At 38.5% G+C, this 72,089-nt stretch overlaps 1 protein-coding gene, 1 non-coding gene and 1 pseudogene across 3 annotated transcripts; all 3 read left to right on the plus strand.

Annotated features, from left to right (window-relative positions):
• The first annotated feature begins 869 nt into the window (after positions 1–869).
• On the plus strand, positions 870–975 carry LOC134386670 (U6 spliceosomal RNA). Its single transcript, XR_010024501.1, has one exon. It is a non-coding gene; the product is annotated as a U6 spliceosomal RNA (small nuclear RNA).
• Positions 976–4,040: 3,065 nt separating this feature from the next.
• Positions 4,041–58,644, plus strand: GPAT3 (glycerol-3-phosphate acyltransferase 3). Of its 2 annotated transcripts, XM_063107734.1 has the most exons (13): positions 4,041–4,129; positions 4,423–4,681; positions 12,752–12,818; positions 40,587–40,857; positions 45,912–45,986; positions 46,543–46,632; positions 48,409–48,502; positions 49,541–49,656; positions 50,830–50,885; positions 51,376–51,461; positions 52,322–52,450; positions 52,922–53,001; positions 57,334–58,644. In XM_063107734.1, exons 2-13 carry the CDS (start codon positions 4,541–4,543, stop codon positions 57,443–57,445), a joined length of 1,317 nt encoding a protein of 438 aa, XP_062963804.1. In that variant the 5' UTR covers positions 4,041–4,129; positions 4,423–4,540; the 3' UTR covers positions 57,446–58,644. The 2 variants fall into 2 exon arrangements, with proteins under 2 accessions (XP_062963804.1, XP_062963803.1); XM_063107733.1 differs by lacking the exon at positions 4,041–4,129 and having other exon boundaries at positions 4,141–4,681.
• On the plus strand, positions 19,419–19,668 carry LOC134386325 (cytochrome c oxidase assembly factor 4 homolog, mitochondrial-like; annotated as a pseudogene).
• Positions 58,645–72,089: the final 13,445 nt, after the last annotated feature.

The raw sequence follows: 72,089 nt of genomic DNA on the forward strand, positions 1-72,089 counted from the left end.
GGCTCAAGAAAGGTGTGCAATAAAATCAGAGAAAAGTTCTCATAAAGAGACTGAAGACAAGCAATGCAAAACTTGTCTGTTCAATAAAATGCTTCAGCATTCTCCTTCACCCCTAGGTTTCTCAGTTCTACCCCACCTCCTAAATTAAATCAATATTCCATCATTTGGCTTCAGTGATGACATCTTATTTGCCGTAGACATCTATTCATGAGAATATTGAAATTGCTTAAGGCTTTTTAGACTAAACTCTTTTCACATTGGCCACAGCTGCTGTCAAAGCAGAACCTTGAAGATGCAAATAACACAATGAGTTCTCAGGTAAGGGCCAGCTCTTTGGAATCAATCATTTTTGCCTTGGTTCCCAGAGACTTACTTGGACCCCAAGACCTTTTGTTATCAGTTAAATGGAAAACTTCCCTCTGTGTCCATACTCTAAGGGCTTCTTGCTCAAAGTCTGGTCTATAGACCAGCAACATCAGCATCACCTGGGAGCTTGTATGAAATTCAGAATCTCAAGCCTCATTCCAGCCTATGACTCAAAATCTGCATTTAAACAAGAGCCCCAGGGGTTCCTACCCACATTAAAGTTTTAGAAGTTCTGGGGTAGATGCTAATCCCTTTCCTTCATTCTCCTATACAATTTCATTTGGCCTCAGGTGTTGACAAGGAATTTCTGAAACCATATCCCGTTGGTTAAGGACAGACCAATAAAGAAATGGATAGGCTTCACAGTGAGTTTTGTCTAAGGACCTAATATTTTAGAACTGAAAGAGATCTTAGAAATTATGTAAGCATAACAGGACCATGTGATTTATCACCCAAACTAGGACATTTCATTATAAAAGGGAGCACTATTAAGTTATATGCCTGTGCTCACTTTGGCAGCTCATATACTACCATTGGAACATACACAGAAGATTAGCATGGCCCCTGCACAAAGATGACACACAAATTCATGAAGCCTTACATATTTAAAAATAAATAAATAAAATACATGCCAGCACAATAGGTGAAAAACAGGATTCTGAACAACTTCATTTTTGAGCATTTACTATCAGCTAAACTTTAAATACATAACCTCCAGTCCCAATAACAACCTCTCCAGGTTGGTGTTATTACCCCCATTTTACAGAGAATGGTAAGTGTAGAGGTTGAATTGTAGCCTCCCCAAAGGTATGTCTAGGTTTTAACACCTGTCTGTGAACGTGACCTTGTTCAGAAAAAGGGTCTTTGCAGATTAAGTGTAATTAAGTGAAGGATCTTGAGATGAGATCATCCTGGATTTGGGGAGACTAAATCCAAGATGATGTGTCTTTATAAAAGAGGAGAAGAGAAGCAACATAGGAAGAAAGCCATGTAGAGACTGAGACAGAGCTTGGAGTTATGCTGCCACAAACCAAGGAATGCTGGGAGCCACCAGAAGATGGAAGAGGCAAGGAAAGATTTTCCTCTAGAGCATGGGAGCATCGACTTGAAGACAGATTTCAGATTTCTGGCCTCCAGTACTAAGAGAATAAATTCCTGTGGTTTTAAGTTGCTAAATTTGTGATGATTTAAGGCAGCTCTAGTAAGTGAATACAGTAAGTGAAGGGAGTCCAGACTGCAGGAAGGGAGGCAGGGAGATTCTCCTCTAGGTTTAATTCAAACAGTCTCAAGGGGTGGGGGTGGGAAGAGAGGTGAAGTGAGAGAAAGGGAGACAAGGGGAGGGCCAAGTCAGGACCACGGACATTTCTTCTCCTCCCTCTCTCTCCCTCATCATTTCAAAGGTGAGCCTTTGTTACTCTTAGGAGCCTGTCTTAGCTCACCTGTGTTTTAGATGAGTAAAAGAGAACTTTGCACTTGTATTAGGCTGCCTTCTGATCTCCGCATACAGCTCTGTTGTTTACAAAGCAGTTTCATATTCACGATACTTTTGACCCTAAAAATAACCCATTTTACTGATGAAAAAGCTGAAGCACAGAAGCACTTGCTCAAATTTACGTATCTGTGCTGGAGTCAATCTAAGACTCAATTTCACAGTATTCCCATTCCACCATTTTGTCATGGAAGAATAATTCTCTCATAACAGCCAAAATAAAACAAAACCCAAAACCAGTTTGTGAAGTTTGGTCGTGAGCAACAAGAATCCTTGGAGAGTGTGTGCACTTAGCACCAGCCTCTGTCTACATAAATTTGAAGTTGCCTGGACTGTCTTCCTTGTTGGGCAAACTTTGGTACAAGCATAGGGTGCTCCTAAGTCATCTCGGTTTGAGGAAGTAAAGAAGGGTAAGAATTTTGTCTAAACTTGCAGTGTGCAATTGTTGTGAGGCACCCTCCCACAAGAAATGCACTTACATGCCACTCATGCAGAAAAGGGCAGTTTATTCACTCCAGCTGGCCAGCATCCATCTCCCAAGGAGCAACCAAGGAAGAGCGGCCTCGGGCCTTGGTCTTGTAGGGTTTTAAAGGCCAAAACTACATCCCGTTGGCACACGGGTTTGTCCAGGTGCACAAAGCAAGCTAGGCGGCTAGGTCACAAATGCCAAGAATGAGCCGTTAGAGCAATCGAGCGTACAACTTTTCATTGTGTGTGTTCCCATGTAATAATTCACTGTGTATGGTTCCTGTTCCCATGTGATAATTCAGTCTGTATGGCTCCTGTTTCTATGCAACAGCTTTTGTTTCTATGGGGAGGTCAATGGTTTTTCATGCGGGGGGGGGGGGTAGTCTGCAGGTCAGACGGGGTAAAATGGAGTTACTTAGGTTAAACAAGCAATTCAACAGAAGCAGATGTGGGGAGCTCTATTTCACAATGAGCCAATACTGTATAATCTTTGAGGTTTTGTGCTAAATACAAGGGTACTTCAAAAAGTTCATGGAAAAATGGAATTAAAAGGTAATACTAATCTTTCCATGAACTTTTTGAGGACCCCTTGTAAGTATCGCATTCGTTTTCAGTAAGGACTTTGGACTTGTTTTTGTAAACTGGCAGACCATACAGAAGTTTAAGTTTGAGAAACCAATCTCCTGACATTTCATTCATTACTTGGTTTCTACAACCAAGTTATACTTTTTTCTCTTTCTTAATGTGGGAGTTGGTTTGTGACACCCACCTGCAGGAGGTGCTGGGGACAAACATTTACATTCTTGGCAGAGGGGCTTCTCACTTCCTTAGCCCTTCACTTCCTCCACACCCTGGCAGGGACAGTTTTCTCTGCAGCATGTGCTACCAACACTGCTTCAATTCAGTTTGCCGGCTCTCCCAGTTTTTCCACCGAAGAATACCTGTAAGAGATTTTGGTCGGATCCGGAGAAAACCTGGAAACCCCGGGCAGCCTGGTTATCACAACTACTACAGTTCTCAACACCCCGTCTCATGCTCATTCTTAAAAACAGTTCAGGTCTCTGAGAGACATAAACTGCAATACACATGCAGGGTTTTGCCCTTCATTGCTCTGTCGAGGGCTGGCACCATAGCAACGCGGAGACTGAACAGCTGGCAGGGGTCTGTCAGCTTGCTGGAGGTTTGCTCGGGCCTGGCATTTTCTGCGACGCCTATGCGCTGAGTGCTGGGTTGGAATCTTCCCCCAGGAAGGGAGTGACAGAGACTCAGCCGAAGGGTTTCTGTGTCGGGGACATGGCGGCCGAGTGGATTAGGCGACTCGTGGAGAGAGCTTTCTACTGTCCGCCTGAGCAAGATTTAGCCCCAGCTCCGTACGGGAGGGAGGGGAAGGTGTGGGGGCCCCGAGCGGCATCTGCCTTTTCCTTTCCTTGAAAGCCCTTCGCAAGAGGTCGTTTCACACCCACACAAACAAGACCTCCTCAAGAGTCCCGGGTACGTCAACGGTTCATTGTGCGGGCGAAGAAAACGCAAACGTTTTGCAGTGAAAACTCTCCTCCTGAAAGGACCTTCGCTGGGAGTGCGGAGGCAGGCAGGGCGTGCGACCAAAGGGAGGCCGGCCAGGCGGCTGCGGCGCTCCCTCCCGGGCTGGACCCCGCCGGCAGCGCCCCGCTGGGTGGCGGAGGAGGCGGGGCGAGGGCCGCGCGCCCGGGCGCAGCCAGCCCCCCGCGCAGCCCGCGGCCCGCCGCCAGTTCCGCCGGCCGCCGCTGTGCGGAGGTGAGCAGGGATCCTCGCTCCGGGACGGCCTCGGTGAGTCAGCCGCTGAGTTGTCGCAACCGCCACCCAGAGGAAATCGGGCGCGGGGTGGGGCGAGTTCCCGGCCTCGCTCGCGCGCTCTGCCGGCGCCGCGGCGTCCCTTCGCTCACTCCGGCTCCCGTCCTCTGCCGGCGCTACCCGGCTCTGCGCTCGCTGCGGTGGCTTCGGCCCTAGTCTGGGCCTCTAGCGGAGAGAGTTAACTGGCGAGGGCCAGGAGGAGCCCGAGAAGGAAGGAAAGAAATTGCCGCCGTTCTGAAAGTTTTTTCCGCCCTCTCTATAACTCGCAGACGTGAGTGCGGCGGCGCCGCTGACTCCCCGGACCCCCAGCCGGACTGCCTGGGGACAGGGACGGCTGTCGCACTCGCATCTCCTCCGCGGATCTCTTCCAAGTGGGTGCACCGAACCATGGAGGGCGCAGACCTGGCCGGCAAGGTCTTTTCCACCTGGCTGACGGGGGTACTCGGCCTCATCCTTCTGCCTTCGGCCTTCGGAGTGTCTCTGGGCATCTCCGAGGTCTACCTGAAGATCCTGGTGAAAACTTTAGAGGTGAGTGCCGGGAGGGACGCGGCGCTCCCGCACCCCTGAGGGCTTCAGAGAGAACCTGGGAATGGTGGCGGCCGAGCTGTGAGAGCCCAGTGGACGCGAAGGGTCCGGTTCCCAAGGTCAGCGTCTGGAGGGTGTATATTTCGGTTCCTTGTCCGCAGTAGCGCGAAGACAGCATCTCCGCCTTTCCCACAGAGCCGGAGGGATAGGGCTGAGAGCAACGACCACCCTATTGTTCACTGGTTGAAGGCAGAACCACTCTACTCCCGGTCTATCATCATTGCTATTTTACTAATTAGAATGGCAGTGCAGCTGCCTTTCGTATCATCGGATTTGTTTATATCCGTTATGCAGTGCGACTGTCACTTCACTGTCCCTAGTGTTTATAGCCCCAGGTTTCAGAGCTTCATTCCTGTACTAAGGCATTCTGTCTAGAAAGGAATCATGTTCTACTTTGTGCCCGAGATAAGAAACCAATTGCTGGATGGCAGAAAACTCTGATTTTATTTTAGTGGAATCATGAAAATTTTATCTAACCAATGGCACTTGAAATGCCATTGAAAAGGTTTATTCTTTGACCTCAGCTCTCCCTACACTCTTGTTTCCAGATTCTGCAGAGAAAGGTGTTAGATGACAGTGGATCTAGTAGGGAACAGCTGCAGCTTACCTTTAAACAGGGCTTTATTAAGTTTCAAAAGGCCTTGTTAAGTAGGGAGGGCAAGTGCTATACCTCTTTTACAGATAAGGAGACTAAGGCTCAGAGACCTTCAGTGGTTTGTTTGAATTGGAAACAAGTTTTAATTGAGGAGAGGCCCTGTAGGCTAGTGGTTAGGATTACAGACTCTGGATACAGGTATACTTAGATTTGATACCAAAATCCCAGCTGTTTCTCTATATGTGACCTTAGGGGGGTAAGCTACTTCTTGTGCCTCATTTTCCTCTTCTGTAAAATAGAAGTAATGGTAACGTCTTTTTACATATGGCTGTTTAAATGAGTTAAAAGGTGTCGAGCTCCTAGAAAGGTGCCTGCAAATATTAGGTGCTTGATGCTAGTCTGTTTTTGCCGCTATGACAGAATAGCTTAGACTGGGCCATTTATAATGAGCAGAAATTTATTTCTTCACAGTTCTGGAGGTTGGGAAGTCCAAGATCTAGGGGCCAGCATCTGATGGGGGCCTTCATGCTGCATCATCACATGGCAGAAGGCGTAAGGGCAAGAGAGAGAGAGCAAGGCCATACCCCAAAACCCTTTTATTAAGGCATTAAACCCATCTGTAAGGGTGGAGCCCTCATGGCCTAATCAGCTCCTGAAGTTACCACCTCTTAATACTATTACAGTGGTAATTGGATTTCAACATGAGTTTTGGAGGGGACAACATTCAAACCATAGCAGTGCTATATAAATACTTTTATTAAAAGAATAATATGATTACTTAGATTCTAGCATCTTTGTTTCTCTAACTTTTGCAGTACCTTCTAATAGGGGTTCCCATTTTTCTGCCTGTATTTTCTCTCTGCCCCCAAGTCTTGGCTTTATCTGCTCTACTTCCTCAGCTAATGGGGTGGCTCCCAGATATACATCTCTAACTCATGGGACACTGGCTTCTACCTGCTAACCTCCTGTTTTATTCCTGGTCCTTGTTAAATTTTCTCTTTGTGGCTATTTTTCTGCTAAAAAGACCCTATTTGAACTTATATTTGATTCTTCATCCTTAGCCCTTGTATTTTTAAAGTTCTTTTGTTCTACTTAGGAGATATTTCTATTTTGAACTTTTATTGATTTTACATTCTGAGCTTGGTCACACTATGCTGTGAATTTCTTAGCTGTCTCCCACTGTTAGACCTTCTTCAGAATATAGTAGTCCTGTTATCCCAGGTTTTGCTTTCTGCTGTTTCAGTTACCTGCTGTCAACCGTGGTCTGAAAATATTAAGTGGAAAATTTCAGAAATAAACAATCATAAGTTTTACATTCTGCGCCTTTCTGACTCCACTTCTTCCCTTCTGGGATGCAAATCATCCCTTTGTCCAGCGAATCCGCACTTTAGATGCCACCCACCCATAGTCACTTAGCAGTCATCTTGGTTATCAGATTGACTGTCGTGGTATTGCAGTACTTGTGTTCAAGTCACCCTTATTTACTTCATAATGGCCCCAAAACACAAGAGTAGTGATGTTGGCAATTTAGATATGCCAGAGAGGAGCCATAAAGTGCTTCTTTTAAGTGGAAAGATGAAAGTTCTCTACTTAATAAGGAAACAAAAATATTGTATGCTGAGGTTGCTAAGATGTACAGTAAGAACAAATCTTCTACCCGTGAAATTGTAAAGAAGGAAAAAGAAATTTGTGCTAGTTTTGCTGTCGCACCTCAAACTTTATCATAGATATGTATGTATAGGAAATTTATACTTGTATAGGGTTCAGTACTATCCATGGTTTCAGGCATTCACTGGATCTCTTGGAATGTATCCCCCACAGATAAGGGGGACTGCTGTACTCTTCTCACAACAGACAATCTTCTTCGGCTTGTGTTCCCTCTTTCTCAGAACTCTGAAATGATTGAACTGTTCTTCCATACAGTAGTATCTTGGAATTTATACCTCAAGTGAGATCAGAGTGAAGGTATATCATACATGCTGGCTTCCAGATGCTCACTCCTGTATTTCAAGGTGCATGTCAGGGAGAGAGGCCAGCTAGTTGCTCTCAGCCTGGCAAATAACTCTACTATAATTGATGGGATTCTTCACAATCAAGGATCTGACCTTTAGTTTGGCAGGGCCCCAAGTTTTAATTTTTGTCCAACTGAAGTTGAAGACACTTTCAGAGATGAACTCCTTGTTGGGAGATAGACCACTGAGCCTGGAAAACAGGTAGGTAGCAGCATAAGGAATCATCCTCTTTGCTAAGACTAAGTTATTAGGTCAGAGATGCTTGGCATATTTGGAATTCAAATACAGATTCATTTTGTGAACCAGCTGTGATTTGTTTGTTGTGGCTGCCTGAAGCTCCTACATTTGGGAGCAACTGGACTCAACAGGAAAGAGAGCTGTGATCCCATAGTGATTTCTGCTTTAGGTGTAGGAGAGGGAAATAGCAACCCAGACTTCTCCATCCTTCAACTAGAACAGTGTTAAATGTTTCAAAGATATTTCTATTAGTAAAGTGGATTGCTTTTCCCAAATATAGGGATAATTCCCTTAAAAAATTGTGCCAGTTGTTTAGTATTAGAACATCTTTAGTTCTGGACAAATACCCTGCCTTTTTGTAGATTCCATTCAAGGCCCAGCTCTTTCTTTCCTTACACTCCAGTCCCAAGAATATTTTTTTGGCTCTTTGATTAGAATTAGATATTTCTCAAGTTTCTTTGGTTGTAATTTACATATCATTTAAAAAGATCATTTAATTTTGTCCATTATGTGTTTACTTTGACAAATTTTATTGTCAATGAGTGGCTTTTTTATGACCCGTAAACTCAAATTCTGGAAGTTAAATGTGCATAGGGTACCTCTAAATAGCTGTGGTAATTGTTACTGGTCAAGTGACTCACCAAGCTAGATGCTCTTCTCTGACCCCTTCTTAGCTCACTGGTTCAGGTAATCAGTCATTTTTTGAGCACCTCTGCATGCCTTTTTCTGCATTGCTGGGTATCTCTAGATGTGTATATAAGTCACTGATATGGCAAGGTACTTGAGGACAAGTCTTGAATAAGTTTAGTGATTCTCTAAACCTGTGATTTCCAAGGGGGTATATAATAATTTGTTAGGCATATGTATGTCAATGTTGTAACTTTATACTGGGGAAAATTGTTTTAGGAATTTAAACTATGAAAGTAAAACTTTTGGCTGAGGGGATGTGTAGAGGGCAGTTCATCTGGATGGTAGGGTATATAGTAATCTCTGAGAGGGTGTGTGTGAAGTTTATATGATTACCAAACAGGAGCACGGATTCAACATTGAAAAATGCTGTTCTCAACCATAAAAGTTAAAATTGATGTAAGATTAATAATGGGGGTGAGAGTAGGAAAGGATTGCTATTTTATTTGTTGGCCTAACGTTCATGATTAGAGGGAGATAAAGAATGGAAAGAGAATATAGGATTGATGGGTAAGAAAGGGAATGGTATGTAAAATGTAAATTGTCTAGTCTAACCAGATGATACAGGCGAAGGATAGATAATACATGAAAATGGACTAATTTTCCTTCCACTTTTGAGAAATAAGATGGAAGCACGAACAGGTTACTCCAAATTTCTGGCCTTCTGACCTTGGGCAGGTCACTTAACATTTCAATCTTGGTTTCTACATGTGTATATATGAATATACCGCATGGGGTTATAGTGCAGGTGAAATGAGGAGAAGCAAATGAAAGCACTTCATACATAGTAGATGCTCAAGTCTTAGTGGAGTTTGAATCGGAACACTCTTTGATATTGTTTTATTTATTTATTTATTTGCTTGTATGAGGCTAAGATTTAACCTACCTTCAGATCTTTGATGGGTCAACAGACAAACTCAGAGAAGACCCTTTTTTCCCTTTGTTTTAATTATTATTTCTTCCCTTTATTCTCTCCTCCATCCACCAATTAGTTTTCCGTCTTTTAAAAAGGCATGTCAATTTTCAGATGGTTGTAACAAGAATATTGTCTCTGATGTTGGAAATATAATAAATATGCTAGAAGGCCATGGCTGTTCATGATGAAAGTAATAATAAAGAAAAGCTACCAAAGCAACATGCTTTTCATATATCTTAATTCTATAACAACTCTCCAAGATAGGGTCTATTATGACTCCCATTGATGGACTGGGGAAAGGCGGTTCCTCTGAAATTGGAAATTTGTCTGGGCATGGCATACAGCTGTCAGTCGTAGAATCAGCATTTTAATTTGAACCTAGAGCTCAAGTTATTAATCTGCCAAGGTGACAACCTTTGCCAAGAAACTGTTTTATTTTGCTACAGATGGTGGTCGGCTCTTATTTAAGTAAGCCTAATAATTTGAATTTTCATACAATTTTATGCCTCTTTCCTCTTTCTCTTTTTAATCAATCCTTAAATGTCCTTTTAGTGTAAAAATTGGAAGTTGTAATTATCTAGGTGATAGTCTTATAATTTTGTAAGCTTTAAAAATCAGACTTGAAACCGTTTCTTCTTGGTGAATTTTGGACAGCTACCATTTTCCCTCCAAGAGGATTTGGATATTAAGTGGAGAGAGAAATTAACTGATAAAGTGTCTTTCAACTTTTGTTGAAAGTGAGTGGGGAGTAGTAATGGGGGTGTTAGAAGCCACTTTTGTACTTCACGACCCTCTTGCTGACAGAGCTGCCTCTTTCATTGTGTCTTGAGACAGATGTGTTCTGAGATACTTCTGGAAGAGAGTTAGAACCTCTCGAAGAGATATTCTGCTTTTGTATTTGAGTTTATTTGATTGGCCAGAGAAGGTGGGCATGGTAAAAGAGAAATAGCTATTTACTTGAAAATGCACTGATGGAATAGAAAAAACTGGTCATTTTTGGTACCTAAATAAAGTGTGGACATCATTTTTCTGCTTTGGTTTACTGAGTGGTGGGTGCCATATAGATTATCTCCTTTGATCTTCACAGCCACCCTAGGTGTTGTCCCTGCTTTAGAGATGATGAAATGGATGCCCCAAGAGGTTAAAGTCTCTTGTCTGAGATGATTACAGCCAGGAAATGGCAGAACTGTAATTCAAATGCACATCTGTCTGGCTGCAAAGCACAGGCATGTTTTCACTTTCATTGGAGAGTAAACTTACAGAAGAAAATGGTTTTCTAGTGCAAATTCCCTTTGGCATTAAATGGCTGCTTCTCCAACCTTAAAAGGTGCTTGTTTTGAACACCATAATTGTGTTTTGTAGGGTAGACCTTTGGAGCTACCATTTCAGGAGAGGTTGTGCATTCTGAAACTTGTCTGGTGGCAGGACATGGAGCTCTTTGTATCTGAGGAATGTCAGTGTACTAGTTTGCTAGGGCTGCCATAGCAAAGTATCACAGACCGGGTGGCTTAAGCAGAGAAAGGATTTTTTTCACAGTTCTGGAGGCTAGAACTCCAAGATCAAGGTGTTGTCAGGGTTGGTTTCGTTATGAGGCCTCTCTCTGAGGCTTGCAGGTGGCCACCTTCTCACCATGTCCTCATATGGCCTTTTCTCTGTGTGCACACATCCCTGGTGTCTCTTTGTGCAAAATTTGCTCTTCTTATAAGGGCATTGGTCAGGTTGGATTAGGACGCACACAAACGGCTTCGTTTTGACTTAATCACCTCTTTAAAGACCCTGTCTCCAAGTACAGTCACATTCTGAGGGGCTGGGGATTAGAACTTCAACATCTGAATTTTGAGGAGACATGAGTTAGCCCATAACAGCCACAGAATACCAATATTTTCCATCATATGAGCATGACATAATTGTTCTAGTCTGAGGTAACTACCATTTGCATAAAATATAAAATTTCATGCCCACAGTAAAGAAGTGAGTTCTGAGATTAGCAATGATTGATTGTTTACAAAATTTGATTTACTCGTCTTTGATTTGCTTAGAAATGGTAACAGGTGCCAAACCTTTAAGGGAAAAACCATGGAAATAAACCTTTACCTCAACTGTGAAAAGACAGGAGGTCCAAGTTCAGAGCTTGAGAACTCCTGACCCAATCAGGGAGAAGATAAAAGGATACAACCAGCTTAAGATTGAGTCTTATTATCATTAGTGACTTGCCACTTGCAGCCCAGAGGATTAGGCAGGCCTCTATTTACAGGCTGTTCTCTAAGTGAGAATGGCATGTTCCTACTTGGCTCTTTAGGTTGGTTGTGCAGTGGTCCTGGCGCAGTCAGATCATGCCTTACTCCTTGGCTTTCGTGTGTATGTTTGAGGTTATTTATTCTCTATAAGTTACTTTCTTATTTATTTGAAAAAATTTTTTTTAACTTCTCTGTTTAATAAACTGTAATAATGGCAAAGGTTTTTGCCTTGACATATTAATAAATCTGTCTTTTTGCCCCTTGAGGGGTGCTTACATCCAATTATAATTCTTGCAATGCTTTTTAACTCTTACTTTGCTCTTTCCCTCTCCTCTCAAATCAGTCAGTTTAGACATTGTTAGCTTCTGAAATTGTAATCCTCTAGATATTTTAAAACAGCCCTTGGAATTCTCTAGAGTGCTGAGTTGAAAAAGTTCACTTGCAGTTTTTGAACTATGATGTGAATGGTAAATAATTTTGGACATGCATACAAAATATATAAAGAAAAAATAAAAAATTGCATTTTGATATATTTCTTTACACTGCTGTGTACATTCAAAACAAAGTGAGAGTTGTTTTTCTAGTTCTTAAATTCTCTCAAATCTGTAGATCCTCATTATCATAACATTTTCCCTATGCATTTTAATATGTAAGCAACCAGGTGGACAGATAATTTTCTTTAGTTAGTGATTTTACCAATTCCCTTCCAGCTTTCCAAGTCTGTGCTGCCTCTTTCTGCAAGCTTATTTCTGATGCTTCCTTGAGTGTCTCTTACTTCTGAGTGCCTGATTTGTTATGAAAAAAATCGTTATACTTTGTGCTCTGTGTTTAGGTCTTTACCTGTGTTATCTCATTTAATCCTGTCAGCAGCCCTATGGGATAGGAACTGTTACGTTTATTTTACAATGAGGAAACTGAGACCTAGAAGGATTGAGTAATTTCAAACCCAAACATTCTTCATGCCATAACTTGTAAAAGAATGCTCATGGGCTTAACTGGCTCTTTTGCCCACCATGCTTCAAGGGCTTTATGGGTTCTTCCCAAGAGTGATTTATTAGGTCACAGATGCATGTGAGGAGGTTTAGATGGGTAAATATTGTTCTTTCCTCATTTATTGTTCTTTCCTAATTTATGAGGGCATTATCTGTAACTAATATAAGAGTATACCTGGGACTTGGAATACTAATGTGTAAGAAATTTACTGGGGTATCTTTAATTCAAATAGTGCCAGGGCTTAATGTTTAATTTCACTTCCCTATAAGTATGGTTTAAGTATTTTACATTGTGTCTGTGGAACAGTTTAAATTAATACTTCTTGTTTTTGAACAGTGGGCCACAATACGAATTGAAAAAGGAGCCCCAAAGGAGTCGATTCTTAAAAACTCAGCTTCAGTTGGTAAGTCTTCTTTTCCATTATGATTTTTAAAATATTCAAATTGGGTAAGTTTACATCTATCCAATTTGAACTTGAAATATGCAGAGAGCAGTGCGTTCTATAGGTGGTGGGTCATTCATAATTCTGTCCTTAATGCAAAATAGCAGCTGCCTAAGTTCTGATTGACTTCTTACTGAAAAGGGTAAATGTGTTTATCTATGTGTTCTTACAGGTATTGTTTAAAACCTATTATTGACTTTAATTAGCACCTTATTCTAGTTTCTAGTTTGTTGTTCTTAAAGTATATTCCTCAGAATGTTCTCTCCTGCTGAAGGCTACTTGGTAAAACATGAAATAAAAAATAACTCCCCAGTGAAATAAGCTTGGGCATCATCAGATATCATACCTTCCTTTTAGAGAGAGCTGCTGCATAGTTAGTAATAAAGACCCAGAAAAGTCCTGCAATAAAGAAACATGTTTAATTTTATATTAACTTAGTGTTTCCTAAACTTGTTTTGAACATAATGTCCTTTTTAACATATGATACCTGTTAGCTTCTGGTAGAAGTGAGCTAACAAATCAACTGAGTTAACCAGTCCTTGCCTCTACTTGTGTGCTTTGCATTTGTCTGAATAAAACTTTTCACTTGGGGTAAGGATTTTAAAAATTGTTTAAGACACTGGGTTCATAGGAGAAGAGTATTCTATGGAGTGGTGGCTGTGCCATAAGGAGGAAATAAATCTCTAGATTTAATTAAAAGGCAAAGCCTTTATATGTTTTTCAAAAATAATGTCAAAACAATTTTGTGCCCATCTGATTTAGGATTAAAAATTGTCCAACTGTCAAATATTTCCCTGGAAGGAATTTGTCTTCTGGAGGTTTGTCTAAAAGAAATTGTATGCTATTGTGAGTTATGGAAATAAAGTATTTGACTGAAAACATCTGACCATTTTTGTGTAATTGGATTATTATCTTCAAATGATGGAAACAATTAGTAGAGCTTCATAGTATATAAACACCAAAGTCTTAACACCAATAACACTATCAAGGCTGGATATTTCTGGCTATCCTTCATCCTTTTTTTAATTGTCAGGTACTTTCTCTCAGATATAGCAGATTTATTAACTTTTTATTTTGGGGGGGATTTTAAAATGTGTGTCTTTATGATTTAAGAAGAGAATAAATTTTGTTGTCGGTTTTCTGTTGTACTTGGTGAGACTTTGGGCTGTCGTGGATCTTGAGTGAAATTCTATGGGCCTTGCAGATTGGGGTGGTTGTGCATATCGTGGGTCATGAATTTTTTAAAAAAATTTTTATTGAAACATAATTGATAGTACATATCCGTGGGGTACAGTATTGAATATCAATACCTGTGTGCGACATGTGATGCTCAAATCAGGATAATTAATATATTCACCATTATACGATGTAAGCATTTTTTGTGGCCCTTTACCAATTTTTCTCTAACTCCTTTCCTACCCCTCCTTTCCCACCTTTGTTGGGCCATGAATTTAAAAGGGCACAAGGTGTTTCAATTTCGTAGGTTAAGGGATTTAAAAATCACTAGGTGAGAGTGTTCAGTAGCATGGGTTTAGTTTTTTTTTTAATCCTATGTGGAAGTGATGACTTGATGAATACTTTTAGCTGTGTTATATATTATTATTATTATTATTATTGTTTCATGCATCTGCCTTTTCTATTTGTGGTCTTTATCTTTTCTGTAGTACTTTCAAGAAAGAGTGAAGTAAACAGGAGGAGAAAATAAAACCATAATAATTTAGAGTAAGGCTGATGCCTACAAAATTTGTCATATTTCACTCAGAGTGGCTGCCCTTCCTTTTAGCCTGTGAAATTGGGAATTGACTCTCACAGTTATTGAGCATTTGTGATATGTAAGGTTGACATGGGACCCAAAGATGACTAAGTCATGGGCCTGTGGGGTGACAGGCGTCTGACAGGCCACTGTGATAAATGCTAAAATAAGGGCATAAGCAAAGGACAATGTGAGATCTAATTTAGGCTCTGATATGTGCTGCTTCATCTTGGTTAATCCCACAACTGTGCATGGTATGCACCGCTGCTCCCATCCTGACTCCATACTTGGGTTGCCAGGACTTATGGGGTGTGTGCCCAGTTGATACATCCTGGTGTTTGGAGTCATCAGAAAAGTAGTGTCACAATCCTAGACAGACCGATGGAGGGTGATGAAACACACTGAGCACTTGTGTGCTTGGCTGGCAGAGTCTTCTGTGTTCAGAGCATCAAGTCTCTGTACCACAGATAGCACAAGTCAATGTTGAGCCAGCCAAAGTATAGGCAAAGGTCACAGACAGGCCAAGGGCCCCAGGAGCACCAGTGTGATTTTGACATGTCTCTGAATGATATAGTCCTGATAAGAGATTTAGGGGATCTGAGAGGGACAAATTAGCTAAACAGGGAAAAGAGTTATGTTTACTTTCTGCACAAAAAAATTCCTCTGCCGCTCTTTTACTTAGTAAAACACACTTTTTGAAATGCATCACAAGTCTCCCTTCCAGTTAAATCCCTGTTGCTTAATATTTTTTCTATGCCTTTATTAAATCAGCCAACTAAAAGCTGAACCTAGGGAAATATTATCTTTGTAGTTAGATAATTCTCTTTTGTCTGTAGCCCTATTCTACTGTGTCTTTTATTTAAGAACTGTAATTTATTGAGCTTCAGATATGATTATGAATAAAATCTCTTTAAGAAGCTCTATTATGGCACCTTCCTCTTCTAGGTTTAAGGACTTTTCCTCATTGTTAACACAAAAATGAAGATAAATCTTTTTTTACCCCCTTCAAGTAACTGTATTATACTGAGCATTAAACTTTAGCGGACAATATCGAGTCACCCTTTTACCCTAGGTTTTGTTCCCTGAGAGCAGAAGTTCTGGAGCCACAGCATAGAAGATTAAGACAAGAAAAGAGAAGGGTAATTGCTTCTTTTTATCAGGTGTGCTTTCACGACTTCAGCCATGGGACAGATTCATCTCCTCAGACCCTGGACCTGGTCCTACTGAGATGTTAGCAACTTTTATTTTATCCTGTTGTATGTAGTACAAGGGACCATTTGGTTTTTAAAAGCCTCCAGCTTCACTGTTTGGGTGCCTGAATGGTTTCCAGGATTTCTTATGCAGTTAGGCTTTAATCAGTTAGTAATTTTGATTGTAATTGTAATGCATAAAATTAATTATGTAATTTTAGTGACTCAAGATGAATCCCACTATAATTGCATTATGATACTAGGGCATTTTGAATGATTACCAGTGAAAAGTCCACAGCATGAATAAGGGCCTGCATTTAACCTAAGAGTGAGTCATAAATAATACAAATACTTGGAGGCCATGGTTCTGCCATTTTGGCGTTGTTCCCTGTGTGGGTTGCGTGGCTTGCTGGCACTGTTGGAGATGGGCAAAGCGTGTGGCCTCCACAGGTCCTGCATGTTGCCCTGCCACAGCAGGCCCCACACGTGGAAGATTCTGAGTCATGTGACCTGCTGTTAAGTAGCCCATGTGATGAATTTTGCTTCTGCCTTGTATCTCACGCCCCCCAGCCTCTGCCCCTTCGCCCTCCCAGACACTCAAAAAGGACAAAATGCTAAGGTGAAACTTCTGTTGTTACACCTATTCAGAGAGAATTCATGTTGCCTAACATTTTCCTCTAATTTTACTTCTGGAGTTCTTTCTGTAAGGCATTTGACAAACCACACTGATATCCTGTATACATTGGATATGTCGACATTAATAAAATCTTTTAAATTCACAGAAAATGTGGGATAATATCTTGTGACAGAAACTTAAGCAATACCATTTTTCTATATTTTGTCTTGGGCAAGCTATTTTTGATAGTCTATTTAAATCAACTAAGTTGGTTTAGTACTATTGTCTTGGTATGAACTCTGAATACAAACCAGTACCTTCTGCCTTCAAGCATATATGGATTATATTGTATTTAAAGGGATTATCTTATTGATAAAATACTGGAACTTGTCTAACTACTTGTTGTAGAAAGCAAAATCATCTAATTATGGGGTTGAGTTTTTCTTTATCATGGCCAAATGTCTACCTGTTTTTATTAGTCTGTCCATGTTGGTGAATATTGTACATGATGTTGATGATAATGGCAGTTTTCAAGCATACACAAAAGTAGAGAAAAGAGTATAATGAGCCCCATTTAACCAGGTTTAACATTTGTCAAGGTTTTGCCTACACTTGATTCATTTATCATCCTTCCCATTTTTTGCTAAAGTAATTTAATTCAGATACAAAATTTTATGCCTTTTTATGTATTTTTTTTAAAAGGACTTCTCAGTGCTATTGTTCCTTTAATAAACTTAATGATTTGTTAATATTATCTAATACACAGTCCATATTTAGATTTACCTAATAGATTCAAAATGTTTTTACAATTAATTTGTTTGAATTGAGATTCAGTCATGGTCCACAAAAATGTTTGTTTATTTTTTTACATTGCTTTAATTAGAAATATGGAAGTTTTTGTGGAGGTAGAATTACAGTTTTTTTTCCTAGAACAAAAATTATTTAATACTAAGTGATTCTGAGAAAATTCACTAGAATACCATACATTTTTATCCTCACATCTTAATATAGCTCTGTAGTAGGCACAGTTTTGATCCTTTTGTTTATTTGTTTGTTTGAAAACCATCAGATTAGTCATCTGTATTTCTCTTAAGTGCACTGTAATGAGAGCTTAGTTCAGCTACTTTGGAGAGTAATGTGGAATACCTAGGGAAGTTGAAGACCTGAAAATTACACTACAACCCCACAATTCCACTTCTCCTAAGATATTGAACCTACTCAAACCCTTAGCATGTATGTATTAGATGACATATTACAAGTGCATATAATTAGTGAAAATGTGAAGACAGCCCAGTCATCTGTCAGGAGGAAAATTAATATGTAAGCTGGTTTATTTATACTATACAGCAGTCAAAATGAATTTTTTTTGCATGTATCAAACATTTACTAGAATTCTCACTTAATTCTTGTTTTCACTGAAACACAATTGATTGTAAATATCTGTGGAGTACAGCATTGAATATCAATACCTGTGTGCAATATCTGATGCTCAAATCAGTGTAATTAGTATATTCAACATTCCTCACTAGTAAAATCATTCTTTGTGTAATCATTCTTTGTGTCCCTTTACCAATTTCTCACTTACCTCCCCATTTTCCACCTCTAGTGGCCTCACTTCCATTCTCTCTTTTAGTCAGAACAAATTAACTGGATTTACACCAAAAGAACAAAGTAGATACGTTTCAAACAGTGTTGAGAAAAAGGAAATGTATAGTACGATAACATTTACTTACAATTTAGTACCACAGGTAGAGGCTATATATTTATGTAAATATAGGTAGATAAGTACAAAATATGTATGGAAATGATATATCCTACAGGAGAATGGTTCTCTTCTAGGAGGGAGGGGAAGAGGAGTGGAGCTTTATCTGTATCTATATTTGAAAAAAAAATATGTATATGTATATCTGAAGTAAATATGACAATGGGTATCTTTTCTTTGTTAAACTCCTTTTTTGTTCAACTTATATTTTAAACCTAAAAATTAAAAACAAACAAACCAACCAAATAAAATATCATTCAGCTAATCTTTAGTCTGACTAATGGAACTAGTATTATATGAATAGAAAATAGGTACCTGTCTCGGGCATGATTTGATGTTTACCTGCTCCAAAACACATCTCCATTCAGCCTGACCAGTGCCTGGAATTTAAATTTAAACCTATGGAACAAAGAGTTGTTAATTGAAATGTATTACCTCTTAGAGCTGCATTTCTCAACCTCAGCACTGTGTACATTTTGGACTGGATAATTCTTTGTCCTGAGGAATAGTCCTGTACGTGGTAAGATGTTAGCAGCATCCTTGGACTGTACCCACTAGGTGACAGTAGCTTACCCCCATTGAGACAACCAACAATGTGTGCAGATATTGCCACATGTCCTCTGGGGGCAAAATTCTCTTCTCTCCTTCCCTCACCACTCCTCTGCCCAGTTGTGGACCACTGCTCTTAGAGAATAATGCAATAATCTGTTGGTACCTGCTATCACTAGAGTGCTTTTAGTTTTCTAACCAATAGGCCCTTGAAGGAGCAGAACTCAGTTTCTACAGTTTTTGGTGGCTGGCTTGGGGAAGGATGGAATGACCAGGTAAGGCATGGGTGGAGGGGCCTCTGTGAGCAGCAGGGTTAGCAGAAAACATTGGATGGTGGAAGAGGAGGCATGTTCCCTAAGGAAAGGTAGAGGCAGACAAAGAAATCTTTCTCCAAACTGCCTCATAATCCAGTGAGAATATACTGTTTTGTAGGGAGCTTTACTTTAAAGTGGATTAGAGAAGGTAAAAGGTCAGATCAGATTAATGGTTTTAGAACCGCATTGTGAAGAGTTGGGTGGGAAGAGGGCAAATTAAGCCCTAAATCACAGAAAGGAAGGCTCCTATCCTACAGGACCAGTTAGGAAGTTCATAAAACATACTCTGAAGAAGAGCCCCAACTGCCTCAAAGTCACCACTGCTGCACAGGAGTGTGTAGTTGGGTCCTCTTCTCCCACCTGTTTGACTCCTCAAGATGTCAACCTCAGTCCCTCAAAGCCATACCTGGATCTGACAGGTGAAGAAAGAGGATGAGGAAGAGGACCTGCTGGACCAGTTAATCTCCTGCTCTGGCTGTGCTGCCTCTCACTTTGCGGAACAGGAGTGAATGGCCCAGCATGTGCCAGCCACAGGTGCAGGACTTCAAAGACTGCAAGAGTGAACAGCAAGCAAGGTGGTGGGAAGACCTGCAGAGGAGGAAAGAGTAAGCTGATTCCCATTGCTGAGACCCCAAACCACCTGTTCTCAAAGGATGGCCCTGCAGAAACCAGCACCCAGAGAAATCATTTATAACATTTATTTACTAATCACTTGTGATCCCATTATATCCATTATCTCCATCTCAAAACCCTAAAAGAACTATCCGCATTTTACAGATTAGGAAACTGAGGTTCAATGAGGTTAAAATAACACAGCAGAAGCCTGTAATAAATATAGAAGCCAGGCACACAAAAACCAAAAAACCAAAAAACCCCAAAACGTACAATGTATTATTTCCTAGACTGTTTTCTTTTCATATAGCAGTAGCAAAGTAGATGGTATGCCCTGTGCCCTACCCCTATTTTCAGTGAAATTAGTTTTTCTTTTTTAATTGTAACTAATATAAACAGGTTTTAAATCATCTTTCTATCCCCAGCACTAAGTAACTGTGGAGGGCTGGTTGTTGATTTGGCTGCTTCAGTCCCAAACCCCTCAGTAGTGCCTGCATCTCAAAGTTGTGGGGTTTTGAAAAAGCTGGGTGAGAACCGAGACTCAGATTATTTAAGAGTGAGAAGATAATAGCATCAAGTGATAGTTCTTGATAGTCAACTCAAGAATACACCCCCTATTAATTTACAGAAGTTCTCTTCACTATTGGGAGGAGCAGACATCTCTATGGGTATCTATCAACTGGGAAATCCAGCTTGTCATTTTAGAAGTATTCCCCAAACCCACCACTTTCTTTCTGGCCACGCTGCCCCCAAAGAAAGTCCCAAGCTTCTCTGTTTTGTTTCTGTCTTATAGATGAGAGCTTATCAATAATAATATTAATCACCACCATTTGTTAAACATTGACCCCACTGTGCAAAATTATTTATATAAGGGAGTTTTTTTGTTTTTTTTGGCAGCTGGCCAGTATGGGGATCTGAACCCTTGACCTTGGTGTTACAAGGCTGTGCTCTAACCAACCAAGCTAACCAGCCAGCCCAAGTGAGGTCTTGTTAATCCTTATTTTACTAGTGAGGAAACCATGGACGAGTAAGGTTGGGTAACTTGCTTCAGATCACACCCCTAGTCCAAGGCAGCCTGCAAATGAATCCCAATTTATCTGTTCTACTCAAAAGTCCTGGCCACCACTCTCCACCCTGTAACCACACCTTCCTTACACCCTCTGGTCAATACCTTCTGGTTATCCGTTCGATGGTCGAGGTGACTCACAAGTAGAAAATCCTCTTCTGAGTGTTGGCTTTGTCACCGTGATAAAATAAATATTTGGTCAGGAATATAGAAGGATTTGTTGACCTTGTTATTTGAGATTACAATAGAATCAAAGCTTTACCTAAATACAGGTACCTCTATATTCCTGTTTCTACATGGTTCGCATATCTGTAGTAGCATAATCCCCCCCCTTCTGTTTTTATTCTGAGCAATTTTCTGCTAGTGTCTCTCAGTTATCAAGACTAAGTTAAAAGCACTGCTATAGACTAAATATTTGTTTTCCCCAAGAATTCACATGCTGAAGTATAAACCCCAATGCGAGGGTTTGGGAATTTGGTCATGAGGGTGGGGTCCTCATGAATGGGGACTGTATATCCCAGGATCACAAACTGAAAGGTGGGAAACCTGTTGAGTAATTGGGTTTTGGCATGGATTTGGTTTTATTGTGTGAGGTTGTATTAATGACTTTTACATAAATGGAAGTGCAATTTAGTTGGTTGAATGCTTTTAAAATAGTCAGGGCTTTAAACAACATAGGAAACAGGAATAGAATTTAAAGTAATCTTGATGGCTTTGAAGAATGAGCCATCAGAGAGGACTACATTCAAGATGTTTACCCAAACATGATGTTCTAAAACGGGATAGAAAAACCAAGCTTGGGTACATGGTAGAAAAAGGCTGGCTACAGAATGTCAGAGACAGAGTTTTAGACAACCAGGCAATGAGAAACAAGGGAGAACACAGAACCTGAAAGGATGCTGCAGTGCAAAACAGAACCAGCATGGTCACCTACTCAGTAGTGAACCGTTTAATCACTAACTCTGGTCTCTGCTGTGAGCATTGCCTGCTTACTGAGTGTTTTCTGTGTGACTAGGTGATATGCTGAACTGTGCTGTTGGTCATGCCCTCAAGTGACTCATAGCCTAGTTGAGGAAATATCACCAATAACCATACAGCAGTTGAGAACCAGGCAGTGTGAATATTACTAAATTCCTTAAACATATAAATATAATTAATTTTAGTAAGAAAATTCTTAAGTGCAGCGTGAAAGGAGATCATTTTGGATGGGGGACCTCAGAGAGTGTTTTTTGTGGATATGTTTGTGTTAAACCGGCCATGTGGAGGTGGGTTGGGATTAAATAGGATGGAAAGACTTTCTAAACTGGGGAAATGAGAGAACAGCTTAATTAGCAGTAGGAGTGTGCTTTGTTTATTGAAGGGGCAAAACAGAAATAAGGTTGTTTTGGAGGGTAAGATTAGGTCATGGAGGCTCTCAAAATGAAGCAGTTTAGATTTGATCTAACGGCATAGGTAAGCTCAGGTTTACTGTCTACATTAAGGGTGGTGAAGAGGAAATTCTGAAGCTTGTAAAAATGGTTAATATAGTAGTAAATGAGATCTGTGAAGGCTGATTATCGAATTTAGAAAAAAAAAGAGGGATGACTCATATTAAAGTTAGTTAATTATTAAAAGGAGGAACCCAGTCCACTTTTCCTCATAAAAGATGGATCAGATTGGCTTTAATTGAAATAAAATAATTAAATTGTATATAGGGAAAGACTTCTTGTTGGCAAAAAATGATCAGAAAACTGCTGCAGGTAGTAAGTAGATTTTATAGAGATCTTTTATGAATAGGCTAATTGAGAATTTTGGGAGAGGTGTGAATTACTGTTTGTTTATAGCAAAGCTCTTTTCTTTTTTTTTTTTTAAAGCATGCCTTGTTATCTTGGTTGTAATGCATTCTCTATAAGAATTATAGTATCAGGGTCGGCCTGTGGCTCACTTGGGAGAGTGTGGTGCTCATAACACCAAGGCCATGGGTTCGGATCCCTATGTAGGGATGGCCGGTTAGCTCACTTGGGAGAATGTGGTGCTGACAACAATAAGTCAAGGATTGAGATCCCCTTACCAGTCATCTTTTAAAACAAAACAAAACAAAACAAAACAACAACAACAAAAAAGAATTATAGTATCTATTTTTAAATCCTTCTTTCAGTAGTGTTTGTCTCTCTTAAAAGTGGAGGTACCTGTTTGTGGTCTACTTGCTCTACGGGCAGAGAAAGCAGGGGAGCTTTTCACTGGTTCTTTTATTCTGCCAGCAAGTAGCAACCACCCTACAATTCTCCTTTGCTTTTTCTTCTTTATCTAAGAGGTTTTTCAATGTCATTTCTTACTTTCCTCTGTTTTTTTTTTTTTTTTTCCTGAAGCTGAAGCTCTTGGGACAGCGTAAGTTCTCAACTACACAGGAGGTGAAGGGGACAGAATGCCAAAGCATGCTTTGTGCACAGAGGGCTGGAGAGGACATAGAGGGGGTTCTGTATTTGGTGAGAATAGGCTTTTGGGCTCAGGGAGAAGAGAGAGTCCATTGAATTTATCCTGTCCTTAGGTTGCGGGGGGAAGAAGTCTGTGATGTCTGAATGCCCTGGGGTGGGCAAAACCCTTAGGCAAGGACCTTCTCCTTTTCTAGGTCAGGTGCCTGGTTTTCCTGTTTCTCTTCCTCAAAGCTCTGTTTTCCCCAAAGCTTGGACTGGCTAGAAAATAACCTTGATTGTCTGAAAAAAAAAAAGTTAATGTATGTCAGAGACAGTGCATATACATAGCAAATGACATTCTTCTTCAAGTTATTAGAGAAAACAGCATTATGGGCAGTGATTTCTAGTATCCCTGTGCAACCAGTGGCATTCTCTTAGTTTAAGCAGAGGGAAGTTGATAATGAATTCCAAGGCTATCTCTTTCAAATAATAAAAAAGGAGATTAAGACTTCAGCTATGTGTAATTAATAACATCTACCCACTTGGTAGAATATGTAAAGTACTTAAAGTCTTTGCAGGGAGTAAGTGTATGTTCCTCTTTTCCAAAGTGTGTCATTCATATCCCTTCCTTTTTTCTGCCTGTGCAGTGACGTTGGCACAAATCTGCTCAAATAAATTAACATCCTCATTTTCAATGACTCATATGTCCAAATTGGTGACTTTACTTGCCAGTGTGTGGGCCCACCCACATGACTCCCACAGACAGGTATCAAATGTGTGATGCAGGCAGGCATTGTGAAATCCCAGCGTGTGAAGGTGTTCAGCCTTGTGATGCTCAGCTGATGTTCTCTACAGTGAGCACATATGTAAGATTGCCAAGCAATACGGAAACATGCATAACAGGGTTCGTGTGCAAGAAGAGGTATAAAAACAGGCAATTTGTAATCGACAAAGATAAAGGAACTAATATCCTCCCCCCCTTTTTGGGTGAAAAAAAAAAAAAGAAAAAAGGGGGCATTGCCTTGCCACTCCACCCTTACCCCCCACAGGAAAAGCCACCCATTGTGTTCTTTAGTACTCACCTGATTTAATTTTAGAAACTTAGAAATGATATTTTATGAGTTTGATATACCTTGGGGATTTTTTCTTCTTTGCTTACAATCAGTTAAGACAACTCCTGCATCATGGAGTTGGTGGTTCCTAAGCACAAGGAGAAGAAGAAAGGGGGAAATGGAATTCTGCTAATGTGAAAAGCAATAATTTTAGGAAAAGGAGGCATCAGGTAGAAGAAGCTATAAGCAGAGGCAGGAGGGTAGGGGAGCCTGGGAAATATTAGGCACCCAATGACTGATATAGTTTGGCTGGAGCGAGGATGAGTGAAGATGAGTTGGTGTAGAAGGAGTTAAGACTGTATATTCAGGTTTACTTCAAGTCCTAAAAGGCTTTGAATGAATGCCAGGCTAAGAAACTCATTCCTTATGTGAGGGGATCTCAAAGTTTTGAGAAGACAAATCTGATAGTTTTGTGGAAGAGGTATTAGACAGGAAGAGGGTGGGGGAAGTGGAGAGAGAAGGGATGATAGACAGGGAGCCATTCTGGAAGGGCATGAACCAGAGCAGTGGGGTTGGTGGAGAGATGGAGTTTCCCGCAGCCATAAAGAAGTGTGAGCCTTGGGGAAGTCGGGTTTATAGGTGCACATCTGAGAGTTGTTTGCAGAGAGTGAAAGTTGAAGTGGTGGATTTAATGAACTCATAGAGGGTGAAAGACATATACAAAGACTGGAGAAAAGGTAGTAGAAAAGGGGCAGGAAGAGATAAATGAACGAAAGATCAACCAGGAAAGACAATAAGAGCAGAGGGATTGGAAACTGAAAGAGAGAGTTGTAACTATATATTTTTTCTCTCTCCTCATTCTTTTGTCCACTGATACTCTTTTGTGCTATATTTTTCTCCTGAGAATAATAGATGTTGCCTGTCAACTCCTCTTTAGAATAACATTGAATGCTTTTTTGTAAACTGTGCTTTCTGTGAGTGTGTACAAATATGGGGGATTATTAGGGACTTCTAAAGCTAATCCAGAACTTAAGTATTTTGGGGAAAGATTTTGAAATGAAATAGTGACACTGGGTATGTAGAAAGTGATCATAATACAGTTTCACCTTGTTGCATCTTTACAATTCTGAGGGTATGCTGAGTCATCAGACTGAGCTAGCAAATGAATACACAAAGGATACGTGTGTTGGTTCTTCTGCAAACACTTTAAATTTGGGTTTATACAACCTTTAAAAAATATTTTAATACTTTTGCATAAATAATAAATTCAGAAATCATAGTAATTAAAAAACTTACACTTTGATAAATGTAGCTTCAACTCCTGTTGCTGACTATGTCTACTGCATGTTAGTTTGTTACGTATTTTTCAAGTACTTCTTTATGCTATTACAAACATGCTATTATAATGCAAATGTTTATTATTTTCATGACATTTCTGAGTCACTATGCATGACTATTCTGAGTCTTGTGTTTTCCACTTATAGTATATCCTATAGACGGTTCCATATTATTACTTAAAAAGTTTGTGCTTTTTTGACAGTTACAAGAAATTTCATTATATGAATGCAAATGGTTCTTTTTATCTGTAATTCTCACCTTTTGGCTGCTAAAAAGTAATGCTACAATAAATATAACTGTAAAATGAATTCTTACAAATAGGATTGCTCTGCCAAAGAGCATTTGTGGTTTTGATTGATATTGTCAAATTACCCTTCACTGGGTATTTATGCAAGTGCCTGTCTCCCCACAGCTTCACCAATGGTGTAAATATGTGTCAGACTTTTGGATTTGTGCCTATCTGATAGGTGAGAAGTAGAAACTCAGTTTAATCTTAAATTGCTTTTCTCTTATATGAGTGTGAGTTTGTACATATTTTCATGTTTAAGGGCCAGTTGTATTTCTTTTTCTGGGAACTATCTAGTCACATCTTTTCACCATTATTCTATCAGGCTGTTTTGCTTCTCTTTGATTTCTAAGACCTTTTCATATATTGAAATGATTAGCTGTTGTCTGTACTGAGATACAAATTTTTTTTCAGTTTTTAATTTCTGTTTTTTCCTTTGCTATCATGCTTCATTTGAAAACATTATGCAGGTATTTTTTTATTTTTATATAGTCCAGTTTATCAATATTTTATTTCTAGCTTCTGGATTTTGAGTTCTTTGGTAGAAAGATTTTCCCTCTTATTTATTTATTTTTTTCCTATTAACATATGTTTTACCTAGGAATATATATATATATATATATTTTAATATTTAAATCTTTGATTCATTTATTCTGGTGTGTTTGTCCAGATGACTATCCAGTTGTCTCAACACTCTCTATTAAAAAGTCCATCTTTCTCACAGAGCAGGGGCAAAAAATAAATAAATAAATAAAATTTAAAAAGTCCATCTCTACCCAACTGATTTGAGATACATTATTAATATTATTTCTGGAATTCCAGTATATTTTTGGATCTATTTCTGAGCCTTCTATTTAGTTCCATTTGTCTACTTGTCTTCTCATGCACTGTTATCATATGGACTTAATTATTGCTTCTTCAATGGACTTTTTTGATATCTGGTAGAAATAATTGTTCTTGTTGTGCTTCCTATTTGTTCTTGTTTGCTTATTTTCCCATATGATCTTGAGGTCCTGCTTTCTGTGGTCCAAGGAAATACAACAATCCATTTTTAATGGAGTTGTGTTAAGTTTATAAATTTACTGAAGAAGGTTTGACATATCTGTGTTGAGTCTTACATTTATTTAGGTTTTCTTTCGTATCCTCCAGAGATGTTTTGAAGTTTTCCTCAGATAGGTTTTGTACATTTCCTCTTAAGTTTATATTTTGGTTGCTGTTATAAATGGAGTGTGTTCTTCCATCATATTTCTAAATGATTGTTGTTTATATAGGAAAGCTTTTGATTTTAGTAAGGTAGAAGGATATAAAATTAAGAATTCTCATGCTGTATGTGGTTTTTCAGGAGGTTTCCTTTTTTTCAGATATACCGTTATTTTATCTTCACATATTGATAGTTTTACCACTTCTCTTTCGACTTTGGTTTGTATTTTACTTCTTTTCCAGTTTATACTTCATTTCGTTCACTTGTCTGATTGTGTTGGCTGATATTCTAATACAGTGTTGAATGGTAGTGGTGACAGTGGCATTCCTGTTGAGAATGGGCTATAGTGCCTTCAGTGTCTTCCTGATAAGTGTCATGTTTGTTTTGATCTATTTTCCCATCTCATGTTAAGTACTTGTTGATTCTTGTTTTGTTGTTTTAAATCAAGAATGAATGTTGAATTTTTCATGTTTTTTAAGCATCTGTGATGGTGAATATATATATTCCGCCTTAGACATATTATGGTGAATTATATACTAAGAGTTAAAAAAAAAAATTTTTTTTTTAATAAAAGATGACTGGTAAAAGGATCTTAACCCTTGACTTGGTGCTGTCAGCACCAGGCTCTCCCAAGTGAGCTAACCAGCCATCCCTATATGGGATCCAAACCTGCAGCCTTGGTGTTATCAGCTCTGCACTCTCTCAAGTGAGCCACGGGCCGGCCCAGAGTTTTAAAAATATTTGAATCATCTTTGCATTTATGGAATAAACATTGTCTGGTTATAATGTGGTGCTGGAAATTGTCTGCCAAAATTGGAGTTAGGATTTTTGCAGTTGATCTTTATATTTGATTACTTACCTAACTATCTTTCTTTCTTTCTCCCTTTCTTCACAGTTTAAATGTTTGGCAGAATTCTCTGTAAAAAGTCTGGGTCTAGTGTGTATTGGTTGGGTGGGAGGTGGGGATGTATGTAAGTTTCTTTTAATGTTTTCTGCTGATTGGCCCAGGGTTTGAACCCTGGACCTTGGTGTTATCAGTACCATGCTTTAACCAACTGTGCTAATCGGCTAAATGTAAGCTTTTTTTTGCTCACCACATTATTTCATCTGTGCAAATGGTTCTCTTTAGTGTTCACATCTTGGTGTCAGTATTTAGTAGAAAGTTGTTCATTTGCCCAGATTTTTATTCAGCTTATTTTCAGAGGCCTTTGTGCAGAGTTGTTTATTGTAATTTTTATGTTTTTCTGTTTATATTTTTTCTCCTTTGTAAATTCTTACTTTGTATTATATGTGGGCTGTCTCCCCTGACCCTGTTTTGTTTTTCTTAATTGGGTTAAGTAATGGAGTATACAGGTATTCAAAGTAAACTTTACCCTTAAAAATTTTTGATTGTAATTCTTAAATGTGCCAACCAGGGCAACATTGCTGGGGGAGCATGAGTAGTTTCATAACTATAATGCTTTTTTAAAAACTATGCAATCATGATTGAGTCATCATTATTGAGCAGTGCTTAGGAAAACCAAGAGAGATGCATATATTTTGAACACGTTTCATGTATTTGAAAGCTCATGGTAGTTGTGCTGATTTTTTCCTCCCTTTTTATTTTATGGACCTGTTCTATGGTACAGTAGTTCCCTCTTATCTGTGATTTCACTTTCTTCAGTTTCAGTTACCTGAAGTCAACTGCAGTCCAAAAATAGGGGAGTATAGTATAGTACAATAAGATATTTTGAGAGACCCCATTCACATAACTTTTATTGCAGTATGTTATGATTGTTCTATTTTATTATTAGTTATTGTTGCTAATCTCTTATTATGCCTAATTTATAAATTAACCTTTATCATGGGTATGTATCTACAGGAAAAAACATAATACTGTATATATAAGGTTCAGTACTATCTGCAGTTTCAGGCATTCACTGGGGGTCTTGGTATGTGTCCCCTGCGGATAAGCAGGGACTATCATGTACCCTATTATAGTTCTTATAATGCAGTGTTTGTTGCTGTTACAGGGAAACTTGTGAAACTTTTTTGTGGGGAGTTTTTCATTTTGCACTGTATTTACATTTTCTATTTGTCCTCCTCTCCAATCCCTACACTCGAGATTAGAGAAACCTGAAACTTAAAATAACAACAAAACTGCCTAATCAGTAGCAACTCCTCTTACTGGTACATTGCTAATATGACCACCAAATAGATAAAATATTATTAATAATAGGTGAAATTAAGCAGAAAATGTTCTAACACTTGGAATCATTATAATTGGTGAGGTGAATGGTCTAACATAGATCTGTTGTTTTTATCAACAAAATGACAGTGTGATTCAGAGGTGGGGCAAATCCAGGTTTTGTGGAAGCTTGACGTTTATACAATTTGGAGGCCCTCTTTAATAAGGAATACAAAGTGATCCACACGGAATTAGGTGTGGGATGTTGGAAGGGGCCTGTGTACATTTGGACCCTGAGACTTAAGCTTATTAGCTTCATGGTCAATTTGTCTTTAGCTCAAAGACCTTGAACTCAAACCTGAAGTCATGGCTGAGGATATAGCAGGGTTAGATGGCTCTTTGGACCAAAAGAGATAGAGGCTGTTTTCTACAAACCTTGACTGGATGACAGTGCAGGTTTATGAAGATGTAAAAGAGGTAGAAGGTTTGAGAATATATCTGACGACAGTAACACCACCAACAAATTAAGGGTGATTATCTTTTCTAAACCTTGATTAATCTGTAAGATGTGTAGGAAAGCTGCTTCTGCCTTGGAGAGAACTTGAAGAGTAAAGAAACTGGCAGGATATCTGTGTACTGATGTTACAGAGTCATACATTGGACAGAAGAGCTTACTCAAACAACTCGGACCTGGCTGAACTATAGAACTGAGGAACCAGTGGGTGAACCACTGCCAATGGGGTTTTTTTTTTTTTTTTTTTCCTTTCTCCTTAGTTTATTGTGGGAAGGTCCAGAGATCTCACTGAGAGGAAATTAGGGATGTTTCAGGTTGTAAAAGATTCCTGCCTAGGTTAAAAAAAAAGTGTGACTTGAGTTACAGTTTTCTGGAAATGATGGTCCAGTGACAAGTGCATATCCAGATTAATGTTGGATGGGGCCACATATAAGTTTTCCTGTATCAGTTAAAGTTCTCTTTCTTCCCTCAAAGGTAGGAGAAATACTATGAAGAACTGCTAGTCAGGGCTTTATATTTAGCAAGGAAGAACTGGGGGCGATGCAGAGTTGATGGGAAAGATCTTTTTTTAAATTTAAATTTAAATTTATGTTTTGATGGGAAAGGTCTTATGTATTTGGGGTTTGTCAAAGGGTAAGTGTTGGACAGAGTGACATGGAACTTGAGGCTTTAAGGTACAAGAAAGCATTTGGTTTTGGAGTCACAGACTTGGTTTCATATCCTAGCTCTATTCCTTATTCTCTGTGGTCCTGGGCAAATTACCCAACCCCTCTGAGCCTTAGTTTCCTCATATGTAAATTGGGGATAATATATAATACCTCATAGGATTATGAGGATTACATAAGTGTATGTGTCAAGGATGTAGCACACAGCCTGGCATCAGGAAACATTCAGTAAATGTCAGTTGCCTTCTGGTTTAGGAGGAAAGATTTTAAAATATATATGGGAAAGATAGGTATGATTGGTTAGAGCCTCTAATTGAGATTATAGCTAGACATTTGACAGACTCAGAAGTAACATTTTTTTCTGCTTTTTAAAATATTGAGGTGTAATTTACATACATTTAAATGCACAAATATCAAGCAATTCAGGTAGACCGATTTTTATGTGTTTATAGGTTTTATGTGATTACCACCCAGATCAAGCTAAGGAATGTATCTACAATCTCAAAGTTCTCTCAAGCCCCTGCCCCATGTATGTCCTTCATCCCTTAGTCCCTCTTCTCTCCTGATTCTGTCATCATCAGTTTTTCCTCTTTTTGACTTCAACATAAATAGACTCATACAGTATGTCCTCTGTGTCCGTTTTTTTCCATTCAGAATAATATTCGTGGGATTTCTCCATGTGGTTGTATGAATCAGTGGATTTTTTTATAATTTTTGTGGATTATTTCTTTATACAAATACCAATAATTTGTTCAATCATTATTTTATTTTATTTTTTTTTAAAGATGACTGGTAAGGGGATCTTAACCCTTGATTTGGTGTTGTCAGCACCATGCTCTCCCAAGTGAACTAACCAGCCATCTGTATATAGGGATCTGAACCCGTGGCCTTGGTGTTTTCAGCACCACACTCTCCCAAGTGAACCACAGGCTGGCCCTGTTCATTCATTATTATGTTGATTGATATTTGAATTATTTCCAGTTTTTAGCCATTAGGAATAAAGCTGCTATGAACACTGTTGTGCAGATATCCTTGTGAAAATCTGGGCCATAGGTTAAGCAAGTATATGTTTAAGTTTATTAGAAACTGCTAAGTGTTATTCTAAAATGTTTGAATATTCTTAGTAGCAGTGTATGAAAGTTCTAGTTGGTCCATAGCCTCTCTAGTACTTAGTATTTAAATTTTAGCCATTCCTGTGGCTGTATAGTAGTATCTCCTCATAGGTTGTTTTTTTTTTTTTTTTTTTTTGGTGGCTGGCTGGTATGGGGATCCAAACCCTTGACCTTGCTGTTATAACACCGGGCTCTAACCAACTGAGCTAACCGGCCTCATTATAGTTAAAAAAAAAAAAAATAGCATTGTGTAAGTACTTTTTTCTCAATATAAAATAATATATACACTTTATAGTAGAATTAAACATTACAGAAATATAATAAATAAGAAAATTAAAAATCAGCCCTATGAAATACTTGTATTAGTCTGTTTCTGTTGCTTATAACAGAAATACCCAGAACTGGGTGATTTATAAGAAAATTAAATTTATTGCTTACAGTTTCAGAGGCTGGGAAGTCCAAAGTCCAGGGAACATAATCTGGTGAGGGTCTTCTTTGGTGATGGCTTTACAGTAATGCAGGCTTCTCACATGGCAGAATGGCAGAGCAGAGAGAGAGAGAGAGAGAGACTTTCACGTGCTCTCCTTTTAAAGCCCTCAGAACCATGCTCCTGACCACTATTATTAATCTGTTCACTATGGCATGGTCCTACAGTCTAATTGCCTCTTCAAGGCCCACCTTTTGGTGACCATAACAGGGTTCCCCACCCTCAACAGTTACAGTGGGGTCCAAGTTTCCAATACCTGGAACTTTGGGGGACACAATTTAAGCCTCAGTGAGTTTGGTGGGGGGAGATTCAATCCACAGCAATATTATTACCCAGAAAATACTAATATTTTGATGTATTTCCCTAATTTTTTCCCCCATTCATATATATTTTTCTAAATATAATTGGCATTGTAGTTTAATAGATATGGGGTTGGGTCCTGGAATCTTTTTTTAAAGGTTCCACAGATAATTCTGGTATGCAGCCATGTTTGAGAACCACTGAGTTAGTTCAGTACTCTTCCTTTCCTTTATATCTTAGTGTCTGGTCTGATGCCCGGCACTCTCTATAATATTGACTAACTGCCTTGGGTTGAATGTCTTCCCCAAAACTTAATCACCATTGTAACTGTTAAGGGTGGGAAGTCCTATTTTGGTAATTGCAAGGTGGAGCCTTGAAGAGGTGATTAGATTGTAGGACCATGCTATAGTGAATGGATTAATAATGGTGGTCAGGGGTGGGGTTTTGAGGGCTTGAAAAGGTGAGCACAAATAATTTTTCTCTCTCTGCTTCCACCATCTTGAAATGTGAGACCCTGGGTCACTGTCACCACCACCAGATGTGTTTCTTGGACTTTGGACTTCCCAGCCTTTGAAACTGTAAGCAATAAATTTTGTTTTCTTTCAAATCACCCAGTTCTGTGTATAAGCAACACAAACGGACTATTACACTAAATGAATAACTGAATGAATGCATTAAAGAATGAATGTGCTTGATTTAGATGAGGAAATTACCAGCTACATTGACTTTTCCAATGAGTATCTTAAGTACGTTTTTAGACATAGCATTCATTTTTTAAGGGGAGAGAGAATAATACAATTAATCCCCTTGTACCCATCACCCAAATTCAACAGTTACCAAGAATTTGCTGCATTTGCTTCATCTATCCTTTTTTCTTTAAGCTTTTCCTTTGTGGGAGTATTTTTTTGTTAATTAAAAAAAATAATTATAGAAGAGTATATAAACAATGTAGAAAGTTAGAAAATACAAATAAGCAATGGGAAATATATTCTCCATATTCTCCTCTTAATGATATACTTCTAGGGAAATATTTTAAAGCTAATTTCAGATATCATGTCCTTTTATCTTTACATACTTCAGTATGCATCTCAAAACATGGACTTTTTAAAACATAAACATAAAGACATTATTATACTCAACTGAGTTGATAATAACAAAATAGATTTTTGAAAAAGTACTTAGGAAGGAAAGCAGTGATGATCAGCACCACAGAGGAGTCCCTGTGAAATAAGCATAGCCAAATTGCCTAATTTATGTCTTGGAAATTGTAAACTTGACTAATGGCTCAGGGAATGGTTTGGACATGGTATATCTAGAGCTTTGCCTTGCAATGTTACAGCTAAATTATTCCAAGCAAAGGTGGCAAAAAGTAGACTGGAAATCTGTGCAGTTAGGCGACTGTGTGGTTGGTGCAGTAAATAACATATTAGTGTATGTAGTGAATTGTAGACAAACGAGATGGAGATCAGTGGTATGTTTCTGGGATCCATCCTGGGTACTGGCATTTCAGGAGGTATAAAGATCACATCTAAGTGACTGTTTGAGCAAGGGCCATGCCTCTCCACTGGCATTCTATATTATTGTTCTTCTTTAATTCCAGCAGCACTGGACAATCTCATTCCCCAATCCTAACATATACTTGGTTGTTATAACTACTTTACATTAGGCTCTTCTTTAATCAGGCCGGTCACATTTATGGGTCAGGAAGGAGGTTGGGATGGTAGGGAAGGACATAGCCCTGGCTTCCTTGCCAAGGAGCTGAGCCCCTCAGAGGAGTTCATCATGCCAGGAAAAGGACACCACTACTGATAGTTGGTGCTGGGACAGGTAAACTCTCTGCCCAATTGTTTAATAATTGGGTAAGAGGATAGAAGTATAACATATATAAACAAGAATGTAAAATTATAAATGTAGAACTTTATGCATTTTCCAAAGTGAACTTACTCATGTATCTCTCATCTAGATCAAGAAATAGAACATTACCAGTACCTCCTCCAGTCACTGTGGGATGGGGAAAGTGTATTTGTGTCAATCCAAACCAGATTTAAAAATTTTCCCATAGAAGCCACGTTGAGAGTTTTCTGTTTCATGCTATTGCTACTATATGATCACCTATGTTTTTGAGTTAGTTAGGTTTATGATTGAGTAGGGTTCTTGCTCAGACAGACTATAGTCATGTGCCACATAATGATATGTTTCGGTCAATGAAGGACTTGCATTTATGTTGGTGGTCCCATAAGATTATAAGGAAGCTGAGAAATTCCCATTGCCTAGTGACATAGTATATGTCATAACGGCATAGCAAAACACACATTGCTCATGTAGGAGCGATAGGCTATACCATACAGCCTAGGTGTGTAGTAGGCTATCCACCATCTGGGTTTGTGTAAGTGTATTCTGTGATGTTCACAAAACAATGAAATTGCCCATTGATAGAGTTTGGATGTTTTGTCCTCCCAAAACTCATGTGGAAATCTGATCCCCAATGTGACAGTGTTGGAAGCTGTTTGAGTCATGGGGATGGATCTCATGAATGGATTAATGCTCTCCCCGGGGGAGGAGGGATAGTGAGTGAGTTCTCGCTCTATTAGTTCCCATGAGAACTGGTTGTTTAAAAGACCCTGGCACACCCCCCTCTCTCTTGCTTCCTCTCGCCATGTGATCTGCTTGTACCTGCCAGCTACCTGTCACTTCCCACCATGAGTAGAAGCAGCCTGATGCCCATGCCAGAGACAGCTGTCCCAGAATCGTAAGCCAAATGTTTATTTGTTCTTTATAAATTACCCAGTCTCAGGTGTTTCTGTTATAGCAACACAAACAGACTAATACACCCACCTAATGATACATTTCTCAGAACATAGCCCCATCATTAAGCAACACATGACTGTCAAACAAGGTTTCCATGAGAGAATGTGTTTTGAACTCTGAACTTCTGACTTTTAGAATGTAGGCTATTGGTAGGTTAAAGGTCTACATCTGTATATAAGCTGCTGTATCCTCCTTGGTCTGTAGTAGACTCTGATTTTCTTAATTGCTTGCTTAGAAAGCTTGCTTTACAACTGGAGTAGAAAAACTAGTGTGATTTATAAATGGGCAGTTATTCCAAGAGTTCACTCAGCTAATTTAGAGTTAATTATGTTTGAGATGGTTTTAACTTCTACCTCCATGTCCTCAGGCCTCTCATATCAAGTATTATTTATGTACGAGTGACTTGCTGAAGACATAGGGGCATAGGCCAGCTTGTGCAATTAATCTCTGGCATTAGATAGAGTTCTAATTTTATTTTCATCCAAGCATGGACTGTGTTGGCTTGGGCAAAGCATTTGGTATAAGGACAAAGTTCAAATGCTTATGAATTTACTCTTTAAAAACTGACTTGTGAAATAAAAGGACATTTTTCCTAAAATCAGGATTTTTTCCAAGTTTAGGCTATGGATTGCTTTGAAAGATCAGGATTAATTTATTGAAAATAACTGGGTTGTTTTAATGACAATAAAATTAATGTAAATTGTATCTGTGCTAGTTAATCTGATATGTTTATATTGATGTTTTGAAGACTACTCACCAACATTTCTAAAGTGGCAAAAGAAATATTTCCTCTCTTCCTTTCTAACCTATAATTTGATTCCTGAAATATAGTGAGTGTTCCTTATATGTTGATTGAACTGAATATTTTTTCCTGCCAGAAGTTTATATTTAGGTGAATTAGATCAGTAATTCTGACCCTCAATAGTCAATATATCTCAAAAGGAAGTAACATTATATTTTCAACAGTGCTTCTTTTGACACCTAATTTCTTATAAGTTCCATTTTCAAATATTGTGTGCCCAATATTAGAGAGCTCTCAAGCTGGTACCTGCTCTCTTACAATATAAATCTTCATCTTAGGAACAAGGGTCAGTTCCACGTAATTTTAATTTTAATTTTTTGGTTATATCACATGTGTATCCACTACTTAGTTTAATAAGTAAAACATAAATAATTGAATTCCCCTGTGTATCCCTTCCTGATTCCATTACCCTGCCACCCCCTTGGAACTACTACTCTTATTTAGATGCTTATTTTTATGCATATTTCCATACTTCATCTACACATGTATATATCCTTAATACATAGTATTTATTGTTTTGCATTATTAAAACTCTGTAAAAATATTGTCTTCCACATAACATTCTGCATTCATTCTGATTGTTGTGTATTCTGATGTTTGAGAATTATCTGAGTTGGTAAATGTCCTAGCCAACTTGTTTTAACTCCTGTATGGTATGCGCTGTATATATCCATCCATTTATCTATTATCTCCTTAATGGACCTTAGAGTGTTCCCACTATTTTGCTATAGAAAACAATGTGGCAAAGTGTTCTTATATGTGCCTGCGGTGCATAATTTCATAAGAATCTCTCTGAGAGGATAAGGGAGGAGTTCTTCTTTAAGGTGAAATGCCAAATAATAAATGTGGAAGGGTTGAGGAGTGATACAAAAAATTTAAAAAAACACATAGTACCAATTCATTCAGGCAAAAATCACCAATATATGGTAATACCATGGATGAAAGTTTGAGTATCCAAAGTTTGATATTGTAAATATCCCTTGGGAGCAGGATATTTACATACTCTCAATCTCCCCTTTATAGATACTTATAGGTAATAAGTATCTACTTGTTAATCTTAAAGAGAAAAATAGTGACTTAATGTGGAGAAACCTGGAAGCACCACCTTAAACCAAGTGATCAAAGTTGCATATCTTCAGTCATGGGACAAACTAACATTAGTGACTCCTGATGTAATGCACTGAGAAGGGTACAACATTACTTACATAGTATCACCACCAAAAGTATACAACCTGCATTTAATCATGAAGAAACATTAGACCAACCCAAATTCAGAGGTATACTACAAAATAGATGGCCTGTACTTTTAAAAAATGTCAATATCTTGAAGGAAAAAGGAAGACTGAGGAAACTTTCCATATTTAAGGAGACTAAAAAGACGACATGAAAATGTAAGGTATGAATGATCCTGGGTTGAATCCTGGCCCAGGGGGAAAAAATATTGCTATAAAGGATATTATTGGAAAGATTGTCAAAGTTTGAATAAGGTCTATAGATTACATACTCATATTGTGTTAATGTCAACTACTATGATTTTGATAATTGTACTGTGGTTGAATAGGTGGATCTCTATGTCCTAAGGAAATGTATGCCGAAATATTTGGGGGTAAAGAGCATGATGTCTGCAACGTATTCTAAGATATCTCTTTATAGAGATAGAACAATAAAGCAAATATGGCAAAATGTTGGCAATTAGTGAATCTGGGTAAAGTTACCTATTGTTGCAACTTTTGTGTACATTGAAATTATTTAAAAAAAAGAGATCTTTCTAAGGTATACCTAGGAGTGGAATTGCTGGCTTCTAGGCTCTGGTTGTCTTTGAATTTACTAGACAGTGCCAAGTTGTTTTCCAGTATGGTTGTACTGGTTACATTCTTGTTTTTCCACATCTTCGCCAATACTTGATATTATCCAATTTAAAATTTTTATCAATCTTATGGGTATGAAAGAGCATCTCATTGTGATTTTAGTTTGCATTTCTTTGATTATGGGGAGGCTGGACATTTTTTCAAATGTTTAGTCATTAAGGCTTATCTTTTAAAAAATTGCTTGCCATATTCTTAGCCAATTTTTTTTTCTGAATTTTTTGAATTTTTCCCTTTAATTTTTTATATGTCTTAACATAGTCTGTAAATTAATCCTGTGTCAATTAGATGCATTGCAGTTACCCACATACTTCTGAAAGTTGCTTGACCAAAACATAAAATGGAATTACATTTTATTTGAATTACACAGAATAAACTAGGTCAAGGGGTAGAGAAAATATTACATATGAAGTGTGTAGGGGTAGGGTGGCTGGCTTCTCTTTGCAGATCTCTTCTCTGTTGGCTCAGTTAAATAATATGATACAACTTGAATTTGCATTCTTATCGCTGGCCCTTTTGCAAAAGGTTATTTTTAGAAGGGCAGTCTGCTGTCCCCCATTGTATTTCATTCAGAGATTTACTGAATAACTTGTTCTTTCTTCCCCCCTAGACATAAAAAAAAATCTATATATTGCTAAATAATGAAACTCTTGCATTGCTAAATATTGGCCAGTACTTGGATTGAGTAACTGCTCCAGTGGTAATTCAGTGCCTGTAAAGCAAGAGGGTAATTCAGTAGGAACACTGTCTTGGTTCATCCTCTAATACTAATTAAACCTTTTTCAGAGATTGTGAAGAAAGGTTAAACCACTTAGATTTGACTACTGGAAGAGATAACCTCATGATCATTCAAGAGCTTACCTTATTGCTCTAATTCTTAAGGTGATTAGGTATTAGCTTTGAAAGTGGGACCAAAAAATATATATACATATAAAATAAATAAAACTCACCAAAAAACACAAAACCTAAATCACTAAACCTCAGCATTGTAAGGAAACTAAACATTTTCCCACTCTCTCACTTCATGCAGTTGGTGGTTGTCATTAACAGAGTTTGAATTCTGACTCCAGGTCTTCTTTCCTTTCTTCTCTAGTGCATCATTCTGCCATTCCTTCAAAAAAACAAAAAACTGGAATATTCAAGCTCTTTCTATTGATACATGTATAAGTTCTCCAGGGAATACGTAATATAACACTCTCTACTTTCTTCATTAATTTCCTAGTAAACTGGAAAGTGAAAGAAAGGGGATCTTCTTTCAGGGAATTTGACATCTTAATCTCCACCTCAAAAGAGAAGATTTTTCTTTGTAGCCTAGTGTAGGAAGTAAATTTCTTTTTTACACACCCCAGAGGAACAAATTGGATAGTCATATTACTGTGTGTATAGCTACTCTTTATTCTTTGAAGACCTTCTCATTTATTATTCATATTTAGTAGTTAGAACTGGGTAGCAATAGTCATTTTTCAATTTCCAAAAATTTATGCTATTTAAAAAAATCTCTGAGTTATATTCTTTATGGAAAATACAATAACAGTATAGAGAGGAAAATCTAATACTATTGCCCAGAGATAACCACTTAATGTTTTCTTCTTGACACTTTTCATATGTGTATATATATATATATATATATATTTCACAGAGCTAGATTAAACTATAATTTTAGATCCTGTCTTTTTTTGCTTACCATTAGAGTATTTATTAAGGGATGCATTATATCTCCCTGTCTGGATTGGTTATAATGAAGAATGTACAGTGAACACCTTTGCCTACATTTCCGATTATTTTCTTATGACAGATTCCTAAAATTGGAATTATTGATCATCAGCAAAACTATTTTTGGTCTTTTCATAACAAACCAATTTCGACAAAATTTCTACTAGTTCCGCACTTGTACAAGTTGAATATGAGAGTACCTGTATCATTTTAGTCATTGAACTCCATCATTAAACAAAAAAGTTTCTGGGCTGGCCCTTGGCTCACTCGGGAGAGTGTGGTGCTGATAACACCAAGGCCACGGGTTTGGATCCCATATAGGGGATTGCCGGTTAGCTCACTGGGTGAGCATGATGCTGATAACACCAAGTCAAGGGTTAAGATCCCCTTATCGGTCATCTTTTAAAAGAAAAAAAAAAAGTTGCTGATTTGATAATGTAAATTGGCTAATCTTTGTCTACTTTACATTTTTTGATTACTAGTGAACATTTTTTGATACATTTATTAACTATGTTGCTTCTATGAATTCAGTTCATGAAATTTACTGACTTTTCTGCAGGAGCCTGTGTTTTTCTTATTAAAAAATTATTACATATTAAAAACATCAATCTTTTGCCATTTGTGGTATGTGTCTTTTGCCATTTGTGGTGTGTGTCTTTTGCCCTTTTTTTTGGTGGCTGGCCGGTATGGGATCTGAACCCATGAGCCTGGTGTTATCAGTCTGTGCTCCAACTGACTGAGCTAACCTAACCAGCCAGCCCCTTCCTTTGCCATTTTGCTTGTGTTTTGACTATGGCCTTTATTAAGGATGAACAGAAGTCTTTTATTTTTACACAGTCTAGATAGATCTATACTTGGGGAGAGTTTGTTTCTGTGAGTTCTTTCACTAATGGATGTAGGGAAGAAACCTAAGCAACAGGGTTATGAAGAACTAAAATTCCTCCATAGTTAACTGGAATCATTGGGTAGAGGCTGTATTGTGTAGACACAGTGATTTCACCTCTTTTCTCTCTTCTTCCTTGTCTTTTATTTCTGAAATGTGCTTCACGTCACCCATTAAACATATTTATTTGTTTTCCGTATTCTACACAGTTAAACTGCCCCTTTGGTCAGTTGTTCTTCTGTTCTATGGCATTTTCTCATGTTCTGATGCTTTCTTTTAAGGTATTATCCAAAGAGATGAGTCACCCATGGAAAAAGGGCTCTCTGGTCTGCGAGGAAGGGACTTTGAGCTGTCTGACGTGTTTTATTTCTCCAAGAAGGGATTGGAGGCCATTGTGGAAGATGAAGTGACCCAGAGGTTTTCCTCAGAGGAGCTAGTGTCATGGAATCTCCTCACAAGAACCAATATAAACTTCCAGTACATTAGTCCGCGGCTCACTGTGGTGTGGGTGCTGGGCGTCATAGTACGCTACTGCATCCTACTCCCTCTGAGGTAAGTCACCTGCCTGATAATTTGATGGTATAAGTGGTTCAGCTTTCTTTTTCAATCATGTGTATAATGGCCACATAAGAGTATTGTGGTACTAATTCTACCCCTTCCCATTTAGGAAACCAAATGTGACCTCTGCAGGAATATATTAAGTATCTATTCTCTTTTTACGTTTTTCATAAATGAAGGTGTGTATTCAGAATTCAGTATGTACCTTACAATCTGGATCCACTTTGCTCTTACAGTCATAGATAATTTGAGGATGGATAGAAAAGGGAAGTTAGAAAAAAGAATGTCAGCCAAACTATAACAGCTGACCAGAACCCACTGCCTCTCTTTGCTGGTCTGTAGCAGTTCGTAGCTGCATAGGAGAACAAAAATTCCTGAGAGCCATCCAGAAGTGAGTTTGTTCCATCCAATTCCGGGATGATCACTCACTTCTCTTATTAAAAGTTCTCCACCTGGGTCCCCTTCTGCTTCTAAGTTCGAGTGTTGCCTGATGAGGAGGCAACCTCAAACCCAGTTTCCCTGCAGCATGGTGTGGAATGTAAGAGTAGAAGACAATGGGTAGTGGGGAGAAGCTGTAAGTGGTCAAGATCTGTTTAGCATGGTAATGGCTGGTGTATCGGCCACAACATTGCTGTTGATCATATTGCTTCATTTCCCTGGACAGTCCTTGGCATCCTCTCAACAGAGCTTTCCAGGCAGTTGCTATTAGCCAACTAAAATTGGCATGAGTTGAAACCTCTTTACCATTCCCAGGAGGGCCTATACTTGCCTCATTCAGGTTCATTACAAGGGAAGGCATTGCTTAAGTATAGGCAAATGCAGATCTCCAGAAAGTTCTTTGTTTCTTTTGCTTCTGTTGCCAATGTCCAGACATTGGTGCGTAGTATGTCTTTTGGGAATCATTTCAGCTGTGATAACAAAGTGAAATTCCGGGTTTCAAATACACTTTTGCTTGAACCTTAAGCCATTGCTCCCAAGGTGGGATTCATGTATTCTGGTAATGCACAAAACTATCTATTGGTGTGCGGGAAGGAAATATTAGAGCTTTTACTTTTTAGAAGCTTCTAAATGATGGATTAGTTCTTGCATCCACACGTGGTCCATCAGTATCCAAGGTAAACTGAGGGAGGAGTGAGGACTTACTGAGGTGCCCTCATTTGTTGTTGGTTTGCTTTCACTGTGCTGTGGGGCCCAGCAAATGGTGTTATGATTCTCTTTTCTAGTTTAAACTAAACTAACGCTCATAAAATACATTAGTAACATAAAAGATTTTTGCAGAGAAACCACAGATTTAAGATGATCCAGTAATGTAAGCATCTAACAGCAAAAAGAAAATGGCAGAATTAAGATTCCTACTCTTAGTACATATTCTTCAGTGTGAAGGAATTGCTTTGTAAATGCTTTTTAAAAAAGCAATTGCTACAAATTAAGCATGTAAAAAGATTGTGCTAAAATTGATTCTGGTGATGGTTGTGCAACTCTGACTATGCCAAAAAACCATTGAATTGTATTCTTTAAGTGGGTGAATTGTATGGTATGTGAATTGTATCTCAATAAAGTTCTTAAAAAATGGATTGTGGCTGAAAACATGTCATCTATGAGAACTCACATGTTGGCTCACTTAAACTGGGAAACTGAATTTTCTGGCATGTTAATCTAGCAGATAAAAAGTTTCAGTAGTTTTGAACCCAATTGTTAATCATTAACCCAATGTTAAAATGTAGCGCCTTCAGAGTTAATGTGTAGGACAAGTGATTCTCATTAGGACAAGATGGCAACACATTATTTTAAAACTTTTGAATAATTGACTGGTGAGATTAAATAATGGGTTAGTTATTGCATCAGTGATTGACATGAAAATTCATCATCTAAAGAATCCAACAAATAACTGTCAAAAGATGTTAAACCAAGACTTTAAGAAGATTTAGCACCTTAACAAGGTATTTATAGAGAAGCATATTCCAAAAGCTTTGCTCTCACTCAAAATATAATTATTTGCTCTAGTTCAAAATAATATTTTGAGTGAGTGAGGACAAAAAAATTTTGCAGCATTAATATATGTAATTTTTAAATACTATATTTTATTTTATTTTTATTTATTTTTTTTGGTGTTTGGCGAGTACAAGACTTAAACTGTGGACCTTGGAGTTATCGGCTCAACCAATTGAGCTAACTGGCCAGCCCCAAAATACTATATTTTAAACATAAAAATATTCATAAATTTTTTTTAATCTTTATTACATTCTTCATGTTTGCAGATGTTTTATGATGTATGTGATATCAGTACAGCAGTATATGTATATCATTCTTAATCACGATGGGGGTACATGCTCAGAGGTTTTATTGATGGGGTGTTTCCCCACTTAGGTTAAGACTACTTCCTTAAGCTATTTTTTTCTACCTTAAAAAATAGTCTACTCGTGCTGGCCAGTTAGTTCAGCTGATTAGAATGCTGTGTTGATAATACCAGGGTCAAGGGTTCAGATCCCCCTATTGGCCAGCTGCCAAAGAACCCCACAAACAAACAAACAAAATACTATGTTACTATGTTAAAAAAAATAACAATGTACTGCGACACAGAATAGTATGTATAATAGTTAGGGGTATGGGTTCTGAAGCCAGAATGCTTGGATTGAAATCCTGGCTCTGTGGCTTGTTGGCTGTGTCACCTTGGGTAAGTTATTTAACCTTTTTACACCTCAATTTCTTCATCTGTAGAATGGGGATGATAAAATTGTTGCCTATTTATAGAGTTTTGGGGGTGATTAAATGCATTAAAAATACTTAGAATATTGCCTGACACATAGTGTTAGCTGCTGTTTTATCATCATCTAGTGTAAAACCTCCGATTGGTTAAGATAAGCTATTTTGTGCTGCAAATATCTGGTTAGGAGGTAAAGACAGTTACATGTCAGGAGTAAACCAGCTTGACTCTGGAGATGGTTACTATTCCTGACCATTGATCTCAGGCAGCTACTGTAGCTTCCCAAACCCACAGGGTCCTTATGATACTGCTGTGGTGGTCCTTTAACTGCAAAGGGTTACTGGATATCTCCTGCATTCAGCAAAATGTGGTAATGCTTTTCAGAGAACTAGAAGGAAGACACAGACGGGCCTCTGGTTAGATTTGAGAGGTTTATCGAGATAATCTAAAGTCTCAGCTTTCTCTATTTTGATGTCAGAGGTAGGGTCCGGGGGCCCTGATAGTCAGCTTCAACCTACCCTGTTCTCTTACCAGGTTCTTGACTCCACCACAAGAAAGAATTCAATAGCAGAAAATAAGAACAGATTTAATACACATAAGAGATACAGGTTTCACAGAGAGAGTGTAACCTAGCTCCAGAGGCTGAGCAGGGCCCACAGTAAGTTTAACACAAAAGCAAGAAATACCCATTTAAAGTTCAGTACAGAGTGCAGGCTGGCTCAAGAGAATGAGCAGCTGCTTGCTGAAAGTAAGTCTGATACAAAAAGAAAGAAATACACACTTCACGGGCAGAGTTCAGGGTGTCCAGGAGAGTGAGCAACAGCCCGGCCTTCTGCTGGGATTTGGCTTTTATGGTTTTGCTACCTAATGAATATTCAATGAAGGGGATGGGTTCCCAGTTATGTAACATAGTCTTGCACATGCTCAGTTCGTTTCTTCTTGGAGCATGTTTATTGGTCAAATCCTATCACATGCACCAGGCATATTCAAGAATATTCTGTGCTCTCTTGCACAGCTAGTGGAAAGTCATTCAGAGGATAAATTCCACTTTGTTGAGCATGCCCAGCCACCAGGGTTATATAACCCCTCTCTACTGAGCATGCCCAGCCACTGGATTTGCATAAGCCAGCCCCTTGTCTCATTTTCCCTGTGTCGGTGCTGAAAATAGGTCTAACTACCAACAGTAACTTTCCTCTAGGGGAGGCCCAGAGGAGGAGCCTGAAACCTTGGGGAGTGGCTTGTAATCCAGAAGCATGTCCTGTAACTCAAGCCCAGGGAAACTGAGCACCTCCTATATCAATTTGACTAAGTAAAATGTTTTAAAGAATCTTATTAGTAAAATATAGTTCAGCTGTTGATTTTTTCCTCTTAACTAAATCCCATTATTTTGAAAGATTTTAAATCTCAACCTTTTGTTTTCAGTAATGCTATTCAGATTTCTAAAAATGACTTTTTTTCTTTTTGAAGTGATTGGAGTGTATATTAAAAGCACTTTTCAAAAATGAGAAAGTGTCTGTATGGAGATTAGCGATATTGTCAGTCATCTTGTTTGATAACTTCTGAGTTATCTTGAACTATACAAAAGGACAGCAGTTATATTTGCATTAAAGGTTTCCTACGTGATGATCTATTTTGGTGTTCTTATTGTGAAAGAGCCTTTGAATATAACTTTCTTGCCATTTTCTGTAAATTTGAAATTCTTTTGAGAAAAATTTGAATTGTACACTTTTGATCCACCCCAATTAACAACCCAATTATTATTAAAATAATTTTCAGAGCTTTGTAAAATATTTCCTTTTGTAACCATGCCACACAAAAGTATCCCAATGAAAATATTAAGGTAACTACTTTCAACCTGAAGTGACTTAATTATAGAACATTAAAAACTTTTTTCTTATACAAAAAGTTAACGTGTGTATTGTAGAAAAAATTAAAATGATTCAGAAGAGCAGAAAGGCAAGACTTTATTTTATTCCCTTTGACCCTCTTAACCTTTTGAGGATTACGTGGATTGAACTTGACAGTTTCATGAACAAATTTCTAGGCCTTCTCTTTGCATATAGACTAGTCAGACATAATGTATGTGCTTGTTATTCTGAAAATGGTAATCATACTCAATATGTTATTTCAAAGCTTACTTTGCTTTTTTTCTTTCAAAGTGTATCAAAGAACATTCTTCCATGTCAGAATCTATAGACTTACCCAACTCTTTAAATAGTTGCATCATATTTCATACTGTGGATGGTCTATAATTTATTTACAATTTCATTATTTATGAACTTCTAGATTATTTTTCTTTTTCCCTACTATTCAACTAACTTTGGTATTACCTTTTCTTTTTCAGGGTTACCTTGGCTTTCATTGGGATCAGTTTGCTGGTTATAGGAACTACATTGGTTGGGCAGCTGCCAGACAGCAGGTAAAATATTTTCAGCTGTAAACAGGATTGTCCTTTTTCTTAGCTGTGTCCACAAAGAGAATATTTGTTTGATTCCTATGTATTGCATTAAATTTATGGCCTCAACCCACTTCTTAGAATTCTGTTCACTTCATCTTCATAGTCTTTGTTTACTTTTCCATTACACTTCAATGTAAATTGAAAAGTTGTTTTTTCAAAGGGGAAATGAAGAGAAGAAATAAAATAGACTAAAGAACCCAAAGGAAAAAAGAGTCCTATAGTATTGGCAGGCTCATAAGGCCAAGACCAAAGAACCTTCAACTTATTTTGTTCAGGAATTTATCATAATACTCTAGTAGGGTGGGAGCTACTTTCCATTAGAGTTTTGTCCTATTCTCTTAGTAAACTTTTGCCATCTAATACTAAATGCATTGATGAGACTATAAGAATTGAACTGTGCTTGTTCAATAGAATAGAACACAGTATGCTGTTGTGAAAGAGCACATTAAAGCTTCCATTGTTTTGTTTCTCAGGATTGCCCAGAACTGCACGGTAAAATGTTTTCTTTTTCCTTCAGCCTCAAAAACCGGCTCAGTGAGCTGGTTCATCTGACTTGCTGCCGGATCTGTGTTCGGGCCCTCTCTGGTACCATTCATTACCATAACAAGTGAGTGTCTGTTGGCTGCATGCCTGCCTTTCTCTAGGTAAATACAGCATGAGGTTGACAAGACAGCATTGAAAGTGGGTGGGAGGAAGCAGGTGAGTCTGACAACTTCCAGTGTGCTCATGCCCGTTTCTCAGGATGCCATAGACATAAGCACAACAACATTTTATAAAAAGCAGTGTATTTGCAGAAGGAAAATAATAAACATCTAGTTGTGTTTAGTAATTGTTCATTTACAGTGTGTAGGCCCTGTACTTCTACAGGTCATCCCTAGGAGATTGGGATTGTTATCTCACTTTACAGGTAAAGAAATGGAAGCTCTGGGATTAGTTGTTTAGGGTCACATAGTAAGTGGCAGATTTTGAGCTGGGTCTGTCTGATTTAAAAATGATGAAGCTGACAGGCCTCTAGTGTGGTGGAAAGAGGACTAGACTTGGAGTCTGCAGGCCTGCTTTCTAGTCCCATCCTGCCACCTCTAAAATTCTACAACTGAGCCTTAAAACAAAACTGGTTGGTAGTTGCCAGACAATAGGTGAAATGTTTCCAGCTATAAATAGGATTTTCTTTTTTCTTAGCTGTGTCCGCAAAGAGAATATTTGCTTGATTCCTACACATTGCATTAGATTTATGGTCTCAACCCTCTTGTTTGAATTCTGCTCACTTTATTGTCATAGTCTTTATTTGATTTTCTACTTCCATGTAAATTGAAAGAAGTTGTTTTCTCTCATCCCTTAGTCATATAGAATAAGTGTAGCTAAGGAAAGTTATTAGCTAAGTGAAAGTGATTTTGATGGCTTTTGAAATACTTTTCTGTCAAGTCGATTTTATTTTTTAAAACATAACATCATTTAAAAAGTTTTAGAACAAGCTTTTCTTTTTTACTGATTGAGTCTTTCTGTCTCATTTGTATAAGGGAAACATTTAACCATTTGGCTTTACCATGAGTTACCCACATAAAAGGCCTCTTAAGAATTTTAAGATATATGATTTTGTGATTGGACTATGAGTTTCAAGGCAAGGAGTAAAATAAAATGCTATGGCAGAAGCGTGGTCAGAGGAGACACCTTCTGCAGAAAAGGCACTTTAATCCCATAGAGGGGAATTCATAATTTATTATAGGATTGCTTTTCATTTTAAGGAAAATATGCTAAAGTCATTATGTATTTGGCTCCCTTTCTTCTCTGTATAAACCCAAACAAATGCTGCTTTAACTTTAGAGTAGAGATCGGCAAACATAAACTATGGGCCTGTAAGCCAAATCTGGCCTGCCATATGTTTTTTGTAAATAAAGTTTTATTGGAACACATCCATACTCATCCACTTACATATTGCCTGTGGCTGCTTTTATGCCATAGCAGCAGAGTTGAGTAATTGTGACAGGAATTGTCTGGCATGAAAAGCCTAAACAATTTACTATCTGGTTTTTGTTAGGAAAAGTTTTCTGACCTTTCATCTAGAGGGATAGGAGGAAGAAAACTATGGTAAATTTTCTCTGTGGATCACCTTGAAGCCACTAAAAGTCATACTTGTGAAGATGATAATAATATGAAAATGCTAGTGAAAATAGTTAAAATAAGAAAAACTTACATATTATAAACGGAGAGTCATGAACCCCTTACCCCACTCCCATCCTTCTACCTACTTTTAAAGATGAGCCCATGTGCCTCCAAACTGTTTTTTAAAATATACTTAAAAAAATAGGATGAGTCTTTATATGCTGTTCTGCATAATAGAGACCATTTTTCATGGCTTAGTATTTACCATTGTTTTTAATTACAGGCAGTATAGACCTCAGAAGGGAGGTATTTGTGTTGCCAACCATACCTCTCCAATAGATGTTTTGATCTTGGCAACGGATGGATGTTATGCTATGGTAAGAGCAGCTCATTGATATTTCAGTGCATTGCTCAAACTTTTCATTTTGTTACAAATTAGGAAGTTAGTTTTATATTAGAAATTTGACTGGGCTATACTATTGCAGCTATGTAAGTTATATAATATATTTACATGAGGAATATATAGTGCAAGTAAAGAAAAGAAAATAGCCATTATATTTAAGATAGTAAAAAATTAACTCACTAAAATGTAGATAGACATGCTTGAGTTTGATAGGACTTTGTAAAGTTGATTCTCTTATGCTTCTAAAATTGCTGCCAATGCTTGATAACACTTTGTAATGTTAAAATCTTCCTCTTTAGAGTTGTGTAGATCCCTTAGCCAGCCATTTATATCTCTCTTCCTTCAGAGAGTTAAATGCAATTAAACAAAATCTGGCTTTTTAATGAGGAACTAGTAAGAACGGCAGATGTTTATACTACATTGCCTTTCTCAGTCCTTGCCACAGCCCCCAAACCCAGCAACAAACCACAAAGCCCACAGTAAAACCAAACACCTTGAAACACTGTTCATGGGGGTGTGAAGGATGAATGTGTATGTAATTTTGATAGATGTTGCCAAATTTCCTTACATTGGTGCTGTAATCTCCCCTCCTTCCCCCAAAACAATGTGAGTATGAGGGTGACTGTTTCCCGTAGCCTTGCCTCAGAGCATACTGTCAAACTTTAGAATCTTTTTCAATCTGTTGGGTTTGAAATGGTATTTCAGTGTAGTTTTAATTTACATTTCTCTAATCTTGAGTAAGTTGAAGAACCTCAGCTTTTTGAAGCTAGAGGATAGCTAGTGCAGCAAGGTAACTTAAAATTTAAAGGTGCTATTCAATAATACTTCTTACTTACATTTGGCCTTTCAAGTCCTTTGATCAGACTAAGAACTCCAGTCAGTTGAAGAAGGCCAACCTTATCTCTGAGTGGGGAATAGGAATTTACTGGTAATTAAAAAAAAAAAAAAAAAAAAAGCCTTCTTTGGACAGTTGTGCCTTTACATTTTTCTCTTTTTCTTGTGATACTTCTAGGTTGGCCAGGTTCATGGTGGATTGATGGGAATTATTCAGAGAGCTATGGTCAAGGCTTGTCCACATGTCTGGTTTGAACGCTCAGAAATGAAGGATCGACACCTAGTTACTCAGAGGTAAGCAGTGAGATTACTCAGTATTTGTTGGGGTAGCATAAAAGCTGCTACATTTAGGCCTTCCTGCCAAAGAGGGCAGAGCAGCACTGAGGATCAAAACTAAAACACACAGAGCTCTATTTGTAGTTGAATTTTTCTGGTGTATCACCTGTCTTAGTGAGATTTTTAAATAATTTAATTCTGTAATGATATGGGATATATGATGGGATTAGGAGGCCTGTGTGTCTATATTGCTATGATTTAGATTAGTCCAGTCACTAAATTTTTGAAGTTAAAAATTACTACCTTGAAGGTTAAATAATTGATAACTGTTTGCTGAATAAATAGTAGTTGATTAAATATTTGCTGAATGACTGCTATCACTTAAATCCAGCAAGAGGCAGAGCTAATGTTCTTGATGAAACAGGAGGAGAAGGAACCGCTAGGTTGAGGGTAGAGATGAGCTACCAGAAACCTTTGTTGGGAAATAGCTTTTTGCTTGAGGCCTTTAAGTTAAGGCACACTGGTCATTGCTTCTATAAATACTAAGGTGGCTCATGCTCTTAAGAGTAAATTGAGAAGTACTTGTTGAAATATGCTTCAGGTTGGAAAAACTATTTCTCATCTTGAGATTATTTAGCAATGGGACACTCTGGCAGCTGCAGTCTCTGTGTCTCAGCCCTAACAGCTTCTGGTGAGCAGAGCTGGTTAATCTAGGGATGGCTGCCAGGAGGACAGGATGTAAGCCGGGAAGAATGTCAGTCATTCTCAGCTTTATGGTATGTATTTAATAGGAAAAGTTCAGCCCCATTCACTTAAAGAGTCTTCCTATACTTAATGGTCATCATGCAGACAGGTCCAGCAATCAGTGTTCCCATTTTTCAGATGAGGAAATGTAAGTACATGGAGAAGGGTGCAAAGCTCATGTCACATGACTGTTCAGTATTCTTTTTTAACAGTAGGCAGAAGGCACTGAAAATCACTGTCTTTGAAGTTAGAGAAATTGAAATAGTGCAAATCTCCTTATACTTTTTTAGAAAGGGAACAACTTGAGTTTATTTCCTTCACTTACATCTTATTTCTTTTTTCCTCATTGCTTTACAATTATATTTGTGCTAGTAGAGTATAAAGAATACCAAAAAGGACTTCTACCTTTCTCTTTTTAAAGGTAGAATTTTTATTCTTTTTCTTCAGACTAAAAGAACATATTGCTGATAAGAAAAAATTACCCATATTAATTTTTCCTGAAGGTAAGAAGAAGGACTGCATACCAAAATACAGTTGATAACAACAAACCAACCGAAGTATATGAGGAATAGAATAGTTCTAGAATTGGCATTCTTAGTCCATGTCCTATTGGAATGGGATGACCTTCTCTGAGCTTTTAATTTCCTTTTGAGATTTGATGGAAGTCATGGTACCTTTTGGATTTTAAAAGTCATTTCTGGGCAATGAACTCAGAAAAGTATTGTCCATGACTTTTTGAGGGTCATGTTTTAAATGTATTGAAATTCTCACCTATTGTGAAGAAGTTGTACCCATAAAGTGCTTAATAATGAAGTAAAAGTTTATTAATCCCACTTAGAACTGTCAGATTACTACTTAAGCAGGGACTTATTTGTGAAATGTCTGTAACTTTGATAATTTAAAATTATTTCATATCAAAATAATTCCTTTTTAAATTTGTTTAAAAAATGACTACCTTTAAAAATATTCACTCCCCCTTCTACCCTCCTGCAGGAACCTGCATCAATAATACTTCAGTCATGATGTTTAAAAAGGGAAGCTTTGAAATTGGAGGAACCATACATCCAGTTGCAATTAAGGTAAAACAGATATCAAAAAAAAAAAAAGGACATTGGATTGATTATTTTAACATACTTTCAAACTTAAAATTTGCTTGAATGAGGAACACTTGTGTACTCTTCACTCAGATTCACCAGTTCTTTACATTTTGCCTCATTTGCTTTCTCATTCTCTCTCTGCTTACATAAATACAGTCAGCTCGCTGTGTCTGCACGTTCCGCACATGCAGATTCAGCCAACCACCAACTGAAAATACTCGTTAAAAAAAATAAAAAAATAACAATGCACAATAAAAGAGAATATGTGAAAATACAATATGGCATAACAACTATTTACACAGCATTTACACTGAATTAGGTATTATAAGTAATCTAGAGATGATTTAAAGTACATGGGAGTATGCACACAAGGTATACACAAGTACTGTGCAATTTTTTATCAAGGACTTGAGCATTTGCTGATTTTGGTATCCAAGGGAAGTCCTAGAACCAATCTTCCACAGATACCGAGGGATGACTGTATATAGATATGTACTGGGTCTCTGTGTACCAAGCCTGTCTTACGTATTGAAGACATAATGATAAGCAAAACAGATACTGCTCCTACTTTCATCAACCTTCCAGGTAAGTGTGGAGAAAGATATTTAATAGTCAAGAGATATAAATAACTCTCTTGTTGCAGCTCTCTGGATCTCTAGTTAGAAAAGCAGCCAGCTCAAGTCGGAAGAGTTAGCTGGCCTGATTTGTCAAGCGAAGTAACTTGACTTTTTCTAGGGGTCTGATAGAAATATTTGGCCTATCACCTTGAAAACACTGAGAGGGATAAGAGAAGCCACCACTTAGTTCATAACTGGGATGCATTTTTTTCTGTTTCTTATCAGTATAACCCCCAGTTTGGTGATGCATTTTGGAACAGTAGTAAGTACAACATGGTGAGCTACCTGCTTCGAATGATGACCAGCTGGGCCATCGTCTGTGACGTGTGGTACATGCCCCCCATGACCAGAGAGGTATTCCTTACATAACAGCCAGTCTTTGATGTTTTATCTAATCAGATAAACGCAGGAAAACATTTACGTGAAACTCTTCTTCACATCCTGCCTTTCTGCTTTCTCAGCAAATGAGTCATTTTTAAATAATGTATTTAGCTCTCTTCCAATCAGACCATTTTTTTATTGAGACTCTTTTCCATGATAGTTTTACAGTTGTTGGTTTATTGAACCTATAGCTATTATGAAATCTTGTCTCTTGGACAAGTCTAATAAAAACCATAAATAAATATATGCACATGATAAAAAAGATACAGCAATGCATTTTCTTGATAGAGCAAATGATATTTGCTATGATTGACAATAGAAAGTATTTTAACTAATATGTGAATCTAATATTTTAGAATAAATATAAATGTTTATGAGACATTTTAAGGTATTATTTAAAAGCTCTATACCCAAGATGTACTTGTAATTTATCTTTTTAATCAGGAAGGAGAAGATGCAGTCCAGTTTGCTAATAGGGTTAAGTCTGCTATTGCAATACAAGGAGGATTGACTGAACTTCCCTGGTAAGAAATTTTTCAGAAGTGCTATCTTCTGAAAAAGTCTCTGTTAATAATGTCATTTATTATGCTAGTTAGCTGTTGCTTTAGCTGGAAGCGATAGTGATTTATACAAAATAACAATGGCTTAAATAAGATAGAAGTTTTACCACTGAACCAGTTTAGGCAAAAAGAAAAAAAGATAGAAGTTTATCTCTCTCACATAAACATGAGCAGTCCAGACTGGCATAACAGCTCATTGCTCTACTGTCCTCAATACGTGCTCTTCTTTATGGTCCAGGATGGCAGCTCCAATAGCACCCAGTGTGTACAGCAGGTGGTTAGCAGGAAGGAATTAAAAAAGAGCACACCATCTCTTTAAGGGCACACACTGGAAGCTGGACATGCCACTTACACTTGTATTTGTTGGCCAGTTCTCAAGTCATGAAATGACATCAAGCTGCAAAAGAAGCTGGGGAATGTAGTCTTTGTTCTGGGTGGCCATGTGCCTAGCTAAAATTTAGGGTTCTTTTATTGAAGAATTAAGGGAGAATGGATTGGGGTGGGGTGGGCATTGGGAATCAAGGAGTTACTTCCAGGCTTGTTCATACTTAACTCTAGCTAGGACTATGTTAAAGGAAACTTAAAAACTTGAAAGGAAGGAAATAAGTGAAATATTTCAGTTGTGGATAACTATGGCTTCAGTTTTTTGTTTGTTTGAGGAAGATTGAATGTAGGTGAGTATATTAGCCTGTTTGGGTTGCAGTAACAAAATACCATATACTGGCTGGCGTAAACACAGAAATTTATTTACTCACAGTTCTGGAGGCTGGAAGTTTGAGATCAGGGTGGCAGCATGGTCAGTTTTTCTGGTGATGGCTCTTCCCTTGTGTTGCAGATGGTGGCTTTCTTATTGTGTTTTTTCTTTTTTTTTTTAAAGATAACTGGTAAGGGGATCTTAACCCTTGACTTGGTGTTGTCAGCACCATGCTCTCCCAAGTGAGCCAACCGGCCATCCCTATACAGGGATCCAAACCCATGGCCTTGGTGCTATCAGCATCACACTCTCCCAAGTGAGCCACGGGCCAGCCCTCCACACGACTTCTTTGAGCATGTATCGGGAGAGAGAGACCACAAGCTCTTTGGTGTCTCTTCTTATAAGGGCACTAATCCCATCATGAGGGCTCCACTCTTATGACTTTATCTAAACCTAATTATCTCCCAAGACCCCATCTCCAGATACCATCACACTGAGATTTAGGGCTTCCACATATGAATTTTGGGGGGACAAAAACATTCAGTCTGTAATAGGGTTAATGATACCTACATGATAATGGGATCAAATTCTTACACATACAGATGTTACATTAGCAAGCTGTCACAAAGTGGTTCATGCTTCAAGTTTTTTTATAAGTTTGATAAAGTCCCTGCTGTCTTTTCTGGTGTTTCAAAAACACCTAACATGAAAAGTTCACTTGAGGCAATTGTAGCAGTATTCTAGGTGCAGGATTTGGCCGGTTGAGTCAGGCTGCCAGCTGGGCGACAAAGAACCATCTGTATCAGCAGAGGGACTTAGGACTGTTTAGGGAGTAAGCCTCTTGAAAGGAGGGCTGACTGGATTCTTATTCTCCTTTATGCAAGAATGGGGAATATCACTAAAATATTTTACCCGTTTATATATCTCGAATACAACTAATTTCACCCAGGAAAGCCTTGTTTCTGGCATCCATTATGCTGATTAATAGCCACTGATTTTCTACAGTGAAAACCCACCTCTAAAATTCATTATGCTAATTAACAAAGCTTGGGAGATTGATAAGAGATAAAGACAGCTGGAGCCTTGTGTGGCACCTTTGGAAGGTGGCCTTCTGATTAAATGCTGGCTGGCCTCCCCAGAGTATAAGTTCTTAGGGTAACTGACTAGCCTTAAGGTATAGTTTAAGACAAGTATTTATATTATTCTTTCTAAATTGGACTATGTTAACCTAAATGACAGATACCATAAATCGTAAAATTACAGGTTTCCCTTAGCCTACAAATGTTTTGGTGGTCCGTGTTCATATGTGTAACTGGCTTCCTTTTCCTTTTCCTTTTTTTTTTTTTTTCTCGTTTCCTACCTTTCCTTTTACCTGACTTCCCAGCCCTGCTGCCCCTACCCGGAAGCCTCCCTGAAGCTGTTATGAAAAGCCTAGAGCTTTAGATGTGTAGTTGCAGACTCAGAGGGAGGAAAGAAAGCCGTGAGAGAAAAAAACAGCCTAGGGGAGAGTCAGCCACAGGACAGGCTCACCATCAGACTGGTTTAACTAACTCCATCAAAAGTGTCCGTCATAGTTTTTCAATTTCCTTTTATCGGGCCATATGCGGTTTTAGAATAAAAGATTACTTTTAGTTATCTGGCCGTTTTCTTAAAAATGAAAATAGCCTCATTGCCTTTCCAGATACATTTGTTATCTATCATTGCATGTGAATTAACACGACTACATTGCTTTTTTTGTAGGTTAAGTGAGAACTTAATAGTATGATCTTAAAGGGGCTCTTATACTCATATATGACTCCTGCCATTGCGAAGGGGAATTGGGTAAAACTTTGAAGTCTCCAGGGGTGGCAAGTCACAGCTGGGGTGCTTAGGAAGGTGAATTCTACAAAACTAATGTCAGTATGCTCAGAGGCAAATGTTGCTCACTTCAAATTTTTGCCTGTTTTTGGCCTGGACCTCAGGAAAGGAGAAAGCCTCTCTTTTCTCTTCCTCCTTTCCTTAGTTCTCACCATTCAGAATTCATGTAAATGTTATGAATAGTTAGAAGTAGTTCATTTAGATAAAAGAGGCTTATGTGGATGATTCTGAGGACCTAACAACAATTTAAAGTCTTGTTTCATGAGAACTCCCACAGCTGACCCCTTGGATAATACGTGGACTGCAGTCTTTTTTTTAGTCGAGGACTTACTGGTGGGCCATGTCTTAGATTTGACTCTAGAAGCTAGAACATTGCCATGGTCTCAGGCAGGCATCTGTATGTAAGTCAAGTTCTGTCATGTCATTGAGTTCACTGGCTAACTTGTGATCATTTATCATCCTCAGAAAGCACTTGGTAAACATTTGTGCTTTACTGGGTTAAAGTTAAACAGTCATGGTATAAAGTAAGCAAGTTCTCAGTCCACACTCTCCTAAGAGTTAAAATCTGAAACAGTAGATTAGGAGGGAGATAGTGACCCCTGGTTGTCCATTCTCCTTCCAGCTCTTCCAGTCAGTTGTTTCTTTGTGTAGTCCAAAGAACGAAAGGCATGAAGGGTCCTTATAACACAGACAGGTCTGTGTTTTCACCACCCTGGAAAGAGTTCAGAGATTCACAGGCTCTGAATGAAGGAAGGCTGCTTACACAGGCACTACTTTCTGGTTGAATGCAGTTTATGATTTTGTTTGTTTTATTCTGTGTTTGTTTTGGAATATGGAAGATTATTAATACTGGAAATATAATGCTTGAGTGAAAACACAACTTGTTAAATACAGGGTTAGATTTGAATAATGGTTAACCCAGTTATCTCTGAGGAATTTATCCACACATATACAGCATCTTCACTTTTCATGTGTGTATATTTTAAATTTTCCATATGGTTTTCCAGTGAAACATATGTAGATGAAAAATGAGTATTTTGTTTTCCTTGGGGAAAAATATAGGGAAACAATCCTAGTTTTTATAATTCTTGTTTGAATCCAACTATTGACTGCAGCAGCCCTAAGCCCTAACTTAAAAAAAAACTGAGTGGAGATATTATTTTTTATTTTAAGCAAGCACTAGAGAGATTGTTCCTCCCTCAAAATAACATATGTTCAGCAAGTGGTAGAGTAGAGACTGAAATCTGGGTCTCGCTGCTTCCAAATCCAGTGATCTTTGCCCTATTGCTGACCAGCTGTTTAAGTGTCATGGCACCATGTAACATGTACAGATGCTTCTCCACTTACAATGGGGTTATGTCCTGATAAATCCATCAGAAGGTGAAAATATCATCAGTTGAAATGTGTTTGATACATCTAATGTAGCCAACATCGCAGCTTAGCCTAGCCTACCTTAACTGTGCTTAGAACACTGACATTAGCATATAGTTGGGCAAAATCATCTAACACAAAGCCTATTTTATAATAAAGTGTTGAATATTTCATGTTATTTATTGAGTACTATACTGAAAGAGTAAAAAAGAATGGGAATACAGGTTCTACTAAAAGCATATCACTTTTGCCCCATTGTCAGGTCAAATCCTAAATCAAACCATCGTGAAGTCGAGGATCATCTGTTTTACTATGTAAGCCTTTTACATCATTGCTGGGGAGTATCTTTTATATGTTTATTTTTCTGTTCCCAGGGATGGAGGGCTGAAGAGAGCAAAGGTGAAGGACACCTTTAAGGAAGAGCAGCAGAAGAATTACAGCAAGATGCTTGTAGGCAATGGGTCTTTCAACTCAGAGTCGGACTGATCCCATCCCACAGATAAACTCGGCTCCCCAGAATTTGCCCTTAGAAATGGAATGGTTTTGAGGGGGAGTTTTGTTTGTTTTATTTTATTTTTTTTTATTGTTAATCTTTTCTACAGGATGATTGTCTCTACCTCTTTGTGCCAGAGGCAGAATCTACAGGTGCCCTTTCTGACTTTTGTTGTTATTGCATTAGCCCCATGAAGTGTAAGGTAGTTTACTGAGTTAAAACAGATTCTGTCTTTTGTAAAATGATTGTGTCATTGCTGATTGAGTGAAATATTTGTACAAGAAAACGTGCTTCTAAAGTGTGTTTGGAACTCACTGATATGATAATTTTCAAAAAATGCGCCAAACTCTCTTTTCTTAGTTACCTTTCCTGCTCCCTTCGGTCACTCAAATGGGATTACAAATCAGTGTGAGGTTACGGTTATGGTTGTGTTTTACTGCAAGGTAGAAGAGAAAAATGGAGAACTATATTTAAGGAAAAGGACAACTTGATGGTCATCTGATCTGAAAGTTGAAAGGAAATGTAAATTATTTTTTACTGGTGTGTTGGAGGAGAAATACTATTTGATAAGCTTCCCAAAGAAAAGTGAGTCTGAGCTGGCCAGTTAGAGCACACTGTTATATAACACCAGGGTCAAGGTTTGAATCTCTTTACCAGTCAGCTGCAAAAAATAAATAAGTAAAATAAGTGAGTCAAAGTTAATGTGTGTGTGCATTTATATGTAGGCAACCCACGCACACATTTTAGCCAGCAACTGGTGACAAAGAGCTTAGTTAGTTTTCTGTTTGTATGCTAAAGATCTATACCTAGTTCTCCTCCCATCTATTGATTTGTTTGTGTTTGCAACCAAACTTATAGAAGGAGGCTTTAAAAAACATCACTTTGAATATCTTCAGTATGAATGAGCAAACGTTGTAGAACTGCCCCTCACCCTCAACCCCTTAGTGGTTTATTCCCAAACTTTCCCAGTCTCTTAAACAGAAATTTATGTAATATAATGATCTTTTGGAAACTGAGCCTTAAATTTTTTAAAGGGGGAAATAGGTGTTCCCCAACTCACACAGCATAAGCAATGTTTGATAGCAATATAATGCCGTCATAAGCTCTCAAAAGTATTGTATCTCTTCTGGTAACCATATACAGAATGTGAAACTGTCTTACCATGAATATAAATAAATTCTATATTTCTAAATGTGTGTTGCATTATTTTTTCCTCCTCTCCAGCCTCTTCTGGTTTTGAGTAAGTTGAATTCTTTCTTAGTACAAACAAGTCTTGTTTGTTTTTCATTTCAATGACATAGTTAGATTTTACTGGACTGGAACACCTGGGAAACAACATGAACCACTGGTCTTTTTTTTTTTTTTCTTCTTTTTTTGCCTAGTTATTTGGACTCTGGCCCTGTGGACTCCACCTTGAGCAAAGTCACAGACTCAGTTATTTTGCAGGTGAACTCAGGCAATTATATCTAATTGACTGTTAGGTAGGCCTGGCATAGCACTATCAGTATATACTCTTCCTGTCTAGCTAGATGAATTTGATCCCACAAGAAAATTTATAAACAGGTTACCCTCATGGTCACCTACCTTTCTGTTTTCAACTCCCACTCACCCTTTCCCTTTGTTGTTGCTTTAAGTTTTGGCCCCCAAAATTCTATTAGAGGTGATCTTGATTGAGAATCAGCAAATCCAAATATGTATGTTGGGGTGACTCTTTTCTGTGATTGTTTTTTCTCAGAAAAAGGAGTTCCTGTTTCTTTTTACTGAAAAAGCTAGAATTAATAAATCCACTTATTAGCACAGTTCTCAGAAAAGCTGATAGAACAATTAACAGCTGTTTTGTTTGGACACTGATAAAATGTACCTTTTTGAGAGCACTGTGAAAACAATAATGCTGTCACATTCTCACTAGATAATCTAATGCTACTTCCATCAGAACTTTTGTCTTGTAGGTCTTTGATTTACACGACTAGTTTTCAAGTTGCCTGAGGAATTGCCATATTACTGAAAACATGTTTTGGAAAGATAATATGAAAGTACTTCAAGCAGTCTGTGGAAAAATAAAATTAAAAGATACCACGAATCTTTCCATGAACTTTTTGAAGTGCCCATGTGTTGCTCAGATTTAGTTTAAGCACCTTAGAACTCCTTTTCTGTGTTTGCCTTCCCTGATATTATTTCATATCCACTTTAGAAATATTGTGTACAGAATTTAGTAATCCTGAGTGTTCTGTAATTGTAATGAGATATCAAAGATAGGCAGTGTTTGGTAGAAAATCCCATCAGATAAGACCTTTCATCTAACCCTTACATAGATTCACTAATTGAACCTTGAGGTTGCCCTTTTTTATTCCAGCCCTTGCCAAGGTTTTCTGAAAGATGGTGGCACATCCCGGGTTTGGATGAGCAGCCATGTGAGCAACAGTAAATATACTTAGAAACAGGAGAAATATTCCTGGATGGCTGTCTGGTGCAAAGAACAGTTGAGGAAAGTTTTCTTGTATAAACAGACTTTCCTAGGCATACTCGACTTTGTCTTGGTGATTTGCGTAATCCCTTCAGTGCATGTGTTGCACTTGGGCATTCTGTTGATATCTTAACATATACGATAAGCGTTGTTGGTTTCTCTGTGATTACAGATAATATATTGTGGTCATGAAGACTTCCTCTTGGCCAAAGCTGCTCTCAGTCTCTGTTTCTGAAAAGTGGTATTACTGACCTAGACTGCTTCCTGGCAGGACAAAGTAGGTTATGATGGGAGGTGGGGACAAGGCTAGGATCTGGGATTGCTACTGTAAGTTAGGAGCCGTAATAAGGGTCTTGACAAAAGCAGTGTGTTTGATTGTTTTTTTAACACTCATTCCTAGTGGATTGATGCTAGTAGTTGATGCTAGTTTTTGGAATAATGGTGAAGGTGATGGAATAGTCACAGGACATTTTATCATTGTGACTGTAGCACTCACTGGCTTTGCAGCCTTTGACAAGTCTTTGATTCTCACTTGTCTTCTTATTTATTGTGAAATGATAGAAAATACAAAAGTGTATGAAAGTATGCAGGTATACTTTAAGGGTGACAATAAAAACAAATACCTGCATACTTATTGCCCAGGCCAATAGACAGAACATGACTGTATCCTGGAAGGTATTAAAAATCACAATTTCTTATTCCAGTTACTGTCGATGGACAGTAAGATTATTTCTAGCTTTGCTGTAACCATGCTTGAGTATGTCTGGTATACATGCACAAGAGCTTCTTTAGATTGTATGTTTATAGGAATTGGGATTGCTGCATGATAGGATAGCATATTCAGTGTTAGTGTAGAAACAGCCACACTGTTTCCAAAAATGTACCATTTTACACAACCCTTGAGCAGTATATGAGAGCAACATTTATAATTAGTATAATAACATATTTGGATTTATTTTTATCGTCTTATTTTGTGCTTTCTCTTTCTTCCATTGTTTCCCTCTCTCTTTTTGCCCTCTTGGATTTATTACTTCCATTTATCTTCTCTGTGTAATAGGCTTATTTCTATTTGTTCTGTGGTTATCTTAAAGATTTCAACTTGCATGCTTATCAAAGTCTTAAGTTGATCATTTTCATAACTCTCCTGAATAATACAGTGACCCTAGAACTTGAATTCCAGTCATCTTCCCTTAATTTATATGATATTCTGCATTTTAATTACTTTTTTAATCCCACAAGTTGTCATTGTTGTAATCATCGTCATCATCATCATCATCGTTTTACGTGGTCAGTGTTCACCTGTACTGCTGCCACATGCTGTATCATTCCTCCCCTCTTTCATTCTTAGCCTTCCGTCTGGGATCACTTTCCTCTAGTGAGAGTCTGCTGGTGGCAAACTCCCTGTTTTTATTTTTCTGGAAGTATATTTATTTTGTACTCATCCTTGAATATTTTTGCTGGATGTAGAAGTTTATATTCAGATTTTACAGTATTTTTCTCTAAGCACACTGAAGATCATTCCATAGTTGCTGTTGAGACGTCAACTACCAGCCTAATTATTACTTCTTTGAAGCTAACATTTGAGTGTATTTAAAATTATTTTTGTTTTTGTTATTTTTCCATTTCACTATGATATATGTAGGTGTGTATTTGTTGTTATTCATCTTGCTTGTGACTTGTTGGCTTTTCATCATAAATTGTGGAAAGTTCTCAGATATCCCTTTGCCTCATTTTCTCTCCTATCTTTTTGGAATAAAGACAATTGTCAGACTTTCTCACTCTATCCTACATGTCCCTTATTCTCTTTATATTTTTTATTTATTTTTTCCTATCTAGACTTCTTTCTGGATAAGCTCTGGTTTTACGATTTCACTAATTCTCTCTTCAATTCTACCTCCTTACTATTACATCCTTTAACTGAGTTTCTAATTCCAGTTTTTTATTTCTCATTTCTGTGAGTTATACTGGATTTTTTCCAAATTTGCTTACTCATATAAGTTTTGAAGTACCTTATGCTTATTGATTTTATATTTTTTCTCTTACTGAACTGAGAGGGGTCCACCATCCGCTGCCCAAATGTCTAAAAAAATCTCTCACACCAAAGTTTGCAGTATTAAAGATTAGCATTTATTTGGATGACCATTCAAAGGAGCCCCTGGTAGCTAAAGGAAATTTTATGACCCCGGACTCCTCAACCACGTAAGATCACAAGCATTTATAGATCAAAATCATGAGTGGGGGTTCCCAGGAGTCAGGCGTGAATCTGATCGGTCAGTGTAGGTAGCTATTTCTAGCATCCTGGCTCAGGTCCTCCATTGGCTCCCTCGAGATGGGAGGCGTACAGACTTCAAAGCAGGCTTGTAGTTTGTTATCTGCAAAGACAACTTGAGATTGGCATTACAGATTTTATCCTAAGCCACAAAGTATTTAAGGAACAAACATTCTGACCTCCACATTAAATCTTAGCCTAAGGAACAAACATCCTGACTTCCAGATAAGTCTTAGCCTAAGGAAGTTTATATTTAATCAACTCTACTTTTATTATTATCTGAATTTGTTGCTCCTAGGAATCCACCCCATCCTGCTTGGCCGAGCAGATTTTCTTTAGTTACCTTGCTTCTCCCCAGCCAAAGCTTGCTCTGACTGGTGTCAGGGAAATAGTTTGGAGAGATCAGGGTCTATCTTTCATTTCCAACAACTCCAAAATTTTATATCTTTTGAGGGTCTGAGTCTATTTTTTTCTACTGCTTCTTGTTCATGGAGTCTTATTTCTTTGAGTGTTTAGAGAATTTTCATGATGATCCATCATCTTCGGGATTTTATCTTCTTCCTGCAGGGATTAGCAAACTACAGTCAACAGGTCAAATCCTGCCTTCTGCCTTTTTTTGTCAGTAAAATTTTATTGGAAGACAGCCACATCCATTTGTTGACATGTTGTCTATATCTGCTTTTGCACTCTAACAGCAAAGTTGTGTAGTTGCTTCACCACCGTATGGTGCACAAAACCTAAGTCTTTACTATCTGGCCACTCACTGATAAAACTTGCCCTCCCCAGCTCTAGGGCAGTATCAGTCTGGGACCACTAAATTATTGGCTTGAAGTTTATTGGGCCATGTAAAGTAGTGAGAATCTAGCCTATGAAGCCAAATGAGGGCCATCGTGTGTGTGTGTGTGTGTGTGTGTGTGTGTGTGTGTGTGTGTGTTTTGGCAAATGAGGGCCATTGTGTGTGTGTGTGTGTGTGTGTGTGTGTGTGTGTTTTGGCGGCGGGCCAGTATGGGGATCCAAACTCTTGACCTTGGCATTATTACACTGCACTGTAATCATCATGTGGTATTGAATAACCTGTGTAATGTTTTTGAGATTCATCCATGTGGTTGTGTTTACAAGTAGTTCATTCCTTTTAATTGCTAAGTGGTTTTAAATCCTTAGGGGAAAATTATTTTTCCCTTTCCCTGAGCCCTAAGGTTTGACACAAGCAATTTACCTTTTTCACATCTGGGGCGTGGGGGGATGGATGGTTTCTAGTTTACTCTTACAAAGAGGATGGAGTCCTTTGAGATCTCACCTTCAAGGGAAGGGTCTCTAGTTAGACTTCCCACCTTGCACAGGCCTTCTATTTTGTCTTTTGTCCCGTGAGGCTTTAGAAACCAATGCTCAAGTTTGCCTGGTTCAGCCGATGCCTGCAAGGTAAAAGCCAACCACTGGCCTCTGCTCTGAATACCTCTCTGGGAACCTGTCTTCCCTCAGTCCTTGGCCTGAGGAATCCTAACTTTCTTGCTAGTTTATGGAAGCATGCAAAATAATTTTCTTATATAGGAGGGTTTGTTCATGTTGCTATATATAAAAGCTCTAGAAAGATACAACTCTAAAAAAAAAAAAGATTCTGAGTATTTTAATCTAGATTAAAGTCATTATTTAATATAAAGAGACAAAACTCTCCTTTAGAATCATTACTATTCATTTGCAAATTAAATGCTTTGCTGAGGTTTTTTAATAAGATGAAGTGATTTATAGGAAGATACAGACCAAGACAGGGAAAGCTATACTTTTAGCGTTGGTAAAGAATACTAAAGTCCAACAGCAGGAAGGCAGCAGGCAGGCAGTGGGAAGCAGCTACAGGGTCAGCTGCATCATGGGTCAGTGACAAGTTTTCTGGCTGCCATGTGACAGCCTGGGCTGAAGATTCCATCAAGGCCTTTGATGGTCCTTCACGGAGGTTATAAATGCCTGCAATGGGCGCCCCCTGCTGTTGTAAAAAGCATATAGCAATTATGGCTACTTGTGGGCCTCTTGGCTCTATGTCTGGGAAAGATGCCTAGGAAACTTAAATAGAATATGTGTACTCCATCCTGGTGAACTAATATATTTTCAATCCCTTTGAGCTCCAACCTATGATAAGGGAGTAGGATGCCTGGAAAAGTGGGACCAAAGAGTCAATCTCCTCTAAAGATAAAATATGTATTTCTTTTTAAAAGAAGTAAATTTAAATTTTTTTGAGAACCTATGAAAATTGTGCCTCTTGACTTAAGATATGTCCTTGCCGATTACAAAAATAAATTAGGAATTACAGGTAGAGTTGGGCAAGTTTTCAAATCACTGCTTCTCTAGTTTTATAAAGTGAAACACCCATATCTGGTGCTTACTGTGTATCTGTCACCGTTCTGCGTTTGGGGACGCAGCAATGACAAAAACCAAAAACAAACAAAAACAAAGCCCCTTGGACTTATGGAAATCCACTGAAGCAGGTGGAAAAAAAAAATCAGGAAACATGTTTGGATAAAGCCATCATAGGGGATTTAGAGTGGCTTTTAATTTTTCCATATAAGCTTGGAATAGTAAATGCCTAAGCATTCTCTTGAAAGAGTTTACAGAGAAGTACACTCCACTTACAGCTAGAGTATAGTGTCAGTGGAGTCAAGCTCTGTGACAAGCAGCAGGGAGTGAACCTAATGGCTATGGAATGCACACCCGACACTTCTGTGCTGAGTTGCCTGTGGGTTGATCTCGGGCGAAGCTTGTTTATTAGAGTAACCATCTTTTGATACAGGCAGCCCTGATGTCTGGTTGTTGCTAAATCAGGCATAAATGAGCTCTGCCAAACTTTCTGAAGAAGTTAGGAAAAGTGCAGGTGAGTGGATTTCTTGTTCTGTAAGGAATGTCCATTCCCCTAATCCTCTCCCCCCCCAATTCAAATAACCACAGACCTTTTCACCTCTGAAACATGCCCTATTCTTATTTTTGGAACCATTCACTCTTTCTCCACCACTCCTACCCTGGCACAATCATCATTTCTCAACTGGGCTACAGTGAGGCTCTTCCAACTGATCTCTCTGCCTCTGCTCTTGCTCCCAAGATAGTCTACTTGCTAAACAGCAGCTACTGTGACAATTTTAAATCATAAACTGAGTCATGTCATTCCCACTTTCAAAACTCTTCTGTGGCTTCCCATTGCACTGAGGATAAAGATTAAAAAAACATCCTGAAACCTCGATATGATCTTACTGCAGGGCACCCCTTCAGCCTGATTTCTGTTATGCCTTCCTCAGCTCAGCCTCCTCCAGCACTCTGGCCTTTTTGTTCTTTTTTGAAACCGATAAGCACATTCCTGCCTCAGGGCCTTGACACGTGCTTACTTCAGCTTGTAATGATTTCTAGATATTTGCAAAGCTCTCTTCCCATTTCATTTGTTCAGATATCCCTTCCTCAGAGGCCTTCCCTGGCCATCCTACCTCAAACAGCAACTCCTGTCAGTCCCTATCCCATTATCCTGCTTTTTTTTCCTATTAGTACTTATTTCTGAACATTATGTATGTGTTTGTTTTACACATTCCCCACCAAACTATAAGCTTGACCAACATTTGCCAAAGAATGGGTAAATTTGTGATTATTCCTCAATCCTTCCTTGACTCTTGTGACCTTGACAATTTTCAGAATCATAGGCTAGGTGTTTTTCTGATGTTTTCTCATATTGGGTCTGGGGTATGCATCTTGGGCAGGACTAATGAGAAGTAACGTGCATCCTATCAGGTAGCACATGCTTTTGATGCATCCCATTACTGAGGATGTTCACTTCTGGTACTTGATTATGGTGGCATATTGGTTTCCTAAGGCTGCCACATCAAATACCACAGACTGGATGGCTTAATGAACAGAAATTTATTTTCTCACAGTTCTGGAGGCTGGAAGTCTGCGATCAAGGTGTTGGCAGGTTTGGTTCTTCCTGAGGCCTCTCTCCTTGGCTTGCAGATGGCCGCCTTCTCCCTGTGTTTTCACAAAGTTGCTCCTTGGTTTGTGGGTTTTCTGTGTCCTAATCTCCTTTTCCTGTAAAGACACCAGTCACATTGGACTAGGGCCTACCGTATGACCTCATTTTATCTTAATCACCTTCTTAAAGGCCCTCTCTCCAAATACAGTGACAGTCTGAGGTACTGCGGGTTAGGACTTCTACAGATTTTGGGGTGACACAATTCAGCCCACAATAGGTGGTGTATGCTGGGCTTTTCCACTCTCTCTTTTCTTCTTTGTTACTTAATGAGTCATTTGGAGGGAGGTACTTTGAAACTATGTAAGTATCCCATTCCTCATCCGACTTCCAATTTATTCATTTATTTATTTATAACAGTTTGGATTCATGGTTTCCTATTTCATTTAATGGATTAAAATAAATTACCATCATTATTGATTTTGGTGATGAATTTGTGCAGATTTGGTTCATGGCTGGCTTCGATGTCCATCCTTACCCACTCAGTCTCTGCTCATGCTAGATGACCTCTTTCCATGAATGCCTTTCTTATCCTGCTCAGGAGGGGCCACTCACCCTCCCTAGGCTTGACTGCCCACGCCATGCTGTCTCCTCCCAATAGGTATTTCCTCATCATCCAGTGCAGGCTCTATCACCTCACCCTGCTTGGGCTCCAGCACCTGCACTTGGGAGCCTCCCTGCTTTGATGCTGTCCTCACTGTGCACAGCTCTGAGCCCTGCCCTGGTCCCTCACAGCCTTCACCACCACAGTGGAGACCCACCTTGCTGTAGTCACCTAAGGATTTAGGACTGAATTGTTCAAGGCAGGGGAAGAAGAAGAGAAAGGGCAAGCGGAAGATCTATTCCTGTTTTTTCTTTATTAGCATAGTCATTATTACAAATCATACTTATTCTTTATGCCCCTTATCCAGTGTCTCCCCTCCCCCTCCCTCTCCCTCCTCTAATAACCACGGATTTGTTCTCTCCTTCTGATAGATGGACTTTTTCTCTGTTGATTTGTTGCCTAGATGATCTGTCCAATACTGAGACAGGTGTGTTCAGGTCCCCCACTGTTATTGTATAGTAGGTGTTTCTTCTATTACTCTACAGTGTACTTTGTGGAGAGAGAGGACTTTTTCTTTTTCTTTTTTTTTTTTTTGGTCTCTGCTGGTCACTCTCCTTGTGTCAATGCAGTTGAGTGTCTGGCATGCTATCTGCACAGTGGCTGTGACTACTGCTATAGCGACTAGCCATTTTTGTGGCAGCAGTGGCAATTGCAGTGGCTATGATAGGCTATCTGTGTGGAAGTGGCATATTTGGTGTGCTCTTTACCTAGCTGTGGCTGGGCTCGGCTTCCCCTGGTTCCATGCTGCAGGACCCTGGTGGGGCCCTGGGGTGGTGGTGGCAGTGTGCCTGGTTACAGCTGGGTTTGTCTTCCCCTGGCTCCATTATTCTTGTTTTTTGATTGATTGTTTTTTGTTTTTCTGATTTGTAGTTGCACCGTGTATCTTTTTTTTCAACTTTCTTTTCAATTTCACTTGTTTCTTTAAATTACACATAGAAGAGTATGCATATTTAAGGCACAGTCTCTTTTAATAGCCAGGTTACTCCCTGGATGAATTTTAATTTGGCTTTAATAAACAAAGAATGTTAAAATGTTTTAGGCCTATGCTTTCAAGTTTCATTTTGAGAGCTGAGGTCTGTTATTACTGTGAAACAAAGTTGTCCTTCCCTGTTTTAGTGGTGCAGTGGGTAGATGTTAACTCTTCTCTTCCACATGTTGTTTCCTTTTGTTACCATGTTATGCTGTTGAGCAAGCATCTTCCCCTTCCACAGAGGTTGGCACATGCCCCAAGCTGACCAAGGGTGGACACATGACCTGTGAGGGTCAAGCAGAGTCTTTTTTGAAAGAGCAATAAGGATACAGAGAGAAAGACTCTAATTTCTTCTGAGCTTGCAAATGCTGAGAACTATGCTAACCCAGAGATTGCGGGGGCGGGGGTGTCATTTTTGCTGCCAGAAGGAAACTACCTCCTGAGAATGAAGCCAACACAGGGAAAATCAGAGAGAAAACAAGAGACTCATCCTGATGCTATAGCTTGATTTCCTTTTTTCACCAAAGCCCGAGGCCAGAAAACCCTTTGACTTTCTAGGTATAATAGTCAATAAAACCTTTTCCTCACACTTAAGCTAGAGTGAGTTGGATTTGCAATTAGAGTGACTTGAGTTTACAGCTATGGTGAGTTGCAAATGAAATAGTCCTAAAACAAATGGTTTTATAAATATATATGTATAGTATATATGTATGTATATCTGTACATACATATGCATGTGAGCACACATACTTTTCTTTTTTTAGGTATAGAATTATCCATCCTCCCACTACCCCAAATAAAAACTTTGGTAAAACTCCAAAACATAATATCAAGGATGGGGTTCCAAAGGTGCAGAGCCTCATTCACTTGGTCTCTCTTTGCCTCTATTGATACTTTCTAGTGCACCTTATGAAACCCCAGGGTTCTGCAAGGCAAAAATTAAAGCACAGCCTTAGAACAACAGATGTATTATTTTAAGGGACTTTCCTCCTAATTTTAATGGTTTAAATGCGAAATATCCACAGCAGATTTTGCTGAACATTTAAAAAATCTAAATGTTCTTTCAGAGTAGTTTTTTCGAGGCCATCAACTATTAAGCTAAATTTAATATTAACTTACTTAAACCTATCTCTGCTAGGTAATTGTGTCAGGAGTTTCTGAAAGTTTCCTGTCTGGTGAAGAACTCATGTCTGAGGCAGAGAAACCAGTGTGGAGTCACCCCAGACAGTGGAGGCCACAGAGGTGCTGGATTTTTCCAGCAGCTGTACAGCACAAATTCTCTGGTCAGTGCTAGGGCCGACAGCCAGAGAATTATTGCAAGCTCATAGGAAGTGGAGGAAGACTTTCCAGGGGTTTCCCTTCTCCCTTATGAGATAGAGAAAAATAGAGCAGTTGAGGCTCTGAATATTTCTCACTGTTAGTTTATACCTAATTCTACCCTTTGTAGCCTGAGGGAAATCCCCATATTCAATACTAACCACACAAATTTGTCTAATGCTTCAGAGTGGTTATTGTGGCATAGAATACACTATCATATCTGAACATAATAGGGATAACTAACTCTAATGGCATCTCAAAGGGATATATCAGTACTGGAAATTAGAGGTTCCACAAGGCTGTAGTCCCACCTTTAAGGGGCAGGTGAGAAGGTGAAAATACTGGCAGGACCTTTCTTCTGTGAACACACACCCCTGCTGTGGGGAGGGAATGCTGCTTTCCAGAAAAACTGCTCTCAGAATCCAGGAGGTGTGGAGACCATGCCAGCCTCCAGTAAAACAACATGAGAAGTAACCCGTTTTCTCATTGTGCCCTGGGAAAGAGAATTTCAGTCTGTATTAAAGAAAAACATTTTGGTGTTTCTTTGACCTTGTTTTCTCTTGATCCTCTCTTTTCTTCTATTTATAGTGCTACTCTTCAACACATGTCTGGCTCTGATTGCTTGTGCTCAGTTCATTTTGGTTTGCTATTTTAAACACTGTGCGGAGGTGGTTTTGGATCAGTCATGTGTCTTGGCAGCACAAGTCACTCAGCTAACAAAGGCATAATAATCACTGAAGTGATGTCCAAATTAGACTTCTTTTTTTTCAGGTGTAGCTTTTCCAAGTGGATCTGTGAATTCTTATCTGATTTGTTTTGGAGAAAGAAGCATTTATTTCCTAGTGCTGCTCTTATTTCCTTCTAAAGTAGTCTCATCAAATAATTGGTTACATTATTAGAAGAAAATTCAGATTTACAGACTTCAGCCAAAGTCTTAGGCCAAAAGTCCAGCATCTACTGAGAAAGTAATAATCTCAAATTAGCAGCTTTTCTTTATAATGGGAAATTGTAAAGCACTACTACATGACCATGCTTTTAAGTTTCTTTCTTCTCTCTACACTTGCTAATAAATTCCAGTTCAGGAGAATCTGTTCTACTATTATCATGTTATATCTGTGGATGAGATTAAGAGAATGGATATTCTGGTGATGTTCACAATACTTTGTGGATTAATCACCTGTTCTATAGCCCATCTTTCTGAACAAAAACCTTATGGGTTTTCTTTCATTTGTTCATTCATTCATTCATCCGTCCATCCGTCCATTCATTCATTGGTCACTGAAGTAGAACCTTTCCTGACAGCTATCTGCTTGGGCAGGAACAATGTTGTTTTTTCATGTTGGTTGCCTCATCTCTCTGTCTGGTCACCCATCTTGGGCAACCTCATGTTGTCCTTCCTTAGGGAAGGAGCTAAGCTGCAGATCTTTCTCCAGTCCACAGACTCAAGATAGAGGCCAGGGCAGGGCTATAACTGGGGAGCCAGGCTTTTGAGCCCTGACTCCTGAGGCTGGCCACTGATGCTCCCCAGGACGGGCTGGATTCGTCCCCTTCCACGTGCACATACATGTTGGTGGATTGGTAGACAGCAAACAGGTGGTTGGCATTTCAAGAATCCCAAGTTCAAATAAGGGAGACTGTGGATCTCTTTGCTTATTCCCCAGGTATGAACTTTCAACTATAGCCAATAGATTCATGTAATTTCCTGGAAGAGAAAGGAACGTCACTACTGCTGCTTAACAGGTAGATCTGTTAAGCCACAAAGCTGGACATGCGGTCAACTGCCAGGTATGCCTCCCTTTACCCTTTTTAGTTACAAAATTAGGTGTAATTGCTACTGTTTATCCTGTGTACAAGGAACTCTAATCTTGTAGGGAGAGGATTATTATCCTCATTTTCAAATGAGGAAAAGTGAGGTCCACAGAGCCTAAGTGGCTTTCCCAAGGCTCCACAGTTGTGAGAGGTGGTGCCACAAATGCTGTCATTTATTTTTCTTGTAAATATTTCACTGCCCTAGTTTTCAGATTTGCTGTCATTCCTCATCAGTCGCCTTCCTTAACTGGAGATCTAACTGCTCCTCCTACTTTACCAACACTGCATCTCCTGAGGTCCTCCTGTCTCACCTTCTCTCCAGCAACCTGGCTGGCAACATGTGAGTCTTCATTGCCCTCTCTTCTGCCCTTTACACATAATTGGATTCTTCTTTTAAAGTCTCTCTCTAATGTTATCCATCTCTGTCATCCCTACTAAGTTAGCATTCAGATTTTTTCATCTGTTGCTAGATTACAACAGTCTTAGAATGAACATTTTCTTCTTTTTTTTTTTTTAAAATGACTGGTAAAGGGATCTTAACCCTTGACTTGTTGTCAGCACCATGCTCTCCAAGTGAGCTAACCGGTCATCCCTATTTAGGGATCTGAACCCATGGCCTTGGTGTTGTCATCACCTCACTCTCCCAAGTGAGCCACGGGCCGACCCAGAACTAATATTTTCTAAGTCTGAAGCTACCATTGTATCCAGCTTCCTAAGACACCACTTTCACCATGTCACTATTCCTTAGTAGACACCAAGTAAAGTCTAACTCTCTCTGGAATTCTGGGTTCTGTACAAATCTGATCCCAAACTACTGAAATTGCTATTATCCCCTTTCCTTTAGGTAGATGTGTATACTTGATGTTTCTGAAACATCCTATGGAAGAGACTATTTATTGTCTCCAAATTCATTCTCTTCCTTTTTCTTAGTAACAGAACCCTACTTTTGTTCAAGATATCAGCATACACAGCTGGAAACTATATTTCCCAGGCTCTTTTGCTCCTGTATAGCCATGAAACTAATTTCTTGTCTAAAGGACATGAGTCCAAGTCTTATGTGAGACTTCTGGTAAGTTCTATAAAAGTCTTTCTTTCTTTCTTGCTGCCTGGTTTGGGGATATGATGGATGGAGCTCTAGCAGCTTGGGCAGAGGACAAGGGCCACTGCAGGTAAGGCAGACTAGAGATCTGGAAGGTGTGTGGATCCTCGG

Source organism: Cynocephalus volans, chromosome 9 (genome assembly GCF_027409185.1).
Source record: "Cynocephalus volans isolate mCynVol1 chromosome 9, mCynVol1.pri, whole genome shotgun sequence".
Lineage (NCBI taxonomy): Eukaryota > Metazoa > Chordata > Mammalia > Dermoptera > Cynocephalidae > Cynocephalus > Cynocephalus volans.

Bases quoted from the DNA above. Each gene is read 5' to 3' on its own strand.
- GPAT3 (XM_063107734.1), top strand. From the start codon at position 4,541: ATGGAGGGCGCAGACCTGGCCGGCAAGGTCTTTTCCACCTGGCTGACG. The intron at 50,886-51,375 runs GTAAGAAGAAGG...ACCCTCCTGCAG, and splicing joins CATATTAATTTTTCCTGAAG to GAACCTGCATCAATAATACT. The intron at 51,462-52,321 runs GTAAAACAGATA...GTTTCTTATCAG, and splicing joins TACATCCAGTTGCAATTAAG to TATAACCCCCAGTTTGGTGA.